The 72,089-nt window shown below is 42.9% G+C and overlaps 1 long non-coding RNA gene across 1 annotated transcript; it reads right to left on the bottom strand.

Annotated features, from left to right (window-relative positions):
• Nucleotides 1-32,840: 32,840 nt before the first annotated feature.
• LOC122459208 lies at nt 32,841-65,956 on the bottom strand. The gene is made up of 3 exons (XR_006279728.1): nt 65,351-65,956; nt 35,022-35,205; nt 32,841-33,285 (listed from the first exon to the last, which is right to left on the bottom strand). It is a non-coding gene; the product is annotated as an uncharacterized LOC122459208 (long non-coding RNA).
• Between the last annotated feature and the right edge of the window lie 6,133 nt (nt 65,957-72,089).

The following is a 72,089-nucleotide window of genomic DNA, read 5'->3' as shown; positions in this document are numbered from 1 at the left end:
AAATCTGCAGGCAAGCGACATGCCACAACACAAAGTCACCGGCTGAATTATTGCATGGTAGAGAGATGCATATTAACCAAAACATTGCTGGGTTACAGGGGCCTACATCTGATATCTGTGGAGCCAGATATAAGACAAACAGCTCAACAAAACAGCAAAAATATGACACAGACACATACAGATAAAGGTTGTGGGGACAAGGAACCAGAATCTGAATATGGTTTGTTTGTAAGAATATGAAAACCTGAAATCTTCCATAAAGGTACACAAGTTCATTGAAAAGTGGTGTGAAAAAAGGGTTTTACTCTTACAATCTGTCAGATGTTCTGGTATAGAATGCTATTCATCTTGCATCTGCTTACCAAGAGCAAAGCAGAGATTTCAGGCTGACTAACTGGTCCAACTTTACTTTGCCACTGACAATACAGGATAACCAACAGGACATTGAGCCTGACAGATGATGCTATTAAGTCAGATGGCCTCCTTTGTGGACTAAAGACTTATGTAATTATTAAAAAAAAATGAGATTAGTCCTAACTTGTATCTAAAAGTTTAATTATAGTTACATAACCATTCCTTCTGAGTTATTGATTGTTTTCTAATTATTCAGTTGATGTTTCTTAATATAATAAGTTATTGTATTATTATTATTATTATTATTGCTGTAAGATTGGGTGTCTTCTTAAGATGGGGAAAATGTGGTGTTGCTAGACCCAATTGTTGTCTCTGAGTTTAGAAAAACTGACAGGAAAAGTATGTGTGTGTGTCACAGATGGGGTCAGGAGCTGCTGCAGCAACTGCTTGTGGAGTTGTATGATTGTTGGATTTCACCCTTTCAGTCTTGACTTTCACCACACAGCAGGATCTCAGCAAGCAACTTTCTACGGCACAGTTCCCCACCTGATATTCCCTGTGGGGTACAGCAATTCCACAGTGCCGCCACACTCACGGCTTTTTCTACAAGGCACAATCTAGTCCAGGGGTGGCCAACTTGTGGCTCCAGAGCCACATGCAGCTCTTCAGAAGTTAATATGAGGCTCCTTGTATAGGCACCGACTCCAAGGCTGGAGCTACAGGTGCCAACTTTCCAGTGTGCCGGGGGGTGCTCACTGCTCAACCGCTGGCTCTGCCACAGGCTGTGCCCCCACTCGACCCCTTCCCTCCCCCTCCCGAGCCTGCTGTGCCCTTGCTTCTTCCCCACCAGAGCCTCCTGCATGCCGTGAAACAGCTGATCGGCAGGGCTGCCAGTTGCGTGGGAGGCACTTGGACTGGGGTGGGGGAGCTGATGGGGGGTTGCTGACGTATTACTGTGGCTCTTTGGCAATGCACATTGGTAAATTCTGGCTCCTTCTCAGGCTCAGGTTGGCCACCCCTGATCTAGTCCTAAGCAGAAAGGAGGGAGAGAATGTGACTTTTCAAACTGCTTGAGAGTAGCTGCAGAATATCTGAATCTTAATAAAGAAGGAGATGGCTAGCAGAAGCGAGCAGCATGGCAGAAAGGATGGGTTCTGTGGTAACAAGACAAGGTCAGAAATGTTCAGTGAACACAATCAATCATAACTGCACTCCTGGTGAAAATGTATGGGCTTCTCAAATTTCAAAGGAATGTAGCCCTGTTCTTAAGTTATCAAGCGAACATAGTCCTTTGCTGTTCATACTTGCATTATATTTCCAGCCATTGCAAATCTCTGAGAACTGCAATATGCAAAGTGGTGGCAATATGTCTTCTGCTTTTAAGATTGTGGTAGATGGGCCAGCGCTAAAACGTATGAAAATATCACTCATTTGTGCAGCAGCCTTATAATGAAAAGTACACAACAGTTTTTTTTCTCCTGCTGTTCATCACACAGACAAAGAGATTGGTGAATAACAAGAGTTTTGCATCTGTGAAATTTCATGAAAACTAATGGAAATTTTGATCTTCAATGAGCTTTCCCGTTCTGCTTTCCCTCCCCACATGGAAACATAAAGGGTTGTATGTGATCCAGAGGGAGCAAAGTTTTCGATTAAAAACCACACACACACACACACACCTCAACCGCCGCTGCCAAACCACCTGCCACCGCCACCGCCCCCGCCGGGGCATCAGCAGCGGTGGACACCGGGGTGACCTCCACTGTTGCCACGTTCCTTGCCCCCTAGGATTCCGGGGGAGCTCCCCAGCCGGCGGGAAGGGCCAGGGGAAGAAGGGGAAGGGCCCCGCCAAAAAGACCAGGCCCTCCATGGCAGGGACTGCCCCCACTGCCGCGGCCCCACCACCAGCCGCGGCGCCCCTACCCGCTGCTCCCTCCACCAGCTCTGCGGGTGTCCCTCCCTTGGCCCCCAGGGTGTACGCCCAGGTGGCAGAGCCCCCCCGCCTGCCGCTACGTCATCTCTCCTGCCCACTGCCTCCGTTACCAGCTATAGCGGCCGGGGCCCCTTTCCCACCATGACCAGGAAGCACGGCATCCGTTGCCTCCTGGTGCCCGCCTCGCCCCACGTGGAGACCTACGTGCGGGCGTTGGCAAGGGTGGTGGGGCCCACGGTCATTGTGGTGGCCTCCAAAATGTACGGGAAGGTCATCTTCTTTTTAGCATTGGAGGCTGCCGCCCAGGAGGTGGTGAGAAGGGCCTGGCAGTGGGGGGCATGTTTGTCCCCCTGGAGCTGCTGGACAACCTGCGCGTCCACCTCGTCCTGACCTCAGTCCCTCCCTTCCTTCCCAATGCCGCCCTATTACCTGCCCTTTCGACCCTGGGGAAGCCCATTTCCGTCCTGAGCCCTCTCTTACTGGGCTGCAAGAACCCCGCCCTGTGTCACGTCCTCTCGTTCCGCCGGCAAGTGTAGCTCCAACTGCCACCAGCGGCACGTGAAAGAGAGGTGCTTGAGGGGTCCTTTTTGGTCCCCTATCCGGGGGCCCATTACCGGATGCATTATTCCACAGGGGAGGCCCGGTGCTACCTCTGCCGGGCGATGGGGCACGTCCGGAGAGACTGCCCCTTGGCCCGGCAAGGAGGGGCATCCAGGACTGCTGAGCCCCGGCAGGGCGCCGGCCCCGTCATCGCCGGTGCCCCTGATTGCCCAGCGCCCAGAGCCGCCCCTCCTCCCAATCAGTCCACCACTGCTCCTGCTCGGGCCCAAGAGGCGCTCCCCCTAGCGCGTCCAGACAAGCGGGAGAGCCCCGCTTCATCTGCCTGCAATCTGGTGGGGCCCCTAGAGGTGGGCGCGGCGGGGATACCACAAGCATGGGAGAGGGCCTGCCCCAGGGGGACTCTTCCCTCCCTCATGGCGCCCCACTGCTGCCTCCCACAGTCGCTGAGCCATCACCCTTGCCCCCCGACCCGACTCCTGTTAGCTAGCTCCCTGATGATGCTATGCAGGGCTGGGCCCTAGTCTAGGGGAAGCGGGGCAAGTGGAAGGCTCGAGCTCCACTCCCTTTGACCAATGCGGAAGCCCCCAGGAAGATCAGAAAAGGGGGCACCGATGCCAGCTGGGGAAGATGTGGCAGCACGGGAGGGCAGTCCCATCCCTCCATTGGAGCCCCTTCCCTCCAAGGCCCCCGATGGAGCCCCTCCTGCCCCATTACCATCCGGAGCCCCTGTGAGCCCAGAGGCGAGCGTCACTTCAGGCATTGGGGGGGAGACCTCCGGGGTGATGGAAGGGGAGCTCCCTTCCATCTACGAGGAGATCGAGGCCTGGGTCTGACCCCAGTTACCCGGGGTAGGATGACCCTCTGCCAGCGGGCCTCGATCTGAGCGACCTCACCCCAGCTCCCCCCTCCATGCTCCCCCCCAACTGCTGCTTCTGCTCCCGCCTCTGAGGGTTGCCTGGGCTCCTCCATCTGCCCAGCCGCGGGTGGCACCCTGTGGACGGCCACCGAGCCCATTGAGGCGACGGCCGGTGCCGTGCGGCTGGGACCCAGGCCCCACGGGCTGTCCCTTGTGGGCATGGGGCAACCGACTTCCTTCCCACGTGGGGACCCCACTGAAGATGCTGTGGCTACTCCACCGGCCGTGGTGCCAGAGCCCAGCATCATGGAGGGGCCCCTTCCCACCCCTCAGTCTCTTGAGCTCGACCGAGGGGGCCAATTTCCAGCTGCGTGGCTCCTGGAGCCCAGGATCCTGCCTTTGCCCCTCTCCCTGACTCTCCTTCCGACCCCTGCCCTGCTCCTACTCTGGATCCCTGCCCTGCCCTTGATGTCAACCCCATCCCTGTCCCCTCCACCTCCCGTGATATCATTGCCGCCCCTGCCACCATCTCCTCACTCCCAGAGCATAGCCCCCAGGGAGCAGCCTCTGTTTTTCCCAGTCCCGACTCACCAGGGGCTGCTATCTTCCCTCCGCCACCCTAAATTGAGCTGGGGTTTGAGGGGAGCCATGTGGTGCCAGCCCATCAGGCGCCACATCAGGTGTCTGCCCCTTGCCTGCCCATCTTGGTGGGCCACCGGGCTGTTTTGGTGGTCCCTCCAGAGCAAAGCCGGGGGCTAGTGACCCCGGCCCCCATACGCTATAAGAGGAGCTGCGGGAGTTCCTTGAGGACATCCGTGGCTCCTGTAACAAGGAGCAGCTTGCTCTCCAGCGATGGGGGGACTTCCATCAAATCCTCCAGGCCACGAGGGCCCTCATGGGGGAGGGTAAAAGGACTGGGAAGCAGGGTGCCGTGGCCTACCAGCGGGTCTGCCTCTTCCATGACTCCTTACTCAGCTACGGGGTAGGTCACGGACTGTTGCGCGGCCCATCGGGAGCCGCGAGCATCCCTGCTGGCGAGGATCCCCCTCCAGCCCTCCTCATGACACCTCTTACCATCGCAACGTTGAACACCTGCGGCTGTAGGATGAGTCTCTGCAGGTCCCAGGTGCTCTTCTTCCTTCGGGAGGGGGGGTTCTCTGTGGTTTTCCTGCAGGAGACCCATACAGTTCCGGCGGCCGAAGACAGCTGGTGGCTGGATTGGGGGGACAGGGTCTACTTTAGCCATCTCACAGTTTGTACGGCTGGAGTGGCGACCCTGTTCTCCCCCGGCCTATGGCCCAAGGTGCTGGGGGTCGCCGAGGCTGTGCCGGGCCGCCTGCTGCACCTCCGGGTCCATATGGAGGGGCTCGTGGTCAATCTTGTCAACATCTATGCCCCGACATCGGACCCGGAGCGGCTGCGTTTCTCTCAGCAGGCATCCGCCTTCCTCGGCACCTTGGATCCTCGCGAGTGCCTGGTCCTGGGCGGGAACTTTAATACTACCCTCGAGGACCGGGACCACTCGGGGACCAAGCAGTGCCCGGCTGCCACGGATGTCCTCCGGGAGATAGTCAACCATCACTCCCTGGTGGACGTCTGGTGTGACCACCACCTGGACAACGTCTTGACAACGTTCACATTTGTCCGGGTGGAGGTCCATCGGTCACGACACTCCCGGTTGGACCGCATCTACTTATCATGTTTCCACCTTTCATGGGCCCACTCCTCCAGTACTCGGCCGGCCCCGTTCTCCAATCACCATTTAGCCACCGTGACAGTCTCTCTCTGCGCAGAGAGGCCAGGGCCGGCCTATTGGCATTTTAATAACAGCTTGTTGGAGGATGTGGGCTTCGTGCTGTCCTTCCGGGAGTTCTGGCTGGCCTGGCGAGGGCAGCAGCGTGCCTTTCCCTCGGCGCGGCGGTGGTGGGACCTGGGGAAGGTGTGCGCCCAGCTCTTCTGCCGTGACTACACCCGGGGAGCCAGCTGACGGAGGGATGCGGCTATACGGCAGAGCTGGAGAAGCATCTGGCTGCCAGCCGCGAGGATCCATCCCTCTGCGGGGCGTGCCGGGAGAAGCGGGAGGAGCTCCGGACCCTCGAGGACCATCGGGCCCGGGGTACCTTTGTTCGATCCCGCATCCACCTCCTTCAGGAGATGGACTGCAGTTCCCGCTTCTTCTACGCCCTGGAAAAAAAGAGGGGGGCTAAGAAGCATGTCACCTGCCTCCTCGCGGAGGATGGCACCCCCCTTACGGATCCGGCGGAGATATGCGGGAGGGCAAGGGCCTTCTACGCACGCCTTTTCTCCCTGGATCCGACCGATCCTAACGCTTGCAGAGTGCTCTGGGACGGACTCCCGATGGTCAGCGCGGGTGACCGAGACCGGCTAGAGCTGCCTCTCACTCTGACCGAGTTCTCAGAAGCCCTCTGCCGCATGCCCACTAATAAATCTCTGGGCATGGACGGGCTGACCGTGGAGTTCTACCGCGTGTTCTGGGACGTCCTTGGCCCAGACCTAGTCACTGTCTGGGCCGAGTCTTTGCAGAGCAGGGTCCTCCCTCTTTTGTGCAGGTGAACCGTGCTCGCCTTATTGCCGAAGAAGGGGGACCTCCATGATTTATGGAATTGGCATCCTGTCTCGCTCCTCAGCACGGCTACAAGGTCATAGCTAAAGCCATCTCGCTGCGGCTACGGTCCGTGCTGGCGGATGTGATCCACTCAGACCAGACCTACGCCGTCCTGGGCCGCACCATCTTCGACAACCTGTATCTGGTCCGGGACCTCTGGGAATTCGGGTGTAGAGATGGTCTGTCATTCGCCCTCCTGTCCCTGGATCAGGAGAAGGCGTTCGACAGGATGGATAATGGATATCTCCTGAGCACTCTGCAAGCATTTGGCTTCAGACCCCAGTTTGTGGGTTTTCTCCAGGTTCTGTATGCCTCCGCAGAGTGTCTGGTCAGACTCAACTGGACCCTGACCGAACTGGTCAGCTTTGGGCGAGGAGTACGACAGGGGTGCCCCCTCTCAGGCCAGCTGTACGCTCTGACGATCGAGCCCTTCCTCTGTCTCCTCCGTAGAAGATTGACGGGGTTGGTGCTGCAGGAGCCGGAGCTGCGGCTGGTCCTGTCAGCGTACACCGACGATGTGCTCCTCGTGGTCCAGGACCCAGGCGACTTGGTGGGGGTGGAGGCTTGCCAGGCCGTTTACTCAGCAGCCTCCTCCACCCGGGTCAACCTGGGTCAAGAGCTCTGGCTTGGTGGTAGGGGACTGGTGTCAGGCAAGCTCCCTCCCATCCGCGCTTCAGGCCATCTGGTGGAGCGCAGATCTGCTGCTCTATCTCGGCATTTACCTTTCTGCCACGCATCCCTCTCCGCCGGAGAACTGGCACGGTTTAGAGGGCAGGGTGGTAGCGCGGCTCTGGAGATGGACAGGACTACTCCGGTGTCTCTCCCTTCGAGGGAGGGCACTGATGCTTAATCAGCTAGTCCAGTCCATGCTCTGGTACCGGCTCAACACCCTGGTCCCGGCCCCGGATTTCCTGGCCAACCTCCGGACGTTGATTCTGGAGTTCTTCTGGTCAGGACTGCACTGGGTCTCTGCAGGGATTCTCCATCTACCCCTGGAGGAGGGAGGGCAAGGCTGAAGTGTCTTCACACTCAGGTCTGTTTCTTCCACCTCCAGGCCCTACAGAGGCTCCTTTATGGTGCAGGTAGTCTGGCGTGGAGTGTATTGGCGCACACCTTCCTGTGCCGCCTCCGGGGCTCCGATATGACTGGCAGCTCCTTTATCTCCATCCGAGAGGTCTTCCGCAAGACCTCTCCGAGCTACCGGTCTTCTACCAGGACCTCCTCCGGACCTGGAAACTGTTCACAGTGACCAGGTCCATGGCGGCGTCCTTGGGGGAAGATCTTCTCACGGAGCCCCTGCTACACAACTCCCAGCTCCGTTTGCAGGTGGCAGAAGTCACCAGAGTTGGAGACCTCCTGGACTACGACCAGGGAGACTGGCTGGATCCCCTGACGCTCACTCAGCACATGGGGCTCTCCAGACCTCATACTCCCCTGCACGTACTTCAGGAGGTGAGGGCCGCTTTGCCGCCCACTGCTCAGGTTTACTTCGACCGGGTCCTAAGGGAGAGCGTGCCCCGCCCACCCTCCATGCCAGGCCCTCCGGACCTTTTCATCGGGCCCCTGCTCCGTGGACCCGACCAGCCCCCCCCGCCCCTTCACCATGAGCCGGTTACACGAGCTGCATCCGGTCCGTTTCCAGACCGCACCAAGGAAACATCTATTCATGCTCGTGTTCCACACCCTTCACGTCCTCACTCTTGCGTCCCGCCCTGACACAAAGTGGCAGGACCTCCTGCCACCTCTAGAGGGTGAGGCGCCCCGGTGGGCCGGCCTCTTTCCACCTTTGTCCCGAGACCCGCCGGGGATATCAGTTGGCGGCTCCTTCACAAGGCCTTGAGCACGGGCGTGTACTTGGTGCAGTTCACCCCAATCCCAAACACCTGCCCCTTTTGCGGCATGAGGGAAACCCTGGCGCATGTCTACCTAGAGTGCACCAGGCTGCACCCGCTATTCCGACTCTTCACGAATATTTTGTTAAGATTTTGGTTGCATTTTTCCCCTCACCTTCTTATCTATGCACTCCCTGTTCGTGGCCCCACCAAGACACAGGACCTCCTGGTCAACCTTCTCCTGGCCCTAGCTAAAGTGGCCATCTATAAAACCAGGGTGAGGAGGTTGGCCGATGGAGTCTCCTGTGACTGTGGGGCCTATTTCTGATCCTCTGTCCATTCACGCCTCCGGGCAGAGTTCCTCTGGGTGGCGTCCGCTGACTCCCTTGACACCTTCGAGGAGCAGTGGGCACTGTCCGGGGTTCTCTGCTCGGTGTCCCCGTCTGGTTCCCTTCGTTTGACCCTTTAACCGCACCCTGTTGCTGTTGTTCATTAGTTGTCCACCGTAATTATTTGGCTTTCCAGGTCCTGTGGACCCGCCTCTTAGGCTGGGGGAGGGATCCTTTAGCACTTCCTGGATCCCAATAAGACTACTCTGCTGTACCCAACTGGCCTGGGTCTATCACAGTACATAATTGCATACAAAGAAACAAAGTCAGGAAATGCCAGATTTATGGTTGCCTGTGCAACCTTATTTCTGGCCTTTGGTGCATCCAACTTGTGCATTGAACGAGGCGGTGGTCATGTTTGAAAAAATAGTGTCCTGTAATTAAAAACTGTATCATAATATATACACACAAGGGGGGCAAATTAAGGATACACAGGCCAGCTTAAATCTGACATTTCCTAACTTCTGAGTGCTTGACTTCACAACTCACAATTTTGCTGTTTTCTGACATTTGCTAAATAATGGGCTTTACAAAAAATGTGAACTTTAGCTATTTGCATATATATATGCAAAACTGATCTCCACTGAAACAAATTTTAAGGTCCTGTTTCATTAATCAAAACTGCAAGTATTTCACATTTTTTCCCCAACATTGACATGGAAAGGAAATGCCTTAAATGTCAAGAGTTTCAAACTTGATTGTGAATATTTCATACAGAATTAATAACCAGTAATTACACAGGTACTTGTTATTTACATCCTACCACTACTTTTCAATTGGTTACTCATGAAGATTAGGAGACTTAAGACAAGAGGAAAAATCCAGTGATTCCCTCTTATTTTGTTGTCTCTGATTTAGAGAGTTATGGTCATGACTCCATAGTTAAGAATGCAGGATTCTTTCCATTCTAAATGTTGTTTGACCCTCATTCTAACATACTCAGTTTACTGTCTTCTCTTGGACTAAAAAGTCTCCTACTTGGCATCAGGGCTGAGGGAAATAGGCCTGCGTACCTCTAGGGCACCCCTTTGGGGTGAAAGTGGGCACCTTTCTTGTCCCAGATGGCCTTCTCTGGCTGTTGGCATTGCTCTAGTGGTTTGCAGGGTGGGTGCCATCCTTCAGCTTTAAGTCTTAAGGAGGCAGCTCCCCCCACATCTGGGCATAACAGAAGTCCAAAACAAAAAAAGGCAAACAAAATAATCCTGCAGTCTACAACATGGTCCAAGTTCACTCTGCTGCTCCTCGCAGGGCAAAAGGCAGATACTCTCTGTGAAGAGCTTCCTGAGCATCTGAGGGGCCCAGATGGAGTGTCCTGGGCTCTAGAAAAAGAAAATCAAAATAAAGATGGTCCCTATAGTTCTCCAGAGAGTCCTCAGCATCTTTTCCAGTAAGCATCTTTTCCTGGTGTGCGTGTGCGCATCAGGAGTTCTGTGTTTGTACTCTGCTTCCCTCTAAGTGCCATTCTGCTCTGCCCTCCTTTTTAAGGAGCTGCCCTTCTCCAGGTTTGACAGGCCTCACAGGTATACTGGGTTGGGAGTGGGGGTGATTGTGCTACAGAGCTGTTTAACCCTTTCCTGACTAAGGGGGGAAGCTGTCCCACTACCAGGCCTATATCAGGAGAATGGATAAGTGGGGGATAGAGTTTAGTATGGACACCTTAACTGAACATGTTCTATGTCATTTGTTTTACCTGTGCTAGACTGTGGCCTCCTTGCAGTCTGTGGAACTATCCCAGCTCACCAATGCAAGTTAGAGTGTCACAGTCTGGACCTGAATATTTTGCTATGGGATATAGATAGAGATGGGTAGGTTAGATATATATACACTACCAGCGTGCAACACTTTTGCAGTGCAACCCAAAATCACTGGACTGAGTTTTCATTACAAATCCAAAACTCCAGACAGGTTCAGCAGGAGTTAGGCTGAATTCACAAACTTTTCAGTGAATCTGGGATTTTTTTTTTAAGACAAGCTGGGCCATGTTTCAAGTGAGCTTGAGTTGAATGTCAAGTGATCACAGCTGATTTATGCTCTAAGGCAGAAACTGTGCAGAAACTGATGGCCTGAATTTTCCTTTGACTGGGGTTAGAGAGGCTTAAAGATGTGAAACTTGGGTTTTGGTGACTAAATTCACACAGACCAAAATAATCTGTAAAAGGTCACTTGGGAAGCTAACAGTCCAGTTTTGCACATTTCCCTTCTGTGAGGCTTATCTGTGTGAAAGATGGCTAATGAATGCTTAGGATGAAATCTTATCTCCATTGAAGTCAGTGGCAAAGCTCCCATTGACTTCAATGGGACCAAGATTTCACCTGCACACTGTTAGGATGTAAACAGACCTGGAACCACTTTTCATTAAAAAATGCATTAGAGCCTAATCATGAAAACCCTTCTTTGTGTGGGTGGTTCCAATGAACTCAATGGGATTCTTTGTGTAAGGGTCACTCCTGTGACCAGGGCAGGTATTTATTGTCAATGTTTATTGTGGGACCATATCGTCTTTTGCTGTTTTTGAGTCATTTAAGGCTACGATTCTGTCAATGCATCCTTTATGCATTGCTTGCCAAAGGGTTTGAATGAACAACTCTCAGCATATGGACTATTGAAAAACAACAGTCAAATTGATCAGTTTGCCTTGTGTGATTGGTCATGTAAGGAGGTGGTTCTCAACCAGGGGTATGCAGAGATCTGCCGGGGGTATATCAACTCATCCAGATATTTGCCTAGTTTTATAACAGGCTACATAAAAAGCACCAGCAAAGTCAATACAAACTAAAATTTCTTACAGACAATGACTTGTTTATACTGCTCTATATACTATACAGTATGTAAGCACAATATTTATATTGCAATTGATTTATGTTATAAATATATGGTAAAAATAAGAAAGTAAGCAAGTTTTCAATAATGTGCTGTGATACTCTTATATTATTATATCTGATTTTGTAAGCAAGTAGTTAAGTGAGGTGAAACATGGGGGTACGCAAGACAAATCAGACTCCTGAAAGGGGTACTGTAGTCTGGAAAGGTTGAAAGCCTAAGGCACATGGTACATGCTTCCAGACTGGTTGACCAAAACTTTTCAAATGATGAAGAACACACTTCTGGTACTGGTTTTTGGATTTCAATTGTTTCTGCTACAATTCAGGAAACTGTCATGACTCATGAACATTTTCTCAAATATTTTCACAGATATCTATTGGTAGCATCATTTTTTTTTTAAGGAGGCAGCATACTCTCGTTCACACTAATCTTAAAAAGAGCAGGATTTGGCTCTAAGGATAGAATTTTAGATACTATAGAATTTGAACAGAAGTGCCTTTGGAACTGCAGTCTCAGTAAAGGGTGTGTTTTCTTGAATTTCCAAAGCTGTTGCCAGTCACATCACGTTATATGGTGGATACCTCCAAATGTGACATGCCAATATAACATGCCATCAGCCCAGGATACAGATGTGGTTTTCTGAAAATTGTGATTATAACAGTTAAAAACAAAAGGACATTATGTATTTTATTTCTTTGTAAAAGTTTTTAAACCCATTTACCTAGTGCCAATGTCCATGAAATAGAATGATGCAGGGCGCAGAAGTTAAGATGCTGGAGCAGAAATATAAGAAAAACCTGGGTAATTTCCCATTACCTGCTAGTATCAAAGACTTGAACTCTGGCTTCACTGCCTGCATCACAAGAAAGCCACTTCTTTCCTTATGAGAAGCTACAGAATCTTAACCAGCTTCATTATTTCCATTTCTCTGTTGCTTTATTTTGTATATTATTAACCAGTACATTAACAGAGCCTGAAACTCCTTGGCAAAATACAAGCAACAGAAACAAACAGAGCTGGAGAAAACATTCACAATAAACAAAAACCACTCCCTTCTTCCTATTGCTATCCTTCCCACATCATCTCTTTACCTTGGACAACTTTACTTATAGGCTTTTCTATAGCATATGCCATAATCACATGGGAACCCCTTGTACTCATTTTTTTGGATTTAGCCTCACAAATCCTTTTTTCTTTATTCTTATTCTTATCCCCATTTTTCAGTAGGCACAGCAAAGTGACTTGCCTAAGGTCACACAAGTCTGTGACAGACCCAGAAACAAAATTTTGATCTCCTGATTCCCAGTCCAGTTCCTTTGCAGAGCAGATGGCCTGTCCCCTTCTTGCTTCCATTATGGAGCCTGCTAGCTCCTTCTCCACCTCTTTTTTAAGGGCAGATCAAACGGCCATAAGGAATCTCTCTGCTCGTTCTCAGTACAGGTGAGTGATGGCATGTAAATAGTTTCTGTTGTTCTCACTGCGTTAGGATAGAGGAGTGTCTGTAGCCTTCCTACCCTGTGTGCAAGAAGTGAGACAGAGGGCTGTACCAGGTGATTTTCGGAAGAACCTGCTCAAGGGAAAGCATTCATCTGTTGCAAGGACTAAAGTGAACTGGAGTCTCCAAGCTCACATGAAGCAGTTGGTTTCCTACCAGCCCTTGTGATCCAAGCTTTACAGAGTTCTTCCCAGAGTTCCACTTACAAAGAACATGAAAGAACAGGTACAAGACATACAAAGAACAGGTACAAGACATCCCAAGTCTCTTAATCACTTGGAATAAATCATTAGTTAAGAATTTTCATTTGAAACCATTAAATCTGACATGGAATTTTTTTTTCAAAGGAGTTAATGCTATTGAATACCTAGTACATGATCCAAAGCCCACCGGTAATCTTTCCATTGACTTCAAGGTGCTTTGCATCAGGCCTTTAGCTCAGGGGACCATGGTTGGTATTCCGAGGTTCTAGTCCCACCTATGCTACTGACTCCTTGTGTCACTTTGGGAAAGTGACATGATTTTCACCCCGAGTTCCCCCCCCCCACACATGTAGAATGAATATTCATTTGCCTCCAAGGGGTCTTTTCAGAAATAATTAAAATGTGCAAAGTGCATTGCTATTCTTAGATGAAAGCACAGAGTATTATCATTCCTCTTTGCACAGTGAACTCTACCCCCACACTGTAGCTAACACAGGAAGGACTGCTTTCACAGTGTGGGTACTGCCATCCTTACCTGGAGTCTGCATCGGGCAGTGGAACACTTAGGGAAGGTGTGACTTCTTACTGGTGCCAATGTGCTGACTCAGCACTCTATATCAGCAAAGGCACATAAACCTTGTTTGCTTTTACAGTTGGTTGTGCTGTAGCAGTTTGTTCTTTTTGTATCATTTAGCTTAGAATTTCTTTTAAAAATTAGATCACGTGACAAAGAGTTTTTAAATTACATGGGGCAAATCTGTCTGCCACACTGTCTCTCTAAATCCATAGTGTGGGGGAGAGACCCCAAAATGACTGACACTAGGAGACAGGTTTCAGAGTAGCAGCTGTGTTAGTCTGTATTCGCAAAAAGAAAAGGAGTACTTGTGGCACCTTAGAGACTAACAAATTTACTAGAGCATAAGCTTTCGTGAGCTACAGCTCACTTCATTGGATGCATTTGGTGGAAAAAACAGAGGAGAGATTTATATACACACACAAAGAGAACATGAAACAATGGGTTTATCATACACACTGTAAGGAGAGTAATCACTTAAGATAAGCCATCACCAGAGACACTAAACCCTGAAATAAGGGACACGAGAAAACACTTTTTTTACCCAAAGTGCCGACAGCTGATTAGGCACTTTTTTACACAAATATATTGTATATACTTTTTTTGTTTGCATTCTTAGCCATGAATAAGTTTTGATCCATTTTTAGACTTCCTCTCAATCCTGCTTTTCTCAGCATTATCCATTAAGCAAAGTTTAACATGCTGGAACTTCCATCCCAACTTGAAAGCTGTATGTTAAATTATGCGGCTGAATTCCATCAGTCAATTTCTCCTTTGCTGTCAACACAGCAACTACATTTTTTATTGTCTGAACCAACTCATCCCATATACCGGGCTGCAAAAACATCAGAGAAAAATGGTTCAACATAGGATGATGTTTACAACTTGGGTCTGCATTTATATATATATGGGGGGGCTGTTTGTAAATACAGTATTTACAAACAAAACATTTAATCTTTTCCATATCCAGTTAGCTGGAAATTGTCTTCTTTAACTTGCAAAAGTCTAGGGACCATTCAGTGCAAGATGATGCTGCAGATGTCTAACATAAACAAAAATACCATGGATGGTTTGGTATAGGTTGGCTGAAATATTAGTCTTATAAAATTCATAACAGATAATGAAGTCATGGCAGAAAAGCCTTTTACTACACCTCAGACAATTGTGGAGTGTTTATCTCTGCAGAAAATCATTGTAAATAACACGTTAGTACAATGTAGATGATAGTTATGCATAGCTATGTGCTTTTATAATATGTTAAAGCAATTGCCACTACAATTTTTCTAGACAATTCTCTATGATCTACCATTCATGTAATGTTAATGGTAGCTAAAATGGGAATAAAATCTTTATGAAAACCACCATGGTTGACCCATTTAAAGAAATAATTGAATCAGCAGCCCTCTCAAATTACTGATGTTTTGACTAAGGTATTTGACTTTTTTTTTATTGAACATTCTGCTTTGAATGCACACATCCCATGGATATGAAATGATGGATCTCCTTGGATTTTCAACGAGAGGCACTTTATACCATTAATAAATATTCATTTTCCTGCTATCCCTCCAGTGGTATTTCATCATCAATCATGGCTGAAATCACAGCTGTGAAAGCTGTTTATGCTTTACTGTTCTCCTCTATATGATCTGGCAGATACTTATGAAATTATTGGACTGTGGAGTTAACAGGGGGCAGGATGGTGAGAAGGAAGGAGGGAAGAGGAGTGCTGTTTTGTTTTATTCTTTTAAAATCTTTGTACCCATACTTATTCCTAGAGCAATACTGTTTTGTTTGTCTTTCCAAAGTACACATAAATCACTCCATTGGTCTCAACTGTCCTGTGAAAATAAAAATGATCCCAAGCCATTCAGGAATTACTCAGGGACTATTCAGTGTTCAATATGTCAGAGAAGCAAAGACAGACGCTCAGGAAGAAGAAGATTACAATCAATGAAGAAAAATCAATAGTGTGTAGAAGCTATCCTGCTGCTAGCATTGTCAGGAAAAAGGCCTCTACATTCCCCAATCTCATTACATGTAGGAAATTATTAGAATCTGAGCAGCAACACTGAAGCTATAATAATGTTTTTTTGTTTTTTTTATGTTCTTCGTGCAAACCAACATTTCACTTTGACTTAATAAACATAACCAACTGCTGCCAAACTGATGTAGCTTTTTATATATTTATAAAATGCTGCAGTAAATGAAAAGGGATGATATTTAAAGTACTTTAAAGTACAGCCTGGAAAATGGCTGGAGTCCGTGACTGCATTATTTTTTATTTGCTTGCGTTTTATCTTTTTCTCTGTGTGTGTCTCACTCTTGCAGAATCACTGCATCATGAAATCTGCTTGCTAAAGTTGTGGTCACATACTTACTCTGAAAATCAATTAACCAGCCAATGTAACCATTTGATTTTATAGGACAACATTTGCATGATTTCAGGAAGACATGCACTTTATAGAATCAATTGACAGAAAGAGATTGCAACAAAGCTAACAGTAAAATCTTTCTGGCCCTGATTCATAAAAGCATTGAGGAAAAAAATTAAGCACACACTGAAGTCTTACTGAAGTCAAGTTAAGTAAATGCTTAAATGCCTTCTTGAACTGGGGCTTCAAATGATAAAGAACAGTCAGAGCCCAGCAGCCATACAGAAAAAAGAACAATTCATCTTTATTCATTACGCTCCATATTTGTAGGAGCAAAGGCCCACTTATGTGTGTAATTCCCTGATTTACATACGAAAATACCACTTTTTGTGTGCACCAATGAGTGCAAATTTTTCAACTGGAAATGTGGAGGGTCCTTTAAAATGTATCCCCAATATGTTTGTTATCTTTCCATCATTATATAATTATTTTGTTGACTATGGAACACAATATAGTGATAATGAAGGGGAGCTGCTACTTGCCTGGCTATGACATTTTTATGCCAGATGAGGATTTTCTGAACAATGGGGAAATAGACTCTGCTGCCTTAAGGCATCTTTAAAACCCCTAAAACAGTGCAAAAAGGACTTAAGAGTTGTTGATGAGCTGGCTCCTGTTTTATATTTTGCACTTCTCCTCATCTCTGTGGTGCCTGAGAGCTACTCTTGGGGGAATTCTGTACCACTGAGCATGCGCAGAATTTATGTCCCCCACAGATTTCTTTGCTTCCCGGCAGAAAAATGACTTTCTGACAGGGAAGTAAAGGGAAGCTACAAGTGCAATCATGCAACCCTCCCTAGCAGTATGTTTCAGGTGCCCAGGGAAGCTGGCAGACAGGTAGATCACTGTGGGGCAGGAGGTGGGACTGTGGAAGACTCGGCTGGTGGGACTGTGGAAGACTCGGCTGGTGGCTCCTTCCCTGCACCAGGCTTAGCTGCTAGTCCCAGCTGGGCTGGGGAGGACAGGATTTCCTCTTCCCCTGCCCGGCACCTGGGACCAGATCAGACTCACTCCCAGATTTCTTCCCCAGCTGGAGGAAGCTCTGTAAAGTCCTCCCCCCCCCACATGCTTCCAGCACCTATCGCTTCTCAGCTGTAGGGGTAGGGATCCCTGTACAGAGAGCTGCTCCCTCATACACCCTACCCGCATGCATCCAGACTCCCTCATACCCAGACCCTCCCTCCAAGCATCATCCCCCCCTGCACTCAGAACCCCCACCCCGACAAGCACCACTCCCCCAGCACCTGGACCACCCCAACAAGTCATCCACACTCGGATCCCCACCCTACCAAGCCCCAACCAACCAGACCTTGTTCCCTACTCCATTGGGCCTCACTCCCACAGCATCTGGACTCCCCCCCGAATCCTTCCCCCACCAGACCCTCCTGTTAAGCTCTATCCCCCACACACACACCCAGACACCCCGCTGAGCTCCAACCACCTTCATCTGGACCGCCCTGCAAAGTCCCATTACCATTGCACCCAGAACCCCCCAACAAGCCCCTGTGCATCCAGATCCCCCTGCACCCAGATCCCCCACTGAAGCACCCACACCCAGATTGCCCCACACAGAACCCTCTTAACTCACACGTGGATGTTCCCACACTAAGCTCCTCCACACTGGGATCCCGCCTTGCTGAGCCTGCCTGCCCACATCTGGTGCACCTGGCACAGAGGGGTAAGGCCCTGGAGCTGGCCTGGTCCTTGTGCTGTGTCAGGGCTGGGTGCAGCCTCACTACTGAGTCTGTGTCCTGGGTCGGAGCTGCATGGTGATCTCCTACCTCTGTGCAGCCAGTGGCCTGTGGTCCCCAATGCTTGCTGGAGTCTCCACATTTATTTCACAAATAAAGTTTGCAGAATTTTAAAATATGTACAGATTTTTTTGGCACAGATATTTGGGGGGGGGGGGTGCAGAATGCCCTCAGCAGTAAAGAGCAGACCTGCTGTAGAAACAGTGCTGTAGGAACTTCACTGGTGACCACTACTGACCCCAGAGACAAATGAAAAGAGGTAATCACTAGAGCTGGATGGAAAAACTCTGACAGATCAGTTTTGTATTGGAAAATGTAATTGCATCAAAGTTGAAATGTTTTGCAAGATTATGTTGAAATTTCATTTTGGACAATTAAGTGGAGGGGACAGTGTTCAAACATTTCATTTCAATGTTTTCTTCACCAAATGTTTTGACATTTTCACATAGGACTGATTTTTCATTTCAAAACATTTTTTGTTATTCTTTGTTTAGCAAGTAAGTAAAAATCGAAACAAAATGTAAAAAACAAATGTTTTGATTGCACAAAAACAATTACATTTTTTTTCACAGAGAATTTTGAGATTTGTTCCCTCCCCCTCAAAAAATTGATTATAGACAAATTTCAGTATATAGCAATTCTCCACAAAATACTATTTCTGTTCTCCACCCAGCTTTGATAATTGCATACTAAAGGGAAGTGCACAAGCATTTGGAGAATTCTGCTTGCAGTAATTTGTGCTGCTGTGTTCCTACAAGACAGCTACCAGTCTCTTAACACTATTCCCTTTGGCTCATGGTTCTGGATCCCCACAAAAAGTATGAGGACACACATGCCACTGACTCAGCATCCTTCCCTTCTGAAACCCCTCTGTGCTGATCTATTGGATTACAGTCCATTCAGCTCTCAGAAAAATAAAAGAAACAGGAGACCATAAACACCCAGGGCTTGATTCTCCTATACATCATACCCCTTTGCACTACTCTGGCACTATAAAGGAGCTTTAGTGTAAGTGAGAATCGGGTCCTGCAAAGTCCTATCCCACAATGTAGCAGTATCCTTTTTTGGGGGGGGAGGATGGGGGGGCTCTTCCAAAGTTTCTAATCATGATTCTGTAGGGAATCTTCCGGGGACATTAAAATTCTGAGGATTTTTTTTTAACATAAACAGGTAGTGATCTCTACAGTTATCAAATTCTGTTTTCAGTTGCTTATAACTTTGCCAAACCTTAACCATTTGAGATGAAATTTTTCATGTCACATGTCTGTCTCAGACTGAAGTTCAGAAAGTCCCATGTAAAATAGTTTAGTCATTTTTCAGAAGGAGGTTAGGGAAAATTGCTCCTGTCCATGTTAAAAAATTCTTACAGCCTTTTCACTGACAATCATTAACACCCCCATGCTTTGGACTGGGGACTTGAAATTTACCCAGGGGGTTACCCTGATGTCAGGGATGTGCCTAGTACTGTCCCCATGAAAATCAACTCAGTTTTGGACAATTTGGCAGCCTCTGAAAATCTCGGTTTATATATGGTCTGTATAGACTTGTTAGAGTTTGGCACCTAAATTTTCCGAAGATTCCATCTACAGGCTGAGTAGAACTTTCACTGTAATTGCCTTCCCAGAACTCAGAGCCACTGTGGTACCGGACACAGGAACTAAAGCCAGAACATAAGTACGGCAATACTAGATCAGACTAAAGGTCCATCTAGCCCAGTAACCTATCTTCGGACAGTGGCCAATGCCAGGTGCCCCAAAGGGAATGAACAGAATGGGTAATCATCAAGTGATCCATCCCCTGTCGCCCATTCCCAGCTTCTGGCAAAGAGGTTAGGGACACCATCCCTGCCCATCCTGGCTAACAGTCATTGATAGACCTAACCTCCATGAACTTATCTAGTTCTTTTTTTGAACCCTATTATAGTCTTGGCGTTCACAACAGCCTCTGGCAAGGAGTCCCACAGGTTGCATTGTGTGAAAAAATACTTCCTTTTATTTGTTTTAAACCTGCTGCCTATTAAACGCTTCCTTCTTTACTTTCTCCACACCACTCATGATTTTATATCATATCCCTCCTTGGTCATCTCTTTTCAAACCTGAAAAGTCCCAGTCTTATTAATCTCTCCTCTTATGGAAGCCATTCCATACCCCTAATCATTTTTGTTGCCCTTTTCTGAACCTTTTCCAATTCCAGTATATCTTTTTTGAGATGGGACGACCACATCTGTACACAGTATTCAAGATTTGGATACTATGGATTTATATAGAGGCAATATGATATTTTCTGTCTTATTATCTATCCCTTTCTTAATGATTCCCAACATTCTGTTCTTTTTTGACTGCCGCTGCACATTGAGTGGATGTTTTCAGAGAACTATCCAAAATGACTCCAAGATCTCTTTCTTGAGTGGTAACAGCAAATTTAGACCCCATTGTTTTATATGTATAGTTGAGATTATGTTTTCCAATGTGCATTACTTTGCATTTAGCAACATTGAATTTCATCTGCCATTTTGTTGCCCAATCACCCAGTTTTGTGAGATCCTTTTGAGTTCTTTGCAGTCTGCTTGGGACTTAACTATCTTGAGTAGCTTTGTATCATCTGCAAATTTTGCCACCTCACTTTTACCCCTTTTTCCAGATCATTTATGAATATGTTGAATAGGACTGTTCCCAGTTCAGACCCCTGGGGGACACTGTATTTATCTCTCTCCATTCCGAAAACTGACCATTATTCCTACAGTTTGTTTCCTAATTTTTAACCAATCCAAGCACTCAAGAGTTAAGAAATGTCAGAGTTAAGTTTGCCAGTGCAACATTCATTCAGACACCTTGTGTGTATGCAGTCTTTAATTCCATGATCTATTTTTTTCCATAGGAGTCCTGTCTCATTCATGCAAAAAGTGAACCTGCTCTAGGCATGATTCAGTGTTGTGTAGTGACCCCTGTTTATTTGTTGCGGAAGTTGGAAGAGGTGCAGTGTATGAGGCAGAGGAAAGTTTGTCTTGCGGCTTAGGTAGTTGAAAGCCGCCCTGAAGAACTGGATTTATCCCTGTCTCTGTATCAGAGTTCCTGTATGATGCTGGGGAAGTCATGTAAGCCAAATTTGTCACAAGTGGCCACTACTTGAGTGTTCCCCATGTTGGACTCTAATTTGCAGAAGTGCTGAACTCTCGCAACTGCAAGTCAGTGGGAGTTGTGCTCTGAACAGTTAACATGCTATAAAATGGTATGTTGTCCAAAATAACGCCATAAGCATCTCAAATTGGGCACTCAAAATTATTGTTCACTTTTGACCATAATCTCGGTGTATCAGTTTCCTATCTATAAAATGCCACCTTACTTCACAGGAGTGTTTAAAGATAACATAATTTATGATTGTGAATCACTGAGATGCTTCAGTCATAAGCACCATAGAAAAGCCCAAATGGAAATTAATAATTCTTTATCCAGAGCAGGGTTTGAATAGTGTGCAGTAAATAAACCATGGGACCATACATTGGGTGATGAGGATATATTTAAATTGAAACATTTAATAGCTGCTTATTCACTAGTCTAACCAGTGTCCATCCTGTATATTGAATGAGGCAAAGATCTGGTATATAAAAAAATAGCATGTAATCATGTAATTAAACTAATGTATTTTAGCAGGGGGCAAATTAGGGTTGCATGGGCAAGGTTAATTCTGCATTTCCCAACTTGCATGCTTGACTTTGCAACCATAATATGTTATTTTAAAGTAGTGTTTTGTATGTAACATTTACAGTAGGATAATCAAAACTTAACAAGAATCTAGAACAATTACTATAATTTTACTATTTCTGTTGAAGTAGAGTCCATATGTCCATCAGCACTGTGCTGGGCATGGTTGAAACATAGGAAGACAAGATCCCTGCCATGAAGAGTTTACAGTCTAAGACAATGATTTTAACAATCCTATCAAAGACTCAAAATGGCATAATGTTTCTAACAGTTTTTTTAAAAATCTACAATTGATCTAGCACTACAGCTAATCCATCAGAAATTAATATTCAGGGGGTATCAGACTTCAGTGAGAGCAGCTGTTGGTAGAATTAAAGCTAATAACAAGAGTTGTAGGTGAATGCTGAACCTGGAACATATGGTGTTCAGTTCAGTTTCTACTGCATATGGTGAGAGAATGAAATAAAATCAATTCTTTCCAAGAAAGAAATCATAAATAGTGCTAAGTGTTGCGTTCCTACATGATCTTTTAAGCTACTTGCTAGGTAATTTGTCACTTTTGAGAACTATGGTAGCCAAGAAGTTAATTCTTCAAAAGTGGAACACTCCGGCAGTTCCTGCAATAATTGACTAGGCTACAGACGTGAGTGATTTGTTTGGCCTGGCAAAAATATCGTTTTAATTTAAAAAGAAAATGTCGAACAGTAGTTTAGACCTAAAATTTAACTTTCATTTAAACAAGAAAAAACAAGTTTTCCAAAATCTAATATGAATAAAAATCTTCTCTTGCAAATGTTCAAATTACTTAAAAATAATAATAAAAAAAATCTTGATTCCTTCCTACTGTGTTGGAAATCCAAGCATAAAGACCATGTGCTTTGTATATAAATACCAGAAAATTAAACTGCCCAATCTAGAGTCACTGTCTAAACTTAGTGAAGAAGAGATAGTAAGAGGAGACATTCCAATGGCTGATGTTACTAGTTCTGTTTATTTACTGAAGAAGGTCTCATATCCTTGCCTGAGGAAACCAGCACGTATCATTTCCCTCCTTCCTTCCCCAGTTGCACATGGGGCACTTGAGAAGTTGCACACTGTGACTTCTGGCAGAGCTAGGAACAGAATATTGTCTCTGGTATAACAGACTCATCTCTTCACTTAACCACACTATCCTTCAGATTGAATGAGCCAGTTCTGTGCACTTGGCTGCATGTGATCATTAACCACTAGGCCCCACTCCACTTTAGATCCATGAAGAGAATTCAGGAATCCTGATTCCCAACATTCCTGTGCTGTGTAACAAGCACTGAAAAGGAACTGAAAGGGTATTCAGAATTCCTTCCCTGATCTCCCTTGTTGCTATGGAGAAGTAACAGTATAACTCTTTGTGCAGGTTACTTCCTTGCTTGTGCCTGGCCTGCAAGTAGGGGTGACAGAGCCAAGACCAGCCACTCTCTGGCCATCTCAACCACCTCTGTACCCACATGCTTGCCAAGGGGAGGAGTATCTGGAGATCAGGCAATAGGCACCATGCAAGATCAGAGTAGGCTGGGCAAAGGTGTTGGGAAGGGGAATACATTCATTTCAAGGAGCCTCCACTTGGCCAAGTAAGAGACAGGCACAACTGAGCCATCTCTAAACATCTCTTATGGAACCTTCCGAAGTCGCAGCTCACTTTTTGCTAAATCTCACAGCTCACATCATGTTTGCTAACAAAATGTACCCCAATGCTTTTGTTCACCACTTCATGATCTCTTCCTGGTCAGCAGTTAAAAGAGTAATGCATACAGGATGTCACCTGCCTCATCACCCATGGACTATGGGCCCAAACCCACACCCATTGATGTCAATGGCAAACCTCTCATTGTCTTACTTAGAGCAGGATCAAGGCCTGTAGGAGGGTCTGACTCTGTAAATATTTATGCAGATGACAAACTTTACATGTGGGAGTAGTGTCAGGGACTACTCATGTGAATAAGTGCTTGCAGGACTAGGAACTTAGTGCCAGATTTTTAGGTGCCTAAAAATTCAGAGAGGCACCTGGTGGGATTTTCAGAAATGCTTAGACACCTAAATCATATTTAAATCAGTGGGAGATAGGTGGTTTTGAAAACCCCACTAGGGTTTAGACACCTAAATACCTTTAAAAATCTGGGCCTTAGTCTGTAAAGTCAGTAAAGTGCTGTGGGATCCTTCTGGATAGAACCCCCTGTGTACCAGTAAATGTTGATAAGGAGTAATGTCACCTTCAGGGTCGTCTTCTCCTTTTCGCAACACGTTTATTCTTTTGTACATTTTCACAATCCCTCAAAATATTTCAGTCAAACTAGGGGGAAATGTGTTCCCTCCAGAAAACTATAGCTATGTATTGGTACCTTATAAGTATAGACTTTTTCTACAGTGCCCTTTACATAATAGTGTTTTATAATGTGTAATGCTGCAGTAGAAAAATCCATTGTCTATTAGTATCAAATATGAATGTAATATTTAGGCATCTGAGCAGTAAAGTTAAATCTAGAGAAGATCAGCATGTTATACAGGATTTAAGCCAAACCATCTCCTGGGCATTGTTTTCATGAATACAGTTTTGAAGCAATATATATAGGGACATCTTTCATCAGAATGATTAAGAAAGACAAGGTGGGTGGGGTAACATCTTTTACTTGACCAATGTCTGTTGGTGGAAGAGACAAGCTTTTGAGCTTCACAGAGCTGACCTGTAGAAGCTCGAAAGCTTGTCTCTCTCACCAACAGAAGTTGGTCCACTAAAAGATATTACCTCACCCACCTTGTCTCTGTTGTATCCTGGCACCAACATGGCTACAGAAACACTGCAATCTGAATGATTATTTTTTATTCTCATTGCATTAAATTAGGGCTGTTGCTTAATCGCAGTTAACTCATGCTATTAACTCAAAAAAAATTGTGATTAAAAATACTAATCTTAGTTTTAATCGCACTGTTAAACAATAGAATACCAATTGAAATGTATTAAATATTTTGGATGTTTTCTACATTTTCATATATATTGTATTCTGTGTTGTAATTAAAATCAAAGTGTATATTATTTTTATTACAAATATTTGCACTGTAAAAATGATAAAAAAGAAATAGTATTTTTCAATTCACCTCACACAAGTACTATAGTGCAATCTTTTTGTCACGAAAGTACAACTTACAAATGTAGACTTTTTGTTACATAACTGCACTCAAAAACAAAACAATGTAAAACTTAAGAGTCTACAAGTCCACTCAGTCCTACTTCTTGTTCAGCCAGTCGCTCAGACAAACAAGTTTGTTTACATTTGCAGGAGATAATGCTGCCTGCTTCTTATTTACAATGTCACCAGAAAGGCATTTGCACAGCACTTTTTTAACCGTCATTCATAGAATCATAGAAGATTAGGATTGGAAGAGACCTTAGGAGGTCATTTAGTCCAACCCCCTGCTCAAAGCAGGACCAACCCCAAGTAAATCATCCCAGCCAGGGCTTTGTCAATTCGGGCCTTAAAAACCACCACTGCCCTAAGGGGCTTCACTACCCTCCTAGTGAAATAGTTTTTCCTAATATCCAATCTAGACCTCCCCCACTGCAACTTGAGACCATTGCTCCTGGTTCTGTCATCTGCCACCACTGAGAACATTGGTAAGCCCCTTCATGCTTTGGCCCCCACTTCAGAGGACATGCTTCCATGATGATGATGCTCGTTAAAAAAATTATGCGTTAATTAAATTTGTGACTGAACTCCTTGGGGGAGAACTGTATGTCCCCTGCTCTATTTTACCCGCATTCTGCCATGTATTTCATGTCATAGCAGTCTCGGATGATGACCCAGCACATGTTGTTCATTTTAACAAAACTTTCACTGCAGATTTGACAAAACACAAAGAAGGTACTGTGATACAGCATGGCCAGAGGGCAGCAGGAGAGTGTTAGAAGGGAGCCTTATTCTGTAGAGGGAAGAAAATTTTGCTATAAATTAATTAAAGCACCTGAAGCCAGTCACATGATAACGCCCCCCCCTCCCCCCGTTTCAACCAGACAAGAGGAGGAGTTGAACCAGAGTGGATTGGTGTTGGAGCAGAGAGCAGTTTGGAGGAGTTGAAGCAGAGTTGATTGGCGTTGGAACAAAGAACAGTTTGGAGGAGTTGAAACAGAGTGGATTGGTGTTGGAGCAGAGAGCAGTTTGGAGGGAAGCAGAGGAGAGTTTGGAGAAGTGCTGTGGTGGGCTAAGAAGACCAAGACCCTAGGTAAAGGGACACCTGGTTTATGCAGAGGGAGGGCAGGAAGCCCCACAAGCTGAAGGGCAGGAGATGGAAGTAGCCCAAGGGAAGGAACCGCTAGTTCTAGTGGTTTACCGCTATCCCTAGGGCCCCTGGGCTGGGATCTGGAGTAGAGGGCGGGCCTGGATCCCTCCCTCTCCACTCTCCTCCTCTAGAACACTAGTGGGGTAGTTAATACCCCAGTTCAGGGGCAAGAAATGGTGCCCTGAACCCCCCCCCACCACCAAGAAGAGAAAGTGCGAGACCCATCATAGTAGTGCTGGCAATTTGCCACAGTACCAATGTGAGATTTCTAAAGATAGCCACAGCATTCAACCCAAGGTTTAAGAATCTGAAGTACCTTCCAAAATCTGAGAGGGACAAGGTGTGGAACATGCTTTCAGAAGTCATAAAAGATGAACACTCTGATGCAGAAACTACTGTACCTGAACCACCAAAAAAGAAAATCAACCTTATGCTAGTGGCATGTGACTCAGATAATGAAAATGAATATGTGTCAGTCTGCTCTGCTTTGGATTGTTATCAATCAGAACCTGTCATCGGCATGGACATATTTCCCCTCGAATCGTGGTTGAAGCATAAAGGGACATATGAATCTTTAGCGCATCTAGCACATAAATATCTTGCAAAACCAGCTACAACAGTGACATGAGAACACCTGTTCTTACTTTCGGATGACATTGTAAACAAGAAGTGGACAAAAAGAAAAGGAGTACTTGTGGCATCTTAGAGACTAACAAATTTATTAGAGCATAAGCTTTCGTGAGCTACAGCTCACTTCATCGGATGCATTTGGTGGAAAAAACAGAGGAGAGATTTATATACACACACACAGAGAACATGAAACAATGGGTTTATCATACACGCTGTAAGGAGAGTGATCACTTAAGATAAGCCATCACCAGCATTAGTTCCTGCAAATGTAAACAAACTTGTTTGTCTGAGCAATTGGCTGAAGAAGAAGTAGGACTGAGTGTTCTTGCAGGCCCTAAAATTTTACATCTTTAAATTTTGAATGCAGGGATTTTTGTACATAATTCTACATTTGTAAGTTCAACTTTCATGATAAAGAGATTGCACTGCAGTATTTGCATTAGGTGAATTGAAAAATACTATTTCTTTTGTCTTTTTTACAGTGCAAATACTTTTAATAAAAAATAAATATAAAGTGAGCACTGTACCCTTTGTATTGTGTGTTGTAATTGAAATCAATATATTTGAAAATGTAGAGAACATCCAAAAATATTGAAATAAATGGTATTCTATTATTAACAGTGTGATTAATGACAATATTTTTAATCACTTGACAGCCCTACTTTAAATATAATAAAATTAAAAGTATAATATGTACGTCTATATAAGTAAACTAGTTGCAAAATTCTCATACATGATTTTGTTCTCTCTTTGTCAGAATGGCCAGTAGTGATTAAAGGACTTTTTGACATCTGTGACTGATATCAAAATAAGTAGAATGTATGATTGATACAGAAAAATTAAATTATTATTACACCTGCATTATTAAAACTATGCTATATTTAAAATGTAGTGGAGCCCATTTATTCTGAACTCTAATATAGTGAATGCCTCGTTTTTCAGACGGGTCACAAATTGGAAACCCGACATCCAAACGCTCCCAAACTGTGTGGACAATTAAATTTCCATCCAGACTTGGCTGCTGACCCCTAGATCTGAAATTCCCTCCACGTTTAGATATGGCTGTGAATATTGTGGTTTATGTCCATCTCTGCTGCATTTATAGTGAATCAGAATTAATTCCTGGATTGTTTTTAATACGCTGCAGTGTGCAAATTGTAGTTCAGATAATAGAGCCTCTTAAAGTCTTAGGAGGTTAGGACTGGAATTTTGAATTTAATTAATAATTCAGTATGAAGCCGCTGTAGAGCCCCAAGCACTAGTATGACAAGCTCATGTCATCCTTTGTTGCTTAGAATTGCCACATTTTGATCCTGCTGGAGTTCTCAGTCTGTCGTCATTCCTTTGTACAGTTATCCCTAGAAGACACCACTGTTCAGTGTAGCAGGGTGAAGTCTCTTGGCCAGTCATACATTAAAGCAAATATCTGGGAGTTCAGCACAGCAATGGAGAACTGCAAGGCTGGGAACTCTCTTGATATCAGAGAGCAGAGACCCTTGACTGAGGGCGATACTGTGAATTTTGTAAGTCCTTTGCAATATTCTCATCTCCCGACTAGCATCACTTTTGTCTTAGTTTATTTTCAAGTAATTGCTTTTCATGTAGACACTGGTATAACTGAGAGATAGCTCTGTTAGCATTTAATGTTAAGGATATGTAGCATTGCGTGCATTCAAAGAATTGGCATTTGAGGCCATGAGGTCTCATGATCTCGTCTAATGGGTTTGTGTAGATATTGAATAGGATGAAAGAGTTGAAACGCTGAAAGTTGTTACAGTATAGAGTTAGTTAAAAAATATAACACAAAAAATCCACAAAAGTTTTGTCTAGCTTTCAAAGTAAACTAATTTGTCACTTTACCAAATTTTCACCTAATGTTTTTCTCAATTTTGCTGGTTGGTTTTTTAGAATCATAAATTTCTAAAATAAAGCATTTCCATTTTGACGAATCCCACTGTGTGACTACATTGCCTAACAAAATTTGACACTAACCCACAAAAAAATTGAAAAATTAAAATACATTAAAATAACAATAAATAATGAAACTTTGTTTTGAAATGAAAACAAACAGAAAATTTCAAGAAAATTTAAATATTTTCATGAAAATATTGATATTAAAAAGGGCCAAATTTTATTGGAACAATATTAGAACAAAAGTTTCACTCAGAAGTAGTATCATGTGATGGATATTCAGTGGCTTTTTCTGTATTCAGCTGATGCTGTCAATCCAATTTCCAGAAGGGAATGCAAAATAGCCTTTTGGAACTTATTGCCATAAAATACCACTGAGGCCAAGAGCTTAACAAGATTCTAAAAAAGGATTAAATATTTATATGGATAACAGGAATATACAGAGTTATAACAGTAAATATTTAAAATAAGAATGAATAGTTTTGGAAGGGATAATAAACCTTCATTTGTCAGTATAAACCAACCTCCTCTAACCTCCTAATGTTAGAAACTTTCTCTGCTGGCTATCCGATAACCAAAATCACCATCCCCTACTGCAGTGTTTTCTCGCACTTTCTTCTGAAGAAGCTGGTATTGTCCACTATTGGAGACAGGATACTGAACTAGCTGGTCCTTGGGTCTGATTCAGTACGGCCACTCCTATATATATACTCTATACTCCTATGTTAAAACCTCCATAATTATAATTGGCATCTTTGCTGGCTGACACATCAGAGAGATTAAGAAACTATTTAATGTAAACTGGACTACAGTCTCATCAATAGGGATGATCTTTGCTGAGTTTCTTTACATCTTGTTCCTTCAGTGTTTTCAACCTAACAGAGAGAATAATGGAACTCTCTTATGAAAGCCCCATCTTATGCTGCCAACTCAGTGTACCTGGGGAATTCAAATAAGCAGCAGAAAAGCATATGGATTTCAGGGACATCTATCCAAAATTAATCCAAATTGAGCCTGATTTCTTAGATGTCACTGTCGTTGCCTACCAACTAAAATATCCACTCATCACATTTTATCTTACATCCGTCTTTGTTGCCTTCTGACTGCAAGTTCTGCAAGGTGAAGACTTAAATTTCGCATGTTCAAAGTACTGTGCATCTCTATGATGCTATATAGATAGCAGTAAAAGTAATGATGCCAAAGAAGATACACAAAATAAAGTAAAAGATTTTAGGCCTGTAGAAGTTGTTTTGAAAAACAGTCAACACTCCCAAACAATAAAGTGGAGACAGTTATCAAGGCTGTCAAAAAAAGAAATAAATTAGAAACAGGTTGTTCATGTATCTGGGACACTGATGTTCGCTTAAGAAAAAAGACAGGCATGGAATTCAATAATACTGAAAACACTGAAACCCAGAGACAGCTTAAAATCCAACCCTCTGGATAACTGAGAAGAAACAATGGAGCAGAAAAGCAGCTGCATAAAACTGAAAAAGAAATAACTAAAACTAATTATTTGGAGATATATATACAAGTAAAGCTCAGAAACTGGTCTGCTGATATGGAAAATGGAATATCCCTATAGGCTCAAAAAGAGGATTAAACATCTCAGGATTAAATATATGACAACCATCAGTAGGAAGCAAAAAGGTGATTAATTAAGGTACATAAGAAATGAATACTGATGATCTGCTGTGGACAGTTAATCTTATAGCCATAGAAGTAGAAAAATGGAAAGAGCAAAGTCTAGAGATGCTTGTTTTATGTATTCTCTGCTTCCAGTCTGCATGGTTTTATGCTTTGCTATTTTGTAAAAATCTTCTCATGCAGTTAACTAAACTATTCTTTATTGTCCTACAAGAGACCCTTAGACTGGTCCTATTACTCCAGTTGAAGTCTATGGCAGAACTCCCAGCAACTTCAGTGGGAACAGGTTCCAATCCACTATCATAAACCATAAAGAAAGAATTCACACTGAGAATGTTCAGTGCTTTTTTAAATCAGAATCAAGTAGGTTTTCTGTAGGTTTTCTGACTTAAACAATTTGCTAACATGCATGTTCTTTTTTCACTTTAAGAAGTCCCGGGGTCCTTAATGTCTGCATATTTCTGTGACCCCTTGCCAATACATAAGAACTTAAGAATGGCCATACTGGGTCAGACCAAAGGTGCCTCTAGCCCAGTATCCTGTCTTCCCACAGTGGCCAATGCTAGGTGCTTCAGAAGGAATGAACAGGATAGGTAATCATCAAGTGATCCACCCCCTTACAAGAGCCTCAGAGTCGTATGTTTGCTTCACATACTATCCCATGGATGGTATTTTGTTCAACTGTATTCAGGCAATATCTTTCACCATTACTAATATTCTAAGAAATATACATAGAAAAATAAATTTAGTCTTAGCTATAGCGCTTCTGAGCCTACCACTGTAACAATCAAGTCTATAATGAGGAACTTTCAGAAATATTCCAGTGACATCATAAACTGCAAAGGAGAAGCAAGTCTCAAGGAGTGGAGAGAGACATAAATGAAACTCAGCCTGGAATAGTTGCTAATATACAGTAATTTATCAAGAGAGCCAGGTCTGATCAACACTTTAAGAAGAGATGGCTCCCACTGACCCAGTAGAGTTTGGTGACCTTATGTACACATTACTGATATTGGGTTAACTGGGACTGATCAGTATATTTGTTTATGGTGTGAATTTTCATGCACCTAGAGCTTCAGATAGATGATTTTTTTGTTAGAAATATAAATAAATATTTAATTAATTGCATTTAAAATGTTTGTTTGTTGACTAATTGAGGCCCCCATGACTTCATAAAGGCCCAGAACTGGTTCTATATAAAAAAAATGGAGGAGGGATGTGAAATACTTTGGTCCAAAGCATATCATTAGTGGACTGAAAGTTCAAACTTTGGCGCCTGAACTTAAGCACCAAATCCTTATTTAGGCATCTAAAACAATGGCCCCATGTTCAAAAGTGCTGAGCACTTGCAGCGTTAACAAGTGCAATTGGTCTCTTCTCTATTTTTTCCATTTTTGATGTTTAGTTTAAGATAAATACTCTGAATCACTTTTAAAGCATACAAAGTATTTTTGTGGGTCCTTCAAACATTATCCACCTTGATTTCTATTTAAAAAAAAACATCCTGTCCCTTTGGAAGACTTGGGCTGCTTTGAATCAACTCCAGTGAGAGGTGTTGCCTGCCAGCCTCTTCTGCAAACAATTATCGGTACTCCACAAATGGTAAATGTAATGTGTTGTCCAGGTGTGTCTATAAACAACTCCTTGCTAGTTGTTTTGGTGAGGTTTTATTGATTTGAACTGAAAATCATAAATATATGTTAGGTGTAGCTGTTGAAATCAGCAGTGATACTTCACAGCCAACAAGTCTTTCTTATATTGACACACACATATAGTACACATCACATAAAGAGTTGCATGCTGTTTGTCTGGGATACACACCTAAACACACTTAAAACCACCTTCACTAATCAAGGACACTCCACCAGAGAAGTAGGTTGTATCACGGAATGGGCCATCCAAATACCCCAGAAGAACCTGCTTCAATATAGGAAAAAACAGAATCAAAACACCAACCCCTAGTTGTCATCTACTGCCCCCCCCACCCCCGTAAAACCCATACAGGCTATCACCTAACAGTTACAACCCATATTTGATGGGGACTGCATCCTGAAAAAAATAATTTTCCAAACCCCTATTTCTGGCCTTCAAACAATTCCCCTGTCTCACAAAGATCATCATCAGAAGCAAGCTCCCCACAGATCAGGACACACCAGCTCAGAGCAGCTATGATGATCAATACTACCCACAACACACCTTTCAAGTTCCATGGGTTCTACACATACCTATCACAACAGGTGGTGTACCTTATCCAGTGCATCAAAAGCCCCAGTGACAACTATGTGGGTGAAACCAGATAATTACGACACTGGTGGATGTACACTTTTCACAAAGTGATCACTCTGTGTGTGACCTCTCAGTCCTCATCCTCAAAGGAAACTTGCACAAAAGCCTTCAAAAGATGAGCCTGGGAACTTAAATTCATCACTCTGCTGGATACTAAAAACAACAGACATAACAGGGATACGGGGTTTATGGCTCATTACAATAATTTGTAACACCCCCTACTGCCTGCTAGCCCTTAATTGCCAACTTCATTTTAAGTGGTCTCCTATAGCATGTGTCAGCCCCTTATGCTTAACAATCTCTCCCACCTTGTATTTAGCTTAGACCACTGGTTACATTGTCCCGATCTAAAGAAGTGCTCTGAAGGTCGAAAACTGATCTCTTCCACCAATAGAAGTCGGTCCAATACAAGATATTACCTCACCTACCTTGTCTCCATAATAAAAATGAGTAATACAGCAGCGAATCAAAGTGTCAATCAGAACTTTTTTTATTTAGATCTGATCAGTTGTATGTGCAAATGGCATACTGTAAGCACACTGTTAATGGATACATTAACACAATTACAATCTTTTGATATTAGAAATTATATCCAATAATATATATAGTATCAATAATATATATATATATAGCATTTGTTGACAACAACTGACAGTATCAGTGCAGTGTTTATAAAAAGAAACTTTGAGCTAGTTTTTACCAAGGATTATTTCCTTCAGGCAGGTGAATAATAGACATGACTTGCAGGACCCTGTTTTCTAGCGCCAATTCCACACTGAATACACTCAGCAGCTGGCAACATGTTGATGATGAGTTTCTTTTCCTGCTCCAGTTTCAAAAGCTCTGTGTTATGGCAGTTCTTGTCTTCGGAATCCCAGAAGCAGAATGGGATGCTCAGTGGATTTATGTGCATGCCAATACCCCCACATTCCCTTCCAGCTTACAGTTATCTCAGAGGTGTGCTGTCTGTGCTCTGAAAACAAACCAAAAGTTATAGTACTTTCCGTTCTTACAAGACACAGGCTCATCATGGCTAGCCAGTCTATTTCAGGCACAATTCATTATTTGTTTTTTTGGGGTATTAAGACCTTTGAAAGTTGGGGGGAGGGGAGGAATTATGGTGAATCAGTAAATACTAAATATTGAAAAATCTGGTCAACCGTGTCTACATTTTACCAACAGAGTTGATGGGCTGCACCCTGCAAAGATCCATTAGTGCAAAGGCATCTTAAATCACCCTAAAAGGACTGATGATTATTTCCCCGGGGGAGGGATCCTGTTCTGGCATAATGCCAATGTAACTATCTTTGTGCTAGTCTCTCCTGGTCCCCAGCCCAAGGCATGTCAAAATGACTGGGGCTTGAAAGGACAGAGCTGGAGTCAACATAACTTAGTGAGTCATGGGAATCAATGGAAGTACCAGGAGAGACCATGGTGCATTCTGGGAAATATCGTCCAGCAAGGGAGCTGAGCCCCTGGGGAGAATGGGAGTATGAGGCACTCAGAACTACTGTTCCTATGACTCGCTGCTGCAGCGCAGAGAGACGCAGAGATTAATACCCACTAGAAACTTGAACCTTTCATTTTGGGTCAACAAACCAAAATGTTTCATTTCAAAGGAATGTCAAAACTTTTGTTTTGATCCAAAATGTTGACATGAAACTTTTAAATGTTTCTGAAACAAAAACTATCAGGACTTTTTGATATGTGAAAAAGTTTTGACATTTTGACTTTTTGTTCTGATTCAGGCTGAAAACAAATGTCAAAACATCAGGGTTTCTGATGGGATGAAAATTCCAGGTTTCTATCAGCTCTAATATTGACTCATCGCTCCAGCATGCTATAACGGAGGGCTGTTCTGATGCCACCTTTTAGATAAGGCATAGGAAACACATGATTATATAATCCAGCTGTTAAGTGAAAACTTTACAAAATTCCAATCTTTTTATATTAATACATTAGTAAGCAATATTATGATGATGTTGAAATAGAACGTTTGTGAATAATTATTACAGAGGATTGTTGTCTTCAGGAAGGATTAAAGATGTCATGGCCCTTGTAACAAGAGTATATCCCTAGTGTTCTGGCCAAATTACCTAAATTTTCACTGGCGTTGTAAGTGGATATCATATTAAGGACTTAGTCCATAGGACCTAGGACAAATTAGCTGTCTTGTAAATAATAAAATTAGTCTTTTACTATTCTAAAATTACTACTGTGCATTGTTGCTGTGCAATGTTAGGATTCAATCCTGAAAGATCCTGAGCATCTGAGTTCAAGAACAGTCAGTACCTCCCAGGGAATGCTCAATATTTTAAAGGATCAGACCCTTACAAATATACCACTTTTCATCTAAGAGAAGTCTGCATTTCATTTTATGTAGACAAAGTGAAGTCCAGACCCATCAGCAATCCATGTGAATGCTAGGTGCCTCTGTGCTATATCCCAGGCCTGGGGTTCTCCTCTAAATCTGTATCATTATTGTTTTAATATAGCTCATTCTAACAGGCTCAGTTGGGGATGGAGGTCCATGATATAGAAAGGGAATGCACAAAATTTAATATAGTTTCATTCTCTATTAATTTTACAGTACATTCCTCACTGGGTTCCAAGGGAAATGGGGCATGTAGTTTACTTGTCCCCCTGACTCTGCCTATAGTTCTTCCCCTGCTGTCAGTGGCCTACTTTGCCCCATGCATGAATCTTCACCTCTGTTGAGGGCCCTCTACAGCAGTGGTCTCCAAAGTGGGATGCCCAGCACGGCGGCAGCAGTGCTCCTGGACCTCTGATTCTTCGGTGGCACGCCGGCGGCAGCTCAGCTCTTCCCCACTCCGTCTTTGGCAGAATGCCGGCGACAGCTCCTCTTCTTCTTCTTCTTCTTCTTTTTGCTTTCCTAGAGCGATCCAAAAAGTTTGGAGACCACTGCTCTACAGAGCAGGCATTTTGATGCTGTAAAGGCCTATATTTAATCTTCTTCCTCTATGCAAACTGTCTTATGCTACAAATGATTGTTTCTAGTTAGGAAAGCTGAATGAATTTCACTTCTAAATTCATCAGTGCTGCTTAGGAGAGAACAAAAATCAAATTCAGTGACCAAATTCTGCTCTTAACTACACTAGTGGACTTCAGTTTTAACCCTGTACAAACAATAGCTGAATTCAATGTACTTCTTAAAATAAATTGATGTTTAGATGGTGCCCTATGACAGGGTGTACCAGGCATTTGATGCTCCCTGCTGGAGGCCCTGTCACCTTGGCCCACCCTGCCCTAAGAAGGTGTCATTCTTTTTTGGTAGGGGAGGGGTAAGCAGTGAATGCAGACCTCCAAGAGCTGCTGAGAGAGTCCACCCAGAATGAGCTGCTGGTGGAACCAACAAAAACTAGTCCTCCAGCAGCTAGAAGGGCCAGGAGCAGCCAGTATGGGCTCAGCAGACAAAATAAAAGTGCTGGAAGTTCTGTGGGAAGGTGGGTGGGTGGGTTGACTGGCTGGCTGGGCTGCCTGCCTGCCTTAATGAAAAAGCTTGGCCTTCTCAGGGACCTAACTCCAACTGTACCTGTTGGATTGAGCCAGTGAAGGAGTATTTTGTTTTACCTTGTAGAGTGGCTGGTTCATTACACATATTGAATCTATTTCCCCATGTTAAGTATCCTCACACCTTCTTGTCAACTGTCTAAACGGGCCATCTTGATTATCACTACAAAAGTTTTTTTTCTCCTGCTGAAAATAATTCATCTTAATTAATTAGCCTCTTACAGTTGGTATGGCTACTTCCACCTTTTCATATTCTCTGTATGTATATATATATATATATATATATATATATATATATATATATATATATATATATATCTATATCTTCTTACTATATGTTCAATTCTATGCATCCGATGAAGTGGGCTGTAGCCCATGAAAGCTTATGCTCAAATAAATTTGATAGGGTATGTCTACACTACAAAATTAGGTCGAATTTATAGAAGTAGGTTTTGTAGAAAGCGTTTTTATACAGTCGAGTGTGTGTGTCCCCACACAAATGCTCTAAGTGCATGTAGTCGGCGGACTGCGTCCACAGTACCAAGGCAACCGTCAACTTCTGGAAGTTTGCACTGTGGGTAGCTATCCCACAGTTCCCGCAGTCTCCACCGCCCATTTGAATGCTGGGTAGAAATCCCAGTGCCTGATGGGGCTAAAACATTGTCACGGGTGGTTCTGGGTACATATCGTCAGGCCCCCATTCCCTCCCTCCCTCCGTAAAAGCAAGGGCAGACAATCGTTTTGCACCTTTTTGCTTGAGTTACCTGTGCAGATGCCATACCACGGCAAGCATGGAGCTTGCTCAGCTAACCATCACCTAATGTCTCCTGGGTGCTGGCGGACATGGTACTGCATTGCTACACAGCAGCAGTTTATTACCTTTTGGCAGCAGACAGTGCAGTATGACTGGTAGCCGTCATCGACATAGTCCTGGATGCTCTTTTAACCGGGCGCCTGGGCAAACATGGGAGTGACTCAGCCAGGTAATTTCCCTTGTTTCGTCTCATGGCGATTGAGTCCTACCGGCAGTGCACTGTCTTTTAATCTGCAGCTAGCAGAAGATGATGGCCAGTAGTCATACTGCACCGTCTTCTGCCGAGCACCCACGAGGTGACAATGGCTAGCGGTCATACTGCACAGTCTGCTGCCAGCAAGATGTATAAAGATAGATGAAGTGGCTCAAAACAAGAAATAGACCAGATTTGTTTTGTATTCATTTTCTCCTCCCTCCCTCCCTCCCTCTGTGAAATCAATGGCCTGCTAAACCCAATTTCGAGTTCTACCCTTGAGGCGGCCATTCAGTTTCTCACAAAGCCACCCCCTTTGTTGATTTTAATTCCCTAAATAAGCCAGCCCTGTAAGCCATGTCGTCAGTCGCCCCACCCTCCGTGATCCCATTGTGATTAGGCCCTATGATGGTGTTCCTTGAATAGATTCGGGGACACAGTTGGCAACGGGTTTTGTTGCAAGGATAGGTTCCTGGGTTAGTGGTCCCAACAAAGAAAATAACAGAACACCACTAGCGATCACCTTCAGCCCCCAAGTAAAACCTCTCCAATGCATCATCAAGGATCTACAACCTATCCTGAAGGACGACCCATCACTCTCACAGATCTTGGGAGACAGGCCAGTCCTTGCTTACAAAAAGCCCCCCAACCTGAAGCAAATACTATCCTTGCAACAAAGCCTGTTGCCAAATGTGTCCACATATCTATTCAGGGACACCATCATAGGGCCTAATCACATCAGCCACACTATCAGAGGCTCGTTCACCTGCGCATCTACCAATGTGATATATGCCATCATGTGCCAGCAATGCCCCTCTGCCATGTACATTGGTCAAACTGGACAGTCTCTACGTAAAAGAATAAATGGACACAAATCAGATGTCAAGAATTATAACGTTCAAAAACCAGTTGGAGAACACTTCAATCTCTCTGGTCACTCGATTACAGACCTAAGAGTGGCTATCCTTCAACAAAAATCTTCAAAACCAGACTCCAACAAGAGACTGCTGAATTGGAATTAATTTGCAAACTGGATACAATTAACTTAGGCTTGAATAGAGACTGGGAGCGGATGGGTCATTACACAAAGTAAAACTATTTCCCCATGTTATTTCTCCCCCCCCCCCACCCTACCCCCCTAGTGTTCCTCAGACATTCTTGTTAACTGCTGGAAATGGCCTACCTTGATTATCACCATAAAAGGTTTTCCTCCTTCCCCCCCCTTCCTGCTGGTAATAGCTCATCTTAAGTGATCACTCTCCTTACAGTGTGTATGATAAAACCCATTGTTTCATGTTCTCTGTGTGTGTATATAAATCTCCCCACTGTATTTTCCACCGAATGCATCCGATGAAGTGAGCTGTAGCTCACGAAAACTTATGCACAAATAAATTTGTTAGTCTCTAAGGTGCGACAAGTACTCCTTTCCTTTTTCCTAATTCTTTAGTGGTTCTCTGCATCTCTGCTCAGTGCTGAAGTGCCTCTCATGCAGTGGAAAGCTGACTGCCACTATGCTGAAGGACTGGGAGGAGATTTACTCAAGGGGTGAACAATGCCAGAGTAACACTGAATATAAGATTGGGTGAGTCTGAAATAGCTTACCACAATATGCTAGAGAAAAAAAGGAAAATGCAGCTTTCAATAGCAAAAACAGAGCCATAAATTATGAGCAGCCTGGATCTCATTGCCAAAACCACACTGAGTGCAAATCAGAAACCTTATTAATGTTCTGAGGTCTCATTCATGTTGAGACCTTTGGGGCGTATAGCATTCAGAGTGAATATGCAGAAGGCTGTGCTTACTCATGCCATCCATGAAGACTTCAAATGTATAAATAAAAGCCTCACTTTCAGAACATTAATTCCATCTTTAATAGTTTTCCCATAGGATTGTGAATCCTTAGACTACAGAATGAAAATGAGTATGGAGTGCCATAAAAATGATCTCTCTCACTGCTCACCACTGCTGGGCTCTACCCAGGGCTGGACCACCTCGAGGGGCTGCAAAGACGAATGGGCCATCCCTTCTGGAAAGCACAAGCTTCCCTGATTAAAACAATAGCCACTCATTTGCCAAATGCAAATGCTTACATTCTGCATGGTCATGCCAGGCATTCATGCAGGAATGTGCAAGGTTAATTGCTGTATTATAAGTTTAGGGCTCAGCTGTGGCATTATGGCCTATGAGGCGTCTCAGCCACACAGCAGGACTAATTAAGGAGACAGCTGAAGAATAGGACTAGCACAAATTGCAACAAACCAGCTCACCTTGTTCTCTTAACAGGTATTTAAAGGCAATGGGGAGATAATAACTCACAGCGTACTCCAGGTTAGCCCATATGTACACACTATGAGATAATTCACTTCCATTACTCTGTGTGTGCATCTATGACAACATGTTAGGAATGAGGATTTCAGCACTAACACAACTCTGATCACATTGGTTAGTTGAGCTATGTATATAACCAGGATTTCATCGGGAGGATAAAATTCAACCCTCTATACAGTGCTATTACAAGGTCTATGCAACGCTTAAGTACTCAAAATTCACCTTTAGTGAGTACATGGAAACAAATTCTTGTTATGAACATTCTGTCAACACACACTATTTTGGACCCAATCCTGCATTCTTTGCACACCAAAATCTACCACTGACTTCAGTGAGAGATTTGGATGTACATGGATGTAGGATCATGCCTTTTGGAAATAGGAGGTGTGCCTGCTTTAAAGTGCACAGTACACTTGATCCAATTCCCCAAATTTGATTTTTACATACAACTGTTCACTCAAACCCTGTCTATCAGTTGTATTTCCGAAGCATTCCATCACACTGGTGTTCTGATGGTTAAATTCCTACCTAGATTTCATGTAGGGGTTTAGCGGGAGAATCATATCATCATACACTTACGTAACTCAATAGAGGTCAGAAAAAGAAGCCATAATGTGTTACAGTTTCCTGTGTTATCCCCAAAAGCCATCCAAAGAAAATCTAGGCTCAAAATATATTTCAAAGGATGAAATAAGATCTAGAGAACAGGATATACATTAAATGGCCTAAAGCTCAAAAGCTACTCTGAGACAATAAGGAAATATAGTGGTTACCATTTAAAAAGTCAGTATTTCCCTCTAGTTAAAACAGGAAATATATATGGCATCTGTTTGGTCACAGTCAGCAAAAGTTGTCTTTTTAGTGATTTCTCCTGTGCATATTGGGTACAATAATTCAGTTCTAAACTCTGGGCCAGATCATCAGTTGTTATAAATCAGCATAGATCTATTGCATTCAAGACAATCGAGCTACATGAACTAACAGTAGTTGAGGATCTAGACTTTTTCACTTACTACTCTGAATTATTCACTGGGACTCTGTGAAAATATAGGATCCAGTCTTGCAGACCCGAAAGTCAGTAAGAGTTCTGCCATTGTCTTTACCAGGTCCAGGACTAGGCCCAGAATCTTCCAAATGCCTCCTGTGATGTGCTAAACTCTGTCATCTCCTGTGATCTCTCTGTCATCTCTTCGATCATTGATTGAAATCATTGGGAACTGAATACTTGAATACTGCATGCAGCTCTCCTCTCCCCATCTCAAAAAAGAGATATTAGGGTAGTAAAGATAGAGAGTGCCTAGACCACTGGGCCTGGTGCAAAACCTTCCTAAACCAAAGGCCTAGGAAATAGTAAAAATTCTCACTGCTAACTGAGTCACTCCTTGCCACTGGTCACTCATGTATTAATGTACCTGTAACCATGAAGCCAGGGCACTACAATTGTGTTGAAAGACCAATAAACCTGGCTGAGTGCCTTCCCTAATCCTATCTTTCAAAAAAATGAGGCCTCCCTCCACGTGTCAATTACTCAGTCAGGCCACGGCTTTTCAATGGCAGTGAGGTGGCCTACAGAAAATGCCACAAAATTGGCTAGGCAAGTAAATGTATAAAACAAACATAAGGAAGTACTTCTTCACACAATGTACAGTCAACTTGTGGAACTCATTGCCAAGGGACAGTGTGAAGGCCAGAAGTATAACTGTGTTCAAAAAAGAATTAGATAAGTTCATGGAGGATAGGTCCATCATTGGCTATTAGCCAAGATGGTCAGTGATGCAACCCCATGCTCTGGGTGTCCCTAAATCTCTGACTGACAGAACCTGGGACAGGATGGATCGCTCAGTAACTTGTCCTGTTCTGTTCATTCCTTCTAAAACATCTGGCACTGGCCACTGTTGGAAGACAGGATATTGGGCTATATGGACCATTGGTCATATCCAGTATGTCCATTCTTATGTTATGTTCTGTAACTGAGAGTGCTCAGCACCTTCAAGGACATGCTCAGAAGCATGGAGATTTAGGTTTATATGGGCCGAAAAACTGTGTTTGTTTAGAATTTAAATAAAACATTGGTATTCTCTGTTCAAAAAATAATCCCCTGATACAAACTGTTTGAAGAAACTCAGAAAGTCTAGAAAACTAGAAAAACTAGCATGGGAAAATAGTAAATATAAGTCGCATTCATTTTAAGATAAATGAGGCTAACATCACTGGTGTAACTCTGCAGAAGACAATTGAGTTACCCCAGGGACATATTTGGAATATCGGTTTAGTGTACCAAAAAGGAATATATCCAGATTTGATGTAATACATAACTCATTAAGCCTCTCACAAGCATTGTCTAACTTGTCCCAATCTCTGACAGTTTAGTTCATTATAACAGTATGCTAATGATTAATACTTAGCAGCTGTATAGACTTTGTGTATTGTCCTCCTATAAATCTAATTAAGTTCATGACAAAATATATACAGTATGTTCCAGTAAAGCATTATTGGTGTTGGTATTTTTACCACCCAAATATATACATAATAAACACATCAGCTATGCACAGGCAGTGCATATATATTTATCATCAGAAATCTCTTCTCTGGGAGTCACGTTGTTTTTTAACTGCCAGATTAGTATTCCTTTGACTGCATATAAGTGGAGCAACAGTAGACTAATTATAAATTGACATTTATATACATTTCAGATTATGTATCTCAGGAATCTCTTTCCTGAATTCAAATGAGGTGACTGTCAATTCTATGTTTCAGAGTAGCAGCCGTGTTAGTCTGTATTCGCAAAAAGAAAAGGAGTACCGGTGGCACCTTAGAGACTAACAAATTTATTAGAGCATAAGCTTTCGTGAGCTACAACTCACTTCATCGGATGCATTTGGTGGAAAAAACAGAGGAGAGATTTATATACACACACACAGAGAACATGAAACAATGGGTTTATCATACACACTGTAAGGAGAGTGATCACTTAAGATAAGACATCACCAGCAGCAGGGGGTGGAAAGGAGGAAAACCTTTCATGGTGACAAGCAAGGTAGGCTAATTCCAGCAGTTAACAAGAATATCAGAGGAACAGTGGGGGGTGGGGTGGGAGGGAGAAATACCAGGGGGAAATAGTTTTACTTTGTGTAATGACTCATCCATTCCCAGTCTCTATTCAAGCCTAAGTTAATTGTATCCAGTTTGCAAATTAATTCCAATTCAGCAGTCTCTCGTTGGAGTCTGTTTTTGAAGCTTTTTTGTTGAAGTATAGCCACTCTAAGATCTGTGATCGAGTGACCAGAGAGATTGAAGTGTTCTCCAACTGGTTTTTGAATGTTATAATTCTTTACGTCTGATTTATGTCCATTCATTCTTTTACGTAGAGACTGTCCAGTTTGGCCAATGTACATGGCAGAGGGGCATTGCTGGCACATGATGGCATATATCACATTGGTAGATGCGCAGGTGAACGAGCCTCTGATAGTGTGGCTGATGTGATTAGGCCCTATGATGGTATCCCCTGAATAGATATGTGGACAGAGTTGGCAACGGGCTTTGTTGCAAGGATAGGTTCCTGGGTTAGTGGTTCTGTTGTGTGGTGTGTGGTTGCTGGTGAGTATTTGCTTCAGATTGGGGGGCTGTCTGTAAGCAAGGACTGGTCTGTCTCCCAAGATCTGTGAGAGTGATGGCTCGTCCTTCAGGATAGGTTGTAGATCCTTGATGATGCGTTGGAGAGGCTTTAGTTGGGGGCTGAAGGTGATGGCTAGTGGCATTCTGTTGTTTTCTTTGTTGGGCCTGTCCTGTAGTAGGTGACTTCTGGGTACTCTTCTGGCTCTGTCAATCTGTTTCTTCACTTCAGCAGGTGGGTATTGTAGTTGTAGGAATGCATGATAGAGATCTTGTAGGTGTTTGTCTCTGTCTGAGGGTTGGAGCAAATGCGGTTATATCGTAGCGCTTGGCTGTAGACAATGGATCGAGTGGTATGATCTGGATGAAAGCTAGAGGCATGTAAGTAGGAATAGCGGTCAGTAGGTTTCCGATATAGGGTGGTGTTTATGTGACCATCGCTTATTAGCACCGTAGTGTCCAGGAAGTGGATCTCTTGTGTGGACTGGTCCAGGCTGAGGTTGATGGTGGGATGGAAATTGTTGAAATCATGGTGGAATTCCTCAAGAGCTTCTTTTCCATGGGTCCAGATGATGAAGATGTCATCAATGTAGCGCAAGTAGAGTAGGGGCATTAGGGGACGAGAGCTGAGGAAGCGTTCTAAGTCAGCCATAAAAATGTTGGCATACTGTGGGGCCATGCGGGTACCCATCGCAGTGCCGCTGATTTGAAGGTATACATTGTCACCAAATGTGAAATAGTTATGGGTCAGGACAAAGTCACAAAGTTCAGCCACCAGGTTAGCCGTGACAGTATCGGGGATACTGTTCCTGATGGCTCGTAGTCCATCTTTGTGTGGAATGTTGGTGTAGAGGGCTTCTACATCCATAGTGGCTAGGATGGTGTTTTTAGGAAGATCACCAATGGACTGTAGTTTCCTCAGGAAATCGGTGGTGTCTCGAAGATAGCTGGGAGTGCTGGTAACGAAGGGCCTGAGGAGGGAGTCTACATAGCCAGACAATCCTGCTGTCAGGGTGCCAATGCCTGAGATGATGGGGCGTCCAGGATTTCCAGGTTTATGGATCTTGGGTAGCAGATAGAATACCCCAGGTCGGGGCTCCAGGGGTGTGTCTGTGCGGATTTGTTCTTGTGCTTTTTCAGGGAGTTTCTTGAGCAAATGCTGTAGTTTCTTTTGGTAACTCTCAGTGGGATCAGAGGGTAATGGCTTGTAGAAAGTGGTGTTGGAGAGATGCCTAGTAGCCTCTTGTTCATACTCTGACCTATTCATGATGACGACAGCACCTCCTTTGTCAGCCTTTTTGATTATGATGTCAGAGTTGTTTCTGAGGCTGTGGATGGCATTGTGTTCTGCATGGCTGAGGTTATGGGGTAAGCGATGCTGCTTTTCCACAATTTCAGCTCGTGCACGTCGGCGGAAGCACTCTATGTAGAAATCCAGGCTGCTGTTTCGACCTTCAGGAGGAGTCCACCCAGAATCCTTCTTTTTGTAGTGTTGGCAGGAAGGTCTCTGTGGGTTAATATGTTGGTCAGAGGTGTGTTGGAAATATTCCTTGAGTCTGAGACGTCGAAAATAGGATTCTAGGTCACCACAGAACTGTATCATGTTCGTGGGGGTGGAGGGGCAAAAGGAGAGGCCCCGAGATAGGACAGATTCTTCTGCTGGGCTAAGAGTATAGTTGGATAGATTAACAATATTGCTGGGTGGGTTACGGGAACCATTGTTGTGGCCCCTTGTGGCATATAGTAGTTTAGATAGCTTAGTGTCCTTTTTCTTTTGTAGAGAAGCAAAGTGTGTTTTGTAAATGGCTTGTCTAGTTTTTGTAAAGTCCAGCCACGAGAAAGTTTGTGTGGAAGGTTGGTTCTTTATGAGAGATCTTAGATCTTAGAGTGGCTATACTTCAACAAAAAAGCTTCAAAAACAGACTCCAAGGAGAGACTGCTGAATTGGAATTAATTTGCAAACTGTATACAATTAACTTAGGCTTGAATAGAGACTGGGAATGGATGAGTCATTACACAAAGTAAAACTATTTCCCCCTGGTATTTCTCCCTCCCACCCCACCCCCCACTGTTCCTCTGATATTCTTGTTAACTGCTGGAATTAGCCTACCTTGCTTGTCACCATGAAAGGTTTTCCTCCTTTCCACCCCCTGCTGCTGGTGATGGCTTATCTTAAGTGATCACTCTCCTTACAGTGTGTATGATAAACCCATTGTTTCATGTTCTCTGTGTGTGTGTATATAAATCTCTCCTCTGTTTTTTCCACCAAATGCATCCGATGAAGTGAGCTGTAGCTCACGAAAGCTTATGCTCTAATAAATTTGTTAGTCTCTAAGGTGCCACCGGTACTCCTTTTCTTTTTGTCAATTCTATAGAATTTTCAGCAAAAACTACTGAAATGGTGAACTCCTCTATTAATCACACAGTTTCCAAAGTGGCTTAGATACTGTAATATTGTTAGATTACCCTACAGGTTTTTATTTTATGATTAAAGATATTTACTATTACTATTCATTGTTGATATTACAGTAGCATCTACGGGCCTCAATCAGGATCAAGGCCCCATTGTGCTAGATTCTGGCCAACACACAGTAAACAATCCTTTATTTTAAGACACTGTATATATTTTCAATTTGAGAAAAATATTGAATATGAAAATAATCAAATATGCTTCCATCTACCACACTGGCCTATGGACTCCTGTAGATGAAGGGTGTCACAGTAGTTATTGCTAAATGGTTGTAAATTGCTAGGTAGATCCCAGACAATAATAGGGGGATTCTGTTATGAAAAAGGGGATCCCAGAATGGAAAAGCTTGTGAACCATATCTCCTGATACTTTTAAATGAGGCGCAGAATGGGCCAAACATTTACTAGGCACTTACAACCATATCCTGCAAAAGTGCTGCGTGCCAACCACAATGTTCAAAGTCCTTCAACTCTAGAAGGTGAGATCGCTTAGAACCTTGCAAGAATCATTCAGCACTATTCTGGATTTGTCCCTGAGTCATTAAGAACCCTAACATTCCCAAAGAGAGCTGACCACTGAACTTCTGATTTCTATGGATAATCTTTTGGGTTTACCAGAAAGTATTCTGTGATATACTGTGGCATGCAACCCAGATGTTGAGCAAACATAGCCACCAGGGATGTGTCAATGAGAATGATGACCCAATTAGAACTTTCCCTGAGGAAAGAGTGAATGCACATAAAAATCTAGGTTCTTAGCCCAATTTTACTGCAACGAAAGCATAGGATGAAACATTAGTGCTCAAACAAAGTTGCAGAAAATACAAAATCAATAGTGGGACAGATAAGGTAATGAAATCCAATGGGACAAAGCACTCCTATACTGTACAAAAGGTGGTGAATTTTCTGCAAGCACATTAATATTTATGCTGCTGAAGAATATGGTGCCAGAAGAAAAGCTAGGCTTGGCTGAGCAGGGCAGCTCCAACACAAGGATTCCACAAACCCCAAAGGAATTCCACATAATGAAAAGAAGAGTAGTGACCAAGGTTAGAGACACAACTGTACCCTCAAGCATCACTGCAATGTCTTACAGATCCCTGCAGCTTCCTGACCAATATTTTGGAGAAATTAAAGAGGAGACAAGCCCTCAAAACCTTCCCGGTTTTATACTAAGCCCAGACCATTCTGAGAAAGGGCAACATTTTCAAGCATGCATAACAATAGATATCTAAATCCTCATTTAAGCATCAAAAAAGTGGGCTGTCTTTCAAAGATGCAGCGTACCTACAGCTCCCATTGACTTGAGTGTTATGTTCACGGCATGCACACAGAGAAGTTAGACAAAAACACAGCATACGCTTTCTGGAAGATTGTAGTGTACTACTTAGGGTCCTAAGAAATTCATGGCCATGAAAAACATGTCACGGACCATGAAAACTGGTCTTTTGTGTGCTTTTATCCTATACTATACAGATTTCATGTGGGAGACCAACATTTCTCAAACTGGGGGCCCTGACCCAAAAGGGAGTTGCAGGGGGTTGCCAGGTTATTTTAGAAGCATCACGGTATTGCTACCCTTATTTCTGTACTGTCTTCCGAGCTGGGTGGCTGGAGAGCGGGGGCTGTTGGCCCGGTGCCCAGCTCTGAAGGCAGCACCCCACCAGAAGCAGTGCAGGAGGATGGCAATAACATACCAAGACACTCTTACTTCTGCGCTGCTGCTGCCAGAGGCTCTGCCTTCAGAGCTGGGCTCCCAGCCAGCAGCCGCCGCTTTCCAGCTGCCCAGCTCTGAAGGCAGCAGCATTGCCAGCAGCAGCACAAAAGTAAGGGTAGCAGTAGCGCAATGACCCCCGCACCACCCACACACAACTCCTTTTTGGGTCAAGATTTTCTTAAAAGTATTGACAACTGGAGAAATCTGTCAGCTGGTCACATTAACTAATGGGGAAACAATCCTGTAGGACGTCAATTGTCAAATATTATCCATCACTGAAGAAATGACTAAGGTAAACATGTGGCCTGTAGGAAAGCTTCTCCCTCTCTCTCCATCCACTGGCCTAAGGCAGAGCAGTGCAATCATCCTGCTACCAACACTCTAGCCACTTCTGTTGTGGCTGATTAATACTGCGGTGCCATGGGGATCCTGTCAGTTATGGCCAGGTGTGCAATGCAGTTGTGTTTCACAGGACTTTACCTGCTGTGGTTGCCAGGTAACTGAGGTTCTTGATACCCTGGGGGCAATGGCTGGGCCTCAGTGTGTATGAAGCTGAGGTGTTGTTTTCATTTTTATCCAGACACTTGGAGAATTGGTTTCAAACAAGATGGTATGGTGGGAAGAAGGAAGTGTGGTGGAAGGCGAGTGGTCTGTGAGAGACATGGTGGGCTAGTAACTTCAATTGTGGTACCCTAAAACCAGCAGTTTGTTTTGTTTCTTTCCTAGGGTTTTTTTCCCCCCTGCCTGAGTATTAAGATTAAGTGAATTGGCACTTTCCACTTCCATAGATCAATCATATAGGCCTAGATTGTCCCACCTACTTCTACATCACTGACACAACTCTCCTTACCTGCAGAGAGGAGAATTCCCATGTAACTCCGGGTATCACACCCTCCTCCTTTACAGTAGGGGAATCCCTTCTTCTGGGAGTCCATATGGAAGGGAGCAAGCCCCTCCTGCAGGAGGGCGTTTTGCCAAGGACAACTTCATCAGCCTTTAATGTCAATAGTGGGATGCGTTGTTGGCTAGCTGGGCACAATTAACAAAACAACAACAAAGAAAACCCAGATCATTTACCACCTTTTTTATTAAACTGTGCACAGTCATTCAACAATAAAGCCCGCTTTCCCCAAAGAGGGAGAAAAGGGGGTTAAATAATCACTCCCTAATGCTGTGAGTGCCTCTCAGAGCAGGCAGCCTGCATCAGAGGACATGCAGACCAAACACCAGCGCTGAATGTTTTGGAGCACACATATGGCTGGGTCAGTGAAGGTAGGAGTTTTTCTGCGGAGGGAGAGAGGGAGGTTGTAAGGGTCTTCAGTGTGGGAACTTCCCTGGGGAAGTTGAGTGGATTGTAAGGAGGGAGGGTGGATGGGAGCAGGCTATGGTCTTTGCTTGTAACATAACATTTTGCCTTGTGAACCAGCCTTAACAGTCACTGTGTTTGGTGCATGCAGGGGATCTTATGCAACCACCCTTCTGCCCTTCCTGGCAATCACATTTTCTTGGTTATCTGTCATTCTCTGGTAACAAGTATTTATGAGCTCTCACTGACGCTGGCAGCAACCATTCACATTCACAGATTTGGAGGCAGCTGACCCTGTAATGCAGGAATACAGAATCTGCAGGTGCAAATGATTTATTCTCAACATTGCCCCTGAATAAAATGTCATTATCATCACACACAACAGAGAAGATGGTGTCACATGGTGGCTGCTTATATGTCTGAACAAGTGCACAACTTCTATCATATTACCTCTGATATGAAGCATTTTATCCCATCGTATGCCTATAGGTAATATGTTTTATTATTCAAAGTACAGACACCCTAAATAGCTCCCCAGGTACCCAGGACATTTTACCTCAAGCAGCCAAAAGTACTCATTACTTTGATCTCTCTCTTCTACATTGTGTGTGTGTGTGTGTGTGTGTGTGTGTGTGTGTGCCACTTGCAAGAAAACTACATTAAAAGAGCATTAAAGTTACAAAGCCAGATTTAAGATTGCTTATATAAACTTAATTCAGACCCCTTGTGCATCTGCATTATGATACAGTCTTCAATATCACCCCCCCTTTTCCCCCTACAACCCTTTGTCTCATTGAGTGCACAGGACAGAGGATTAATGAAGCAAGATCAGGTAGCAAATTAAGCTGTTTTTCAGTGGAAGTGGAGTGAGCTCACACCTATAGGAGGCACTCATCTCCTAGCAGGATCAGGTCCTAAGACTTAAAGGAATTTGCATTATTTTATGTCTGCAATGCTCCATTCATGACTGTGGTGCAATATAAATAAATGATAAATGGATAATATCACACATACTGTTTGGTCTGAAAAACCCAGCATTGTGTAGATGACTGGTCTAAAGGTCAACCATATACATCTTTTCTGAGACTTCGGTTTTTCCCATCAAGTGCTACGTGAAAGTAATTTTAAAGACCTCAGTAAGCTTTGAATGGTGCTCCAAGAATTTGCCTTAAACATAAGTATCTCTGAAGTCAGTCTGATGTGTAACATCTTAAATGGGAAACTTACAAATATTATGGTTTCCCAATTAAAGCAGTGCAAAAAGGAAAGTTGGAGAGATTTAAATATCAAGAGTATATAAAGCACCGACAGCATTTACCACCAATATTTGACTATATACAGCATCCTGAAGTGTTTATCTATTTTACAGCTTTTTCTTTGTCCTTCCCCATAGAGAAAGCACTGTCTGTTTATGATGAAAATTCAACCTATTGACTATAGTAGGTAATTGATGAAGCACTTAAAGATTGGAGTCCTATTATCGCTCAGCACACATTGTAGGAAACCACTTGTGAAATCTCTCTCCATTATTTGGGTATTTAGATCAGTGAATTCATTGATTTCTTTAAAATATATTTTTAATGAATGATTTTGAAGTCAATGATGTTTCCCTGGTTGCCAGGAATTAGTATGAAGGAAGCCTATGAAGCCAGATACATTTTGCTATAAAATATATTGAAGATCATTCCCTATTAGCCAGACAGTTACATTTTTTCCCACTGGAAATTTTATGAGTTCAGTATTGTTTCAGTGATACTCACTAAATAATCAATATAATATCTATTTTAAGCCTACTGAACTCAAGTGAATGGCCAGTAACTCTTCCTCTGCAGAAAAGCAATGCAGAGAAGCTTAAGACCTGGCCCTAACAGACCTGCCCAAGTACCTAGAGCAACAGTTAGGTAGACGGGGTTCTGTGACCACTGTTTATCATAATCATCTTATTGTTATCATGTGCTCTTTCCTCCTGTGGTATCCATCTGTTATCTCTCAACTTATACTTCTTCGGGACAGGGACTTTCTTTTTGTTATAGGTATGTGCAATGCCTACCACAATGGAGCTGGTGCCCCCGGCATTACCGCAATACATTATGGTCAAGGGGCAGTGATGGGAATAGAACCCAGTTTTCCTAGCTCACTCTTACATTTTCTGTACTCGCCCATGCTGCATTCCTGAAGCACAATGTCAGCTGAGCCTTTGACTTCCTGGCTTTTCCCACCTTAATTTTGTTGCATGTTCCCCTTTCTCCATGGTCCTATTACCAACTGCCTTCATTTAGCCACTACTCTCCCTGATCCATTTTGAAGTTCCCTGACTGTTTCATAAGTATGCATCTTCCATTCAGCACTTCCATCCATCCAAGAAGGAGTCTTCACCCTCTCTGGAGTCCCTCTACCCTGCCACACTCTACCAAGCCTTACTCACACGATTGTCTCATTAATTTCAATCAAACCTTCAGTCCCACAAAGGTGGGATGCATTAGTAAGTCAAGCAGGATGTGGCTCTCACATGGTTTTACTTAGTGGGAAACAGTAGAAGCCAATTACCTTCATTAATATATAATCCACCCATATTCCTTAGAAAGTAAAATAATGGTTACATTCTACCCTTTGTGCAATCCCCTTAGAATTAATGGGACACATATTAATATCAAGAGGAGGTTATACCCTTCAAAGTTTCTTAAAATGTAGTTTATATTCTCTGAGCCAAATTCTGTTCTCACTTATACCAGTGTAAATCTGAAGTGGCTCCACTAAAGCCAGTGGGCCTGATTCTCAGTAACTCTATTCCTGTGCTTGAAAGGGGAGCTAATGTGGCCACACAGTGTGCAGAGTAAATTAGAGCAGCATCAGGGCTCGCTGACTCACACTGTGTGTCTCATGGTCTCGTATGAGTCACAGGAAGCAGAAAAAGGTTGTAATGTAGTAAAATGCCCTGTTCGAGCTCCTCCACAGGGGACTGGGACCAAAGCTGGAGTAAAGCCCTGATGCTGGCTCTACACTGGCTGAGCGGCTTATTCTGAAGGGGCTGTGTCCACTCATTCTAAGGCCAGCGGTGAAATGGCCTTAGTGTAACAGAATAAGGCCCAGTGAATTTACAATTGGGGTAAAACAGGTTTGAGATTAAACTCAGGGTCCCTGTCTATGCTATTGAAAGCTGAGATTCTCCTGCTTAACAGAATAGTGGAGACTCCTAGTTAAATAATAATCACAAACATTTGTCTTTTTATTCCTTTTCCCACTAGGTGGCTCCACTTCCCAGCTGCAGTCACTTTTCTTAGAGATTCTGTGGGAGATTAATCCAGTCAGGAGATGTTGTGTGGGCCAGGCTGTTAATCAGAAGATCTCCTCAGGGCATCTGCCACCTGCTACCTCCTCCAAGGAGCTCTTCTGATTAGCAGCCTACTAATGCATTCTACTTTTGTATATGCATTATGATTTACGTTAATGAGACTACTTGTATGGGTAAGGCAAGCAGGATTTGGCCCTGATTTTATACTGCATTGTGTCCAGTTATGCACATTGTGTTAGCAGACAATAGGAAAATATCTGCTGTCTCCAGGTAGATTGCCTCGGTTTGGTTTGAGTTTGAGTTTAAGTAACTTTATTTAACCTCACTGACGTGAAAACCACTGATGGCATGGTAATGGGCGTGGGGCATTCTGATACTTCCTCCCATGGACAAATCCTTATTATACAATGATAATCAGTTCTGCACTGTGGTTATAATGTTACCTTCCATTTACTGTCTTCACCTATTTACTAATAAGATTGGATCAATCCTGTGAGTTTAGCATTACAGGGTATTTTATTAAAAAATTATAATAGTGGACATATTTCACAGTCAGACAGTGGGTAGGCTGCATTTTTAAGCAGAGTGAAGACAATGTTTTATTTTTGATCATATTTTTTTCAGACAATAATGGCCTAGTTATACAGTGCTGAAAGCAAAGCATAAATGGGAGGATGTGCTGCTGGAATATTCTTAGGTATAAATAACATTGTTGGGAACCAGAGGAGTAATAACCTAAGAATACAATTGGGACATTTTATAAAAAAAGTGGTTCTCATAAAAATTCTTTGGGAAATATACAAATCTACTGCATTCCTCTCCTTTACAAGCCCTGGTCCTGGAGAGAGATCACATTTCAAGCAGAGAGAGGGTGGACACTCACAAGATACCATTTAAAAAATAAAATAGATTTGTTCCAACTCGCACTGTGTTATGGTAAGGGCAGTTCTGTTTGTCTTAAGGCTAGTATCAATGGAGACATCAGAAAGTAATTAGCAAGAAACTAAAACTAAAAAGAGTGGGACGGACCAAATTCAAGCTTGTTGAAAGGGCCTGTGTCTCCACTGACTTCAGTGGAATTATGCTCACAGTCACATCTGCGACTCTCAGGTTGAGAACAGCTGCTAGAGACAATTCTGCTGTACAGCCTCCATCTCGCTCGCTTGCTTTTTGGTAGCATATATAAGAGGGGCCAACATGTTAAACCAATAAGGTGCTAATCATCCCCACCTATATGCTGGTGTCAGTAGTGCAATGTGATAAGAAAAGGTGCTACATTCAGATGCCATATAAACAGTGTTGTAAGCTAGATAGTAGAATGTTTGTCTAATTCACACATGGATAAGGAGGGAAAGGAATGGCTGTAGCAAGAGAAAAGGAGTACTTGTGGCACCTTAGAGACTAACAAATTTATTTGAGCATAAGCTTTTGTGAGCTACAGCTCACTTCATCGGATGCATTTACAGTGAGCTGTAGCTCACGAAAGCTTATGCTCAAATAAATTTGTTAGTCTCTAAGGTGCCACAAGTACTCCTTTTCTTTTTGCTAATACAGACTAACACGGCTGCTACTCTGAAACCTGTAGCAAGAGAAGTGATCAAAATGAGGGTGTTAGAAGATATAAGTAAGACAAAAGTAAACCTCTCTTTTTAGCTCATACTTTCTCAGACCTTCTTGTTAGTTGCTTTTCTTGCTACAGCCTTGTCCTGGGCATGTAGTAAACAACAGTTTACAGCTGCTTATGGGCATGCAGTTTATACAAATCGCCTATTAGTATTAACCCACCTATTATGGGCTGCTCAAAAAAAATCCATCAAAACTTTTCTTTCCCTGACAGAAAGTTAACAAAATGGAAATTTGAATGAAAAAGTTTGTGTTTCCACCCAAGATTGTCAGTTTTCCCTGGAAACCCTGAAAGCCAAATATTTTAGGAGTACACTGCCACCTGACAAGTAACTTTTTTTCAGTTTCAGGTGCTAAAACAAAACAAAAATGTTGTAGTCAGTTTTTATGTCCTCACCAAAAGAAAATAAAAAAATATATATATACTGTCAAAAATGTTCACAAAATAGTGAAAAAGAAAGCATGGCCAGATCACAAAGTTCAATATTGTGCAAAAATCAAATCTCTTAAGATTTGTAGTGTTTTTCCTTAAAGCCCCAGTTTCTGGAATCATATTACATGAGACTCTCAGCTTTATTTTATTTTTTAAAAGTAAGTTTCTAGCCTTCATGGTTGCAGAGAAAAGCATGAAAATTTGAAGCAAGTGCACCCTAACGGTTCAAAAGCCATAAGGCTTCAAAATAAGATTTAAGAACAAATAACTGGTATACAGGTATTGTGCTAGTTTTCTGCACAGAGGTGAATTTCATCCAAACAGCATAAGCAGAGAGTAACTTAGGCCAGCCAGAGGCCACTTTAACAAAAACTTATGGGACCAAGGAATGACAATAGCAGTGAGGTTAAGTGAATGCAAGTGAGAACATAGGAATCCAAATGACAGGGCCACAGATGGGATGGACAAAGAACGAAACGGTGCTTTACCTTTCCTTCTCTCTTAGAACACCATCCCAACCCACCCTTTGCATCTACCATATGGTAGGTCTTGCAGATGGATCAACAGTAGTGTATGGATAATACAGCTGTGTGCATCTGGGGCAATTCTTCTGGATTTTTTTAGCAATTTACAGACACCAAAGGTGCTTCTATTTTTTTGTGAGGAGAGTAATCAGTTCACCATCAGCTGTTATACTCTGAAGGAGACATAGAGTCATTTGTTGGTGTTTGTCTTATAACAATATTTCTCATGTGCAGCACTGATGCTGCTCCCAGTGACCAGAATGCAGAATAAAACTTAAAACTCACTAATAAGCAACAGATTTTACCATGAACAAGTGACTGTACATGGTACATGTCACAAAAGCTGAAGGAATGGGAATTTCTCTCCAGACTGTTCTATGAGCAACTTTATCTCAGTTGGTTGGTCTCATCTTCACATGTCATACAAGGAGTATGAAAGAGGAAGTAGATCTGAGAGCCTGGGACTTGCAGAGCTAAGTAGAGGAAGGTGTCTTTTGGAAATGAGGTAGTGTGAGGAGTTTGCAGTTTGGATTTCAATTTTGATTCAATGTACGCTCCGGCAGCCAAATTTCAAGGGGTCCAGTTCTGGTTTGTTTGGTTATGTGATTGTTTGTCCCACTGCAGAGATGAGGCCAGATGCCCTTGGATCTAGACCATGGTGCAGCTTGAGACACGCCCACAAAAGTAAAGGGGATGTTCAGACTCAGACATTGTTTCAAACCCATCTCTGCACATACCAGGTCTTTCCCATCTCTAAATTCTCAGATTCCTTTGCTAAGGTGTCGCAGAGGAGCTGACTGTAGACCAAATTGTACAATTGTAAATTGTATTACAATATTTTCCTACCATAGAAACTTGTTAGGGGAAGACACCAACATGTCAACCTATGGCCTGATTCATCTCTCATGCTGGTGAATGTCAGGAATAACTCCGTTTAAATCATTGGAGTTATATTGGTGTAAAGTAGGCATGAGAGGGGAATGATGTCCCCCGCTGTCCACATCATTTTGGCGCGCCTCAAGCTGACTGGCCATCAGAATATTCTTTGACCCACATAAGAGGGAGCAGAACTGTCATTCATTCACACAGTCTTTGCAATGCACCAACAGTGATGCATTGAGAGATAGGATCTGAGTTGCAGCTATTCCATGTGGAACTATCTGGGACTGCACAGACAGAGCAATCCAGCCATCCTGTGAATGTGTTGAAGGGAAATTCCACCCAATGCTAACTCCTTAGAAGACTGAGATGATCCCAAAGGATTTGGGACAGGCTACTGAGATAGATGCCATGAGCATCTGCCAGCACTAGCAGCAATTGGACTGGATCATCGGTAGGCTTGGCAGAATTCAGTTCAATTCAAGTTGTTATATAACACCTTCCACTGATAATATTGATGTTTATTTTTAAGACTTTTTAAATGTTTATTGATTTAAATTTTAACAGTGGCACTGAATCCTATGGAAAGGAGGACATGAGAACAGCAAAACAAGGACTCTGGACTTCAGAAACGCAGAGTTCAACCAGCTAAGAGAAATAGTAAGCAAGGTCCCATGGAAAGACCAATTCAGAAGGAAAGGGTTGAAGGAGACTGGCAGTGATTAACAGATGTAATACTAGAGGCTCAGCATCATATTCCAACACAGAGGAAAGATAAGAAGAGCCACAGGAGGCCAATGTGGCTGCACAAGGAGCTTTTTAACTATCTAAATCCCAAAAGGGATACATCCAGGCAGGGGTGAAAATAAAATGCAGCTCTTACCAGTACGGAGCCAGCTTTGTCTCCCCCACTCCCAAGGGGTGGGGCCTCAGATGGAAGGGGCGGGGCTGGGGTCAGCATACCCCAGCCAGCCTATCTGCACTGCCTGGACCATGCCGCCCTGGGCTCCAGCGGCAATTTAAAGGGCCTGGGGCTCTGGAGGCAGTGGCAGCCGCAGCTCCGGGCCCTTTTAAATCATGGTTCCAGAGCAGCTACTTCTTTTGCCCCCCACCCCATCAGCAGCCAGGAGAGGGCAAAAGGGGCAACGACATTAAAGCGCTGCCACAGGGTCCTTTGCCGCAGCAGCGCTTTAATGTCGCTGTCCCTTTTGCACCCCCCACCGGCAGTCCTGCTGGGTCATCACTGTCCCTTTTGCAGCCCCCCATCAGCAGCCCTGCCAGTAGGGACCTGACAGGGCAGCCGATGGGGGGCACAAAAGGGGTAGCGACGTTAAGCAGGGTCCTTAAAGCGCAGCGCTTTAAAGTCAGCGGTACGGGCCAGTACTGGCAGCTACTTTTTACTGGTATGTCGTACCAGCCCGTACCGCCTTACTTTCACCCCTGCATCCATGAAATGGAAGGAGGGGCATGTCACCAAGGAAGTATACATGGGAATTGTGTGAGTAGGTAGGGATAAAATCAGGAAAGCCAAGGCAAAGCATGAGTTACATCTGGCAAGGAATGTTAGAAACAACAAGAAGGGGTTCTTCAAACATGTCATACAGAAGAGAAAGATCAAGGACAGTGTGGGTCTACTGATCAGTGGAGAAAGTGAGCTGGTAATGGAAGATGTAGGAAGGCAGAGCTGCTGAATGCCTGTTTTACTTCTGTCTTCTTGCAAAAAACAACACGTGAGTGGATAACTACCACAAACAACAAAGGGGAAGAGATGCAGATCAGGATAAGTAAAGAACATGTCAGAGATCTTCTGACCAATTTGAATGAATTCAGATCACGGGGCCTGATGCTATTCATCACAGGGTACTGAAGGAATTACTTGAAGAAATCTCAGAGCCACTGGCAATAATATTTGCAAACTCATGGATGACAGGAGAGGTCCCAAAAAACTGGAGAAGAGCTAACATAGTGCCCATCTTTAAAAAGAGGAAAAGAGTAGCCAGGGAACTAAAGACCAGTCAGCCTGACTTCGATACATAGGAAGCTACTAGAGCAATGTATAAAACATTCAAATTACAAATACCTGGAGGATGAAGGGGTGATCACTAGTGGCCAGCTGGATTTACCGAGAACAAATCATGCCAAATCAGCTTGATTTCCTTCTTTGACAGGGTAACTGGTTTGGTGGATAGAGGGAATGTGGTGGACATGATCTACCTGGACTTCAGCAAGGCTTTTGACACGGCCCTACATGACATTCTGATAAGTAAGATGGAGAAATGCAGGCTTAGCGGAACTACAGAATTGTGGATTCTAAAATATGGGTTCTATGCATTTTTTTCTGATTTCATTAAAATTTTCACAGCAGTGGGAAATTATGGGGGATCAGACAATAATTGTGGGTGTCAGACAGTAGACACTGAGATTCAAAAAGTTAAAGTTTTATAACCATTAATAACACAAATTGTCAACATCCCATATCAAAATATACAAAGTAAATATCCTTAAAACAAACTCTAATAAGCTCTCAAGTAACGTTTTCTTTACTTCACCTATTATACATTTTGCTTCTTATCAACAGAAATATGTTTTTGTCAGTTTTTGTGTGTACAGTGAAATTGATGTTTACATTTACCAATAAAAATCTAATGCTTCCAAGCCAATTATAAGGGATTTAGGACTGGAGCCATCAGTGAAAAAAAACAAAACAAAAAGCACCCAGGGCTCCTGAAACCAGACAAGAGCGTGAAAGGGAACAACTAGCAAACCCCAAGGAAAGAGGCTACAGACCAGAGGGATTTGCAGACCTGAAAATAACTATGCTAAAGTCAAACAAAAACACTGGAGAGAGGCTTATAAGCAGCTGAACTATCCCCAAAACTTTAAAAGCTGCTTATGAAAAAGAAGAATAATGAGAACCTTCCAGTAGAGACAAGGGGTAACATTTTCAAAGCCACAAAAGTGACTTAGGAGCTAAGTCCCATTTTCAAAAGTGATTTAGGCTCTTAGGAGTCGATGCGAAAGTCAGTGGAACTTAGGCTCCTAAGATACTTAGGTGCTTTTGAACATTTTACTCAAGAGCAAAAAACCAATCCTATTTCCAAATTTCTTTTTTGATAATGATAAGAAGTTAAAGGCGTTTAACACTGGAAAGATCATCTCTCTTATTTTGGCTCACTGAGCAAACCTGTGTTCTATAAGAAAACAATCCTGTGCTGACAGATGGAAGATAGACTGGAGGAGCACCTAGGACTTTCAATCTCTAGTTTATTTGATTTGATCTAATGGAAGGAACAAACTGATGAAGAATAAGGCTGGAGAGCTTTGAATATAATGAGAAACTAAGTCCTCCTTTTAGCCTTTGGACAAAAGCAGGACTTTAAAGTTAGTTCATAATTGCACTGGCAACCAGTGGAGACGCCTGTATATGTCAATACCAGTGAACGATTGTCAATATCTCTGATCAGCAGCATTATGCATCATTTGTAACTTGTATACTGAGTCCAAAGGGAGACTTCCAAGTAAATCATTATAGCACATTGTAATAAATGCACGAGCCAATTTATCTGAAGAATCTTTAGTAATACTTCATTAATTATATCGAACTTGGAGCCCAAAATTCTTCCCATTTATATTCATCACCTACCAGGGCCAGTTGTCCTATGTTATCTAGGTCATTTGTATATCAAACTCTAAAGGCAAATGAGACTATATGGATCTTAGCAGAGGGCTAGCAATCAGTGGTTCCCGCAAATGTAACCAGTTTATCCAGATCTGAAATTGGCATCTGACTCAGAAGTAGAAACTAAGCAATCAATTCTAAGCAAATAGTTTAGTTAATAATTTTAGCCTCTTCTTCTGTTGTCCACAGACTGATTGCAATTTTCTTCAATTGATTTATTATTCAAAATCAAATAATGCACCAAATAATCTCCGGCAGTAATTCTTGCTCTGTACCTTGTTTGCAATCATTTCCTGTGAGTGTTCAATATTTAGAATTTGACCTGTTTTGTTCTGATACATGCTGCAGGTCACATGGCACAGTATGCTTCTTTTCTCCAATTAGAATCAGGTTACCGGTGTGCAAACACTCATGATTACACATAGAGCTGGTTGAAAAATATTTAAAAATTCTGAGGGGCAGATTCTCAGTTCCAGTTCTAAAGATGAACAGCACAAGATTTAGAGTAGCTGCAGCTCACTAATTAAAAATTCTCATGGCAAAGGGGAATTTTCAACTAGTATAAAGCCATTGGAGCCAGGTCCTACAACAAGCTTTTCCTCCCACCCACCATCCTTTTGTGGGAAGAAAGTGGTGTAAGAGGGATCAGAAAGGCACAAGGCATTCTCTATAGCAATTCCCCTATGGCAGTTCTGAGCTGTCATAAGTTAGAACAGCCTCTGGGCTGCTCTGTCTTACATCAGAGCTGAGGCACTTTGCAAACCAGGGAGCCAGAGAATCATAGAAATGTAGAACTAGAAGCAACTTCAAAAAGCCATCCAGTCCAACTCTCTGAGCTGATGCAGGACCAAGTAATCCTGGACCATCCCTGAGAGGTTTTTTTCCAACCTGTTCTTAAAAACCTCCAGTAATGGGGATTCCACAGCCTCTCTTGGAAGCTTATTCCAGAACTTAACTGCTCTTATAGTTACAAGTCATTCCTAATATCTAACCTAAATCTCCTTTGCTGCAGAGTAAGCTCACTATTGCAAGTCCTACTCTAAGCATGAAAGGGGGTCAATTTCTATGAATTTGCCAAGGTGCCAGTTTGATTTTAACTCTGAAATACAACAAACTAGGCTTGTCAATTAAATAAGTGTTATAACCAATATAGAATGGAATTTATTAGGACAACATCTTTTTAGTGAGTCCAGGGAATGGCTAGCTTACTAGTTTTAATGCTGAGTTCTTTTCAGGTCAACTTTTAACTTAAACAGTATTTTTCATTCAGGATGCTTGCTTATTGTTAACCAATAACAATTTATTAATTCACCCAGAACCACATAGTATACAATGAATAGCTCACCACTCAAGGTAACCAATGTTCTAGGTTTGTACTACACACACAATACAGTCTTCCGAGCAGTTATCATAAACTAGAGTTGAGGCTCAGCAGTTATATCAAGGGACGATGCAAATTACCGAGATTTCTTATTACATTTGTTTGTGATAATAAATTCTCAATTCCTAATACATTTATCATACTTCCAAGGGTGCACTTGTCTTTCAGACACTTTAGGAGTGTGGGTACTACTCTTTGACTGCATTTGTCCAAGAGAGACATTTAGAATATTAAAAGCAGTTGCTAAAGGTTATTGTGTTCAATCTCTTTTAGGCCAATTTAGGATTTCTCAAAGAGTTAAAATCTAAAATATGGTCACTTGACATCTCAATGGAGAGCCTACAGTCAGCAATATAACCTTAAGTTATTTATGTTAAAGACTAGAAGAAGAAATACAATCTTTGAAATAAAATCTCACCACTTCTATTATCCTGTTAACCCTGGGATGGGAAAGAGTCCTTTCCACTCGACTGGTTGGGACATGAGCTGCATTCAGGATTCTGCAGCTTCCTATTGGTCAAAACAACTCTCTTGAGCACATAGAAGTGTAGGACTGGAAGGGACCTCAAGAGGTCATTTAGTCCAATTCCCTGCACTCGTGGCAGGACTACATAATAACTAGACGATTCCTGACAGGTGTTCATCTATCTGTTCTTAAAAGCTTCCAGTGACAGAGATTCCACAACCTCCCTAAACATTTTGTTCCACTGCTTAACTACCCTGACAGTTAGGAATTTTTTCCTAATGTCCAAACTAAGCATCCTTTGCTGCAATTTTAGCCCATTGCTTCTTGTCCTATCCTCAGTAGTTAACAAGAACCATGACTGGATGTGGAAGCTGTGGCATGTACATGATCCTGGAGGGGATACCCGAAAAGAGTTTCATCTGTATGAAGTATCATCTGATAGAGCTGGTGAAAGAAAAGATCTGAGGATTGGAGATGCAGGTGGAAACTCTGGTCAAGTTTAGAAGGGGGTTCGAGTGGATGATGGAGCAAAGACATGAGGAGGCTGAAGGGAAAAGCTCAGACATGCAGATGGAAGCAGGACCAAAGAACTCTGAGGGGAGACTGCTGGGTGAGGAAAGTGGACAGTGGAAGCATTTGACTAAGAGAACCAGGCAGAGGAAAAGAAGGGCTAGTGAAGGAGAAATAGAGCTCAGGAATAGGTTTGTGGAGTTGGAAAATGAAGAAGTGGAACAGCAGGTGGTCACTGAAGGTGGAAGGGCAAGGAAGAAAAGAAGAACAGCTAGTCCTATAGGAAGAGGGCAAGAGTCAATGGATATAACAACACCAAATATGAGATCTAGGAGGATACGGGACGGGTTGCAGAGGATTGCAAGGGACAATAGGAATCGAGAGGACTTGCAGCCAGAGGGAACAGGGGATAGACTGGAGAATCACACCATCACCAGGAAAAGGCAGGTCTACGTGATTGGGGACTCCTTACTGAGAAGAATAGACAGGCCTGTAACAAGAGCTGATCCAGAGAACAGAAGGGTGTGCTGACTGATGGGTGCTAAGATACGGGATGTGGACCTGAGGCTGAAGAGGATCCTAATGGAAGCAGGAAAAAATCCACTGATTGTCCTTCTTGTGGGAACAAATGATATGGCTAGATTCTCACTGGAATGTATCAAGGGAGACTATGCCAGGCTGGGGAAGACACTTAAGGAAATTGAGGCTCAGGTGATCTTCAGTGGGATTCTGCCAGTTCCTAGAGAAGGGCAACAAAGGTGTGACAAGATTATGAAGCTCAACAGATGGCTCAGGCACTGGTGCTATAAGGAGGGTTTGGGGATGTATGGCTACTGGGAAGCATTCATGGACAGAGGACTGTTCTCTCAGGATGGACTTCACCTGAGTAAGGATGGAAATAGACTTCTAGGATGGCACAACTGATCAAGAGAGCTTTAAAGTAGGAATCTGGGGAGATGGTTGGGAGATGTCCAAGTAATCTCCACGCCAGATTTTAACATTGAGAGGGAGGAAAACAAAGTAAGAAAAGATACAGCCGTGGGTAGGAGAATAGACATAAGGAGGAAGGACAGTGTAGATACCAGTCTAATAGTGATACTGGAAGTAGAATGTCTGTGCCTAATCAGATAAAGAATGTGAGCGAGGCCAAACAGCAAAAATTAAGATGTTTGTACACTAATGCGAGGAGCCTAGGTAACAAAATGGAGGAACTTGAGATACTGGCGCAGTATTTTGAATTTGTCCTTATTGAATTTTATCCTATTTACTTCAGACCACTTCTCCAGTTTTTCCAGATCATTTTGAATTTTAATCCTATCCTCGAAAGCACTTGCAACCCTCCCAGCTTGGTATTGTCCACAAATGTTATAAATGTATGTACTTTCTATGCCATTATCTAAATAATTGATGAAGACATTGAACAGAAGTGGACCCAGGACCAATCCCTGATGACCCCAGTTGATATGTCCATCCATCTTGACTCTGAAGCAATGATTTCTACTTTCTGGGACCAGTATTCCAACCAATTATGAACCAAGCTTATAGTATCTCCATCTAGGTTGTATTTCCCTAGTTTGTTTATGAGAAGGTCATGTGAGACCATACCAAAAGCCTTACTAAGGTCAAGATATACCACATCTACGATGTCCCCCCATCTGTAAAGCTTGTTACCCTGTCAAAGAAAGCTATTAGGTTGGTTTGACATGATTTGTTCATGCTGAATGAATCATATCACCTAATTATCTTCTAGGTGTTTGCTAATTGATTGCTTGATTATTGTTCCATTATCTGTCCAGATACTGAAATTAAGCTGACTGGTCTGTAATTCCCCTTTTTATAAATTGGCACTATATTTGCCCTCTTGCAGTCTTCTGGAACCTCTCCAGTCTTCCATGCATTTTCAAAGATAATCACCAATGGCTCAGATATCTCCTCAGTCAGCTCCTTGAGTATTCTAGGATGTATTTCATCAGACCCAGACAACCTGAAGACATCTAACTTCTCTAAGTAATTTTAAACTTGTTCTTTTCCCATTTTAGCCTCTGATCCTACCTCATTTTCACGGGTGTTCACTATGTTAGACATCCAACAGTTACTAAACTTTTTGGTGAAAACTGAAAAAAAAAATCACATGATTAACTCAGTTTTATATACCCTAGTTTTGGGGCATATTGGAGGGGGCCACCCTCTGATTCCTATTGGACACGTCCAAAGTGGGTGCTCAGATTTCAGCTCTTAGTTTCTCTCCTGTTTCCATTAGTATCCAGTAGATGACACTGGTGTATAACAAATGTCTTTAATCCTTTTCTTATCGGAGGCTTTTTAAAATTGATTCATTTCAAGGACTGGTTTCAGAGTAGCAGCCGTGTTAGTCTGTATTCGCAAAAAGAAAAGGAGTACTTGTGGCACCTTAGAGACTAACAAATGTATTAGAGCATAAGCTTTTGTGAGCTACAGCTCACTTCATCGAAAGCTTATGCTCTAATAAATTTGTTAGTCTCTAAGGTGCCACAAGTACTCCTTTTCTTTTTGCGAATACAGACTAACACGGCTGCTACTCTGAAACCTACTATTGATTAGGATCCCAGAGAGCTGAGTGGATGCCACAAAAAGCAGCAGAATCCTATGTGTGACCGACACCTGGACCAGAAGAGCCAGCTCTGAACCAGAGTCATGGTCAGGCAACTAGCCAATGGTTTGAGTCGGGGGTTCAGAGGAAAGTAGAGACTGGAGCAGGAACAGGTTGGAGGAAGAACTGGTACAGGAAGCAAGTCTGGCATAGGTGCAGGCATACAACACATTGAGCAGATGTGCTGCTGTTGCTACTCCACTTAAATGATGATCTGCTGACTCTTCTGATCAATCAGGGAGCACAGTCACAAAATGCCCATCTCTTCCTAGCAGTCCTCCTTCACAAAACAGCATTCCATAGTCAAGGAGGCCAAACTCTCCCATTTAGAACATAAGCGCAGCCATGCATTCACCTCTACATGTACAATCCTCCCTGCCTCTCTCCTGCATCATGCACATATCGCAGCAGAAGAGGATATGGACCAACATTTTGACAAAAAATGGCAATAATTGAAGGCAGTGCAGCTCTGCATGGGTGCAGAGGTTCACTCACATGAAACAACTCACAGGACCGAGGCCCAATTATCTAAAACAAAACTACAGAACACGCTGTCATACAGGCCCCTATATTTCATTCTCATACCATATTGGGGGTAGAGCTTTCAACCCATTTTTCTTTTAAACACCTCTCTTCTTGCTTCATCATCACATTTGCATGCTTTTCTCTAATACCTGAGTAAGTGTGAGTCACAACTGGCAGAAACCCATGGAGAGCTTTAGAATACATTATTCTTTGCCCTCTATGCATCCATTAGCATTGTCCTTTACAATGCAGCCCTTTGTCCTTGTAATGAAGAATAAAACTCATTTCCAAGCATCCCAATAAGATTATCTCAAATAATAGCAATCCAATTAGCTCAGGCACTTTGAAGTCTCATGACTCCCAAGTGGTATCCCGCATCATTAAATATACTGTTTTAAAATACATTCAAATATCTATCCATAATAGACATTTCTAAAAGACTCCACAGAAACTCCACATTTTCAAAGCATCCAGGTGATAGCTAAATGTTATTATTGAGGATTTTGAAATAGAACACAGATATGAGAAATATTCCCACTCACACATCACACACCTCATTTCATAGCTTCCTCCGAAGTGGCCACCGCATCCAGGAAACACACGTGCAGCTTCTCTGTCTCCTTGCCAAGAGATTTTGGGCCCACCTACTAGTAAACTAAGACTACTAAAGCATGATTGTTCTACTTGCTCTGTTTGGCTGGGTGCAAGATGGGCCCTTTCTACATCTCTGACTATCCCCAGGCCTCTGTCAATGACAAACTAGCTTGACTCTTCATACTTTAGTTCTCATACCAATGTAGGGCTTCTGTTAAGATGAACTATAATTATTTAGGCAGCTATCTTATCCCTGCTATGGCCTTCAGGCTTCTTTCTCTGGCTACCACAGATATCTCCTTTGGCTCCCACTGTTAACTTACTCTTAAAAGCTGTTTCCTCTAACTGGCTTAAAATATAACTAACTCTTTTCATGCTCTAAATACTCCAGAATTGCTGTTCTTGCCTCCAGCACCCCATTGTATTTTCTCTGAGACTTCTTCTCTTGGGGAAACTTCACTGGCTCAAAAAATCATGAATTTCCATTTACCATATTTTTATTAAGTTTCCTTTTAACTTTTAAACACACTCACCTTGATAAAAATCAGTTGGAGCCTTAAACTCTCTTCTTCTCACCCACTTCTGGGAAAGGTTTGAAGAATTAGGAGTTGAACTGGAAGTTAGGCCCTTAATGAAAGTCAAAGAAGCTCATAGTTTCCCTGCCTCACAACCCAGTGCACTTCTTTCTAGGCTAACAGGCATATAGATGGGGGAAGGCAGGCGGATAATTAATTTTGTCTCCTGTCCTGTATGGAGGTTCAGTTCTACATGACCATTTCAGAATGAGGCAGGCACCGTAGTGAGGTCTGAGGCCATGGACAGAGCTATTAGAACATTCAGAGTATTAAGGAGCCCATAACAAGTTCTATGGTGCATGTTAAAATGGTGATATGTTCATAGTTTATAGTGTACCCAAAGCTGGACAGATTTTCATGGAGACAACAAAAGGCAGCTCTCTGACAGGAAAACCATTACCTGACACATGTCAAGCTCCTGATGCAACTGAGAGAGGTGCTAGACTTTAAAAAATGTCTGAAAAAATTACATTTACAAAATTACCTATCTCTCAGGAGTTTGTCTGAATTGGCAGCACCATTTTTGGCTCAAATTTTCTAAAAGAAGTCAAGCTGCGTGGGATGTTTCAGTGTAAACAATTAAAGATTGCCAAAGTCATCAGCAAAGAGGGAATTATGAAAGAATGTGTTAGTCAACCCTATTATAGGTGTCACCTATAATTCCTATAATGCATGCAAATGTGGCTAAAAATACTGATGACAAGATCTCCAATTACGCAGTTGACCACTGAAATTGGAAGTGGAGAGCAAATAACAAGGAGCAATGCAATCAGATTCAAAAAGATTTGGATGCTTTAAATGATTGGACCAGCAGATTGCAAATGTAGCTCAATGCATCTCAGTGTAAAATAATTAGTCTGGGACCAAGGAGCTTGTCTGAAAGATATTGTGAGAAAGGAAGCAATCATTCAGCTCAGTGATTTAAAAAAAAGTGGTTTGGCATTAGTGTGAGAAAGCCAGCCTACTGCACAGCAATAGTGGAAAAAAGTCAAATGATAAACTATGTAACAGGGCTTGAGAGCCTGGCACTAAGCCAGCCCTGATGAAAAGGTGAGCCCCACCTGAGAAGAATCAGGTGATTCCAACTTAAAAGGCAGCAGGAAGGTGCAGGGAAAGAGTGTGGTTGTGAGAGGGTTGCTGAGACTGTTAGAGGCAGTAGGAGGCTTGGTTGTAGTAAGGTAGAGAACCTAAGATTGTGTGTGGAGCTGGAACTGATGAAAGACTTTGTGTTTGTTTTGGAACTTTTTATTTCTGTTTTGACAAACTCTGTTACCAGCCTGGTGATGAATGAATTAAAGGATTTGGGGCTGAGAAGGTTACTGGAAACTGAATGAGTTCTTAAAGGGGCCCTGGTAAACAAGAAATAAAGGTACCGGGTAGTGACCGCAATACTGCAATGACCAAAGGAGGTAATAAAGTTAGTGTAGGAGGCATTGATTAATAAATTGGTAGGTTCAATTATTGTAACAGACCCAATCTTAAATACTGTGTTCAGTATTAGTTATGGTAAGACAGAAATTATTAACCTGGACATACTTCAGGACAGAAAGAAGTTGATACCTGGTTTAAAAAATCTGGGTGAACTGTAAGGTTAAGATGTAATAGGGGAAAAGAGGAGAGGTGGAAATAATGCAGCAGAGGTTTACAACACTATAAAGAGCACTGGTATATGTAACACAGGGACATTTTTTACATATTGAAGGGATTCCAAAACTAAAGCTGTAATGGGAGCTGCCCATGTGCCTCAAAAAGGGAACAGTCTCCTTCTACCATTGTGCCCAATCACCACCATTTCTACCCTCAGACTTCTCCTAAAAATGCATATCTCTTGGCTGGCTTCACGCTCTGTCCATTATGGGATAATGTGATCCATCCTTGCAGCTCATCCATTCATATGTTTTTGGTATTGAATTTGTTTAATTTAAAGCTTCAAAGGGCAGGGGCTTATCCAGACAGAGGCCCAGATCCTCAGCAGGTGTGAATCAGAGCTGACTTTAGTGGAGCTATGCTGCCATAAATCAGCATATCTCCACTGAGGTCAGTGGAAGTGTGCCAATTTACACCCAAGAAGAAGATCTGTCCACATGAGCTCTACATACTTATGAGACCATGTGGTGGTCCATGTGCCAAGTAAACTCATGAGGCTCAGCTTCATGAACTCATTTTGTGGCTCCTGTATGGAAACAGGTGTAAAAGTGTGATCTATCCATTTAAGAGCCAGGGAGATGCCCATGCTGTTCTGGAGAGATGCCCAGCACACAGGTGCTGGGAATCACCTGACCTAGGTAAACAGTATCTAGTGACTGGGTCTGATTCCCAGCTGAAGGATGTAAATGCAGGCCTGAGTGCCTTGAGGGAGTCTGAAAATACTCTCCTATGACTCAAGCAGAAGGCTGTGAGAGGCCAAGCAGGCCATGCAGACACCTTCTGGTTGGGAAAGGAATGGATCCTTTAGTGACCAGAGAGCAGAGCCCCACAATCTCAGTCAAGAACAGGACTACTGCTTTTTGTTATTTTTCACCATTTCTATTTGTGTGTTAAGGAATAAACAAAGCCCTAGGAAAGAGCTACAAAATGAAATGTGTGTGACTGACTGTTAGTCCCAGGCTGTCCACCAGCATACCTCAAGCTTAGGTTTTTATTCTAACATTTGGTGATGGTCTATTTATTTACACTTGCTGTGATTACATTGCACTCAGCTCTGTTATGTCTTCTGAAATTTGCTTTGGTTCATTCATTCATCTTCCGTCTCAGAAACTAATCTGCTTTATTAAGAAATCAAACAACAAATGATGTCTCTGCATGATTATCATAATCAGATTTTTTATTCTCCAGCTATCTGTTCAGGAATGTACTTTGCTTTGGTGTAGATCAGTCATGTATAGTGAGAGAAAAACAGGCTTATAAAATGGTGGTGTGTGTTTATGACTAAGCACTCCTTCTGCAAAACACCTCAATATCATGCTGTGATTGCGTCTTACTTATTGCAAATAAATCTAATCTCTCCCACTTGAATACACTTGTGTCCTGTCCTGATGGCTGTGTATACGGTTTTAAGTGGTAGCTAATACTATTATTTGGAAAGCACAGTTTTATTGCCCCTGAAAATATCAACTCATCTTTGCAAAGTCAATTCCATTTAGCACAATCATCTTGCTTTGACCTGGTTATCAGTTACTTCACAAATCCACTCACTCAGTCTCTAATTAGTTCCTATGATAAATGTTTAAATTTACATGAATTAGCTCTGTTTTACAGGTAGGCAACATAGTGGTCAGTGGTTTCATGTAGGTGGTTTCTAGTCGTTACAGGAATATTCTATAAATTCTTTCTATATGTAAAAAGTTAGTTAATTGATGCCAGTAGGTGGCGCCCAAGGATATAATGTAGCATATTTCCTGGATTTTGTAGGACCAATAAAACTACTTCTTGTGCGCTGTCTGTGACTTCCTCTCTGCAGCTCTTCACATGGAACACATAATGTGGGGTAAAAAATACCTGTAAAGAATCATAGACTATCAGGGTTGGGAGGGACCTCAGGAGGTCATCTAGTCCAACCCCCTGCTCAAAGGAGGACCAACACCCAACTAAATCATCCCAGCCAGGGTTTTGTCAAGCCGAGTCTTAAAAGTCTCAAAGGAAGAAGATTCCACCACCTCCCTAGGTAACCCATTCCAGTGCTTCACCCCCCTCCTAATGAAAAAGTGAAAAAGAATATATGCCTTTCCTAAATACTGTTCTTGCCTTGTTAAAATATTATTGAAAAATTTAAATTATGTTCTAGAAATTTGCAGTCCTCTTTGTGATCCCACTAAATGTGCAGAAGCTCTTCTTTGATGCTCGCTCTGCCTAGGGTTGCCAGTTTTGATTGGACATATTCCTGGAGATTTCCTCACATGACATAATCTTTAATTAAAGATTAATCTTTAATTCCTGGAGACTCCAGGACAATCCTGGAGGGTTGGCACCCTAGCTCTGCCCCATGTAGCAATGTCCCTGTCACCCACCCAAGTGCTTCTTCATTGCCACTTTCTCCCTGGAAAATATGGAAGAGCTGCAACTCCCATTATAATCTCTTTGGGGGCAGGGACTGCCTTTTTATTCAGTCTTTGTATAGCACCAAGCGCAATGGGATCCTGGTCTATGACAAGAGCTCCTATGTACTGTGGTAATACAAATAACAAATAACAGTAATAATCACCACCTCATCCACATTTTTCAGTTTCCCTTCCAGACAACAATTCAGGTGGCTTTATTTTTGCCTAATTTTGCTTCTGCTACCATGTAATAAAGGCATGACACAGCAGACTTTCACAGTTCACTTTATTTCCTAGCTCCGTGCATGATACACAAGTCAGGACTACAAGTTACATTCTTGGAGTCCGTATCCACTAACTACAGTGCCTACTGATACAATGTTTCACTCTTTTGCAGGAAAGGAAGGATGGTTCAGTGGTTAGGATGCTAGCGTAGCACTTAGGAGATCTGCATTCAAATCTCCAGTCTGTCACAAGCTTCCTATGTGACCATGGGCAAGTCACTTAGTTTTTCTGTGTCCCCCATCTGTAGAATAGAAATAATAGTTCTTTACTATTCTCTCATGGGGTGTTTTGAGAATAAATACACTAATGCTTGTGAGGCACGCCAATATTATATTGATGGGGGTGCATAAAAACAGGCCACAAAAGCCAAAATAATGCCATATTAAGCTTCTTACCATGGTTAGGCTTTTAAAGAGCATCTAGATGTTGTGAATAGAGCAGAAATTGTGGTATTTTGCCCCATGTTCATTTTGCTGACCTAAAAATAAAGCCACTGAAAAGCATAAACCTAAATAAAAAAATGAGATGGTAGGTTTTGTTTATAGTATGGAAATATTCAGCTTTATTCTTGAATAACCAGTCCACTGCAAAAAGAGGCCTCTTTAAAATCACTCCTGACTTTCTGCTAACTGTAGCTTTTGCCCTTTTAGGTCCAGAGAAAGGCCTGTCAAAGTAGCATGCCTACAATATTCTCTTCCACCCCCATGAGGTTGATCTATTCTATAAACTGACTCCAGATGCTTGCTATGTACATCGGGAAGCATCTTCAATCTTGATCTTAATTACTGATGCTCAAATTGATTTGACCTGAACTCTTTCTGCCTTTCAAGTATACCAAGACCTACAGGCTAGCTTCCTAGCTTTTTGAACTAATACGCTGTCTGACAAACAAGTAATTGTAGGGAACTGATTTATTACCCAGTCAGACCCAGTTGGATGTAAAATATTAATGTAAGAAAAAATTTCCATTTCTTTTACTCATAAAATCCAATAAATTAGTCCAAGCACTTTCAAATAATTGATATTTTACAATAGGGAGAAATATCTGACTGCTTACAAATGTGCCTCTTTTAAAATCAAATGCTTTAAAAGAGAAGATGTTTGTGAATTTCAAGGCTGCAAATATACCTCAGGGCTCTGCTGACATCAGAATAAGCCATAAAAGCAAAAGTGAGAGTGGTTTAGGATGCCACTAGGACCCCAAAATATAGCCTTGTCCAAGTTTTATTTTTTAGCTTATATAATACATGGATCCTACTACAAATTACAAGCTGCCATCCTTCCAATTCCCTCTTGTAGCTCTTTCTCTCATTCCTTATAACCTGTTTTTCTCCAAGATTTGACCAGCCTAAAAAAGAACAACATTAAGCAAAAGTAGATGGCTCAGAGAACTGTTAATGGACTTGTGACCTTTTTTTCTTGATAATCTTGAGGCATATAATGGTGGTTACTATCTGCTAACTCTGTGAGATGAATTTGTGGCCTCAGTCCATTTCTTAGTACAGCTGTGCTAAGCACAAGTACTCCAGTTAGTATCTTTTCTGGCACTCTCATCAGTGAGAACAAGGATTGATCCACCCTGTCTCTTCCCTAAAAGTGAAGCCAGAATTCTAGCAGTGATGTGTAGGAACATGAGCACTATAATTATCCATACTAAAAATCATGCAAAGCTCAAGTGTGACACAAGCAAGGCTTAATGCAAAGATCATGCATAGTTAAGGTCCTTCCTTGTGTCAAGATGCTTGTATGATTGCTGCTGTGGGTAAAAGTTGTATCTTTTTATGGATAAACAGAGGTAAAATATCCACCTTTCATCATTAACGGGTGCATTTTGCAAAAACAAAAAGAGTGTTCTTCTAAAAGCCAGAAAATATTAGTGAAGCTGTTACCGTTAATTCCCTTTACATTTAATCATGTTCCACTTGACTTTTAATTTTGATTCAAAAAAGAAATCAGGAGAAGTGGGCAAAAACTTTAACTTTATCTGGGGGAAAATATATGTGACTGGAGCTACTTGTATTTAGGGGATGGGGGACAGGAGAATATGTGGTTATTATGAGTCAGCAGAAGCATAGATAAGGTTACAGAGTTCAATCGTAAGAGGACTTTAAGCCTTTCTTTTTAAAAATATCTAATTGAAGGGGGGGCACATAGAATGGAAACCTAGAGCACTATATGAATTTTTATGGTGGTTTCATTAAAAGTGAATTGATATAGAATGATTAACAAGAGGTCAAAAATCACCCCTTTTGCCAATTTTTTTCCCATTGGATTTTCTCACTTTTGTTTGTTCCTCTTTTGCAAGAAACCTAAAACACTCTGTGACTTGTCCTTTGGCTATGTTGTTGCTCATCATATATTAATTTCTAGAATAT

Source organism: Dermochelys coriacea, chromosome 3 (genome assembly GCF_009764565.3).
Source record: "Dermochelys coriacea isolate rDerCor1 chromosome 3, rDerCor1.pri.v4, whole genome shotgun sequence".
Classification (NCBI taxonomy): Eukaryota; Metazoa; Chordata; order Testudines; family Dermochelyidae; genus Dermochelys; species Dermochelys coriacea.
This window is presented reverse-complemented; position numbering and strand designations above follow the sequence as displayed.